General features: G+C 37.4%; 8 protein-coding genes across 15 annotated transcripts in view; all 8 read left to right on the forward strand.

The window, feature by feature from the left end:
- The window catches only part of LOC141655076 (uncharacterized), a 1,538-nt gene extending 1,268 nt beyond the window's left edge, over positions 1 to 270 (forward strand). Inside the window, exon 2 of the mRNA XM_074462175.1 lies at positions 1 to 270. This exon is cut by the window's left edge and continues 306 nt beyond it. Within this exon, the coding sequence (XP_074318276.1) occupies positions 1 to 270 (270 nt within the window).
- Position 271: 1 nt separating this feature from the next.
- Positions 272 to 5,258, forward strand: LOC141655077 (uncharacterized). Its single transcript, XM_074462176.1, has 5 exons — positions 272 to 402; positions 961 to 1,690; positions 1,844 to 2,499; positions 2,626 to 2,756; positions 3,211 to 5,258. Exons 1-5 carry the CDS (start codon positions 272 to 274, stop codon positions 5,256 to 5,258), a joined length of 3,696 nt encoding a protein of 1,231 aa, XP_074318277.1.
- A 22,047-nt stretch (positions 5,259 to 27,305) lies between these two features.
- On the forward strand, positions 27,306 to 28,483 carry LOC141655078 (putative F-box protein At1g58310). The gene is made up of 5 exons (XM_074462177.1): positions 27,306 to 27,318; positions 27,428 to 27,494; positions 27,620 to 27,896; positions 27,971 to 28,117; positions 28,196 to 28,483. The coding sequence occupies exons 1-5, from the start codon at positions 27,306 to 27,308 to the stop codon at positions 28,481 to 28,483; spliced, it is 792 nt and encodes a 263-aa protein (XP_074318278.1).
- Positions 28,484 to 34,177: 5,694 nt separating this feature from the next.
- On the forward strand, positions 34,178 to 35,997 carry LOC141655079 (uncharacterized). The gene is made up of 2 exons (XM_074462178.1): positions 34,178 to 34,369; positions 35,314 to 35,997. The coding sequence occupies exons 1-2, from the start codon at positions 34,178 to 34,180 to the stop codon at positions 35,995 to 35,997; spliced, it is 876 nt and encodes a 291-aa protein (XP_074318279.1).
- A 9,242-nt stretch (positions 35,998 to 45,239) lies between these two features.
- LOC141655080 (uncharacterized) lies at positions 45,240 to 46,058 on the forward strand. The gene has a single exon (XM_074462179.1). The coding sequence runs from the start codon at positions 45,240 to 45,242 to the stop codon at positions 46,056 to 46,058; it is 819 nt and encodes a 272-aa protein (XP_074318280.1).
- A 2,936-nt stretch (positions 46,059 to 48,994) lies between these two features.
- Positions 48,995 to 51,767, forward strand: LOC141657074 (F-box/FBD/LRR-repeat protein At1g13780-like). 4 transcript variants are annotated; one of them, XM_074464194.1, is made up of 4 exons: positions 48,995 to 49,101; positions 49,836 to 50,858; positions 51,047 to 51,184; positions 51,288 to 51,767. In XM_074464194.1, exons 2-4 carry the CDS (start codon positions 50,613 to 50,615, stop codon positions 51,585 to 51,587), a joined length of 684 nt encoding a protein of 227 aa, XP_074320295.1. In that variant the 5' UTR covers positions 48,995 to 49,101; positions 49,836 to 50,612; the 3' UTR covers positions 51,588 to 51,767. The 4 variants fall into 4 exon arrangements, with proteins under 4 accessions (XP_074320295.1, XP_074320298.1, XP_074320297.1 ...); XM_074464197.1 differs by having other exon boundaries at positions 49,009 to 49,101; positions 50,499 to 50,858; XM_074464196.1 differs by having other exon boundaries at positions 49,017 to 49,101; positions 50,479 to 50,858.
- LOC141655081 (F-box/LRR-repeat protein At4g14103-like) lies at positions 49,886 to 50,591 on the forward strand. The gene is made up of 2 exons (XM_074462180.1): positions 49,886 to 50,477; positions 50,584 to 50,591. Exons 1-2 carry the CDS (start codon positions 49,886 to 49,888, stop codon positions 50,589 to 50,591), a joined length of 600 nt encoding a protein of 199 aa, XP_074318281.1.
- A 2,368-nt stretch (positions 51,768 to 54,135) lies between the features above and the next one.
- On the forward strand, positions 54,136 to 57,103 carry LOC141657073 (F-box/LRR-repeat protein At4g14103-like). Of its 5 annotated transcripts, none has more exons than XM_074464189.1 (5): positions 54,136 to 54,227; positions 54,970 to 55,143; positions 55,355 to 55,981; positions 56,159 to 56,299; positions 56,409 to 57,103. In XM_074464189.1, the coding sequence occupies exons 3-5, from the start codon at positions 55,649 to 55,651 to the stop codon at positions 56,706 to 56,708; spliced, it is 774 nt and encodes a 257-aa protein (XP_074320290.1). In that variant the 5' UTR covers positions 54,136 to 54,227; positions 54,970 to 55,143; positions 55,355 to 55,648; the 3' UTR covers positions 56,709 to 57,103. The 5 variants fall into 5 exon arrangements, with proteins under 5 accessions (XP_074320290.1, XP_074320291.1, XP_074320292.1 ...); XM_074464190.1 differs by having other exon boundaries at positions 55,562 to 55,981; XM_074464191.1 differs by lacking the exon at positions 54,970 to 55,143.
- The last annotated feature ends 1,953 nt before the right edge of the window (positions 57,104 to 59,056 follow it).

Raw genomic sequence — 59,056 nt, forward strand, 5'->3', positions numbered from 1 at the left:
AACACTTCTTATTTTCACATAAGTACTCTTGTGAGGCGTTGGAAAAATAAAATTAATTCGCTAAGGAACAATGAGGGGAACTGGACGGATGATCCTGAGGAAATTAAAAGCATTATCGTTCAATTTTATAAGACTCTATTTACGGAGGAGCAACAAGAACCCGTTGAAGACCGGCTGCCGTGGGACTTATTTCAACCTTTTAATAAGAAAGATTGGGATTGGTTGTCCAGGCCATATACAATGGCGGAAATCGAGAGCGTGGTTCATTGATATGGGTGACGATTCCAGTAGCGATGATGTTCGTAGCTTGGCAAATGATTTTGTGCTCTCGGTGAATATGGATAGCTCGATGGGTTCAGTGGCGCGCTTCGTCAATTTGTTATGTGACGGTGGACTGACAGTGTGAAGTTTGAGACAATTTACATCTTATTTTAACTAATAAAAGGGAGACTTAATTGCTTCCTTTAGTCCTTCTGTTTCAATGCTATAATAATGTAGCTTAAGTATTGTTCTTAATTAGCTATTTTTATGAGCAACTTTTCGTTGCCTTTGGGTCAGCCGAAGAGTCTCAATTTGGCTATTTATAGCCTCCGAGTCTTTGTAAATGTCATTCAGAAATCAATCAAAGAAATCACAAAACTGCTTGCGAGCATTATTTTTCCGTTATTTGTTCAAACGCGTATTTGAATATTTAACTTGTTCGATCTCAATAGGTCTTGAGTTCGTTCCCCATTGATAAGTTATAGGTCTAACTTATCAAATATCGCTTCCGCATTTAAATTCGTATCATAAGTGGTATCAGAGCTTCGACTCTTGATTTTCCATTAAATCGAGACGGTCCTAAGTTTCGGTTCATTACAAAAAAAAAAAAAAAACACTCAAACAAAAAAAATTGATAATGGCAGGCGAATAGTTCGACGACGAATTTTATGATAAGCTGCAAGACTTGTTACGTAATAGACCTACCGGAAGTCGAACCGCTGGGAAAGCGAAGCAAGACGAGTTCAAAATCTTAGAATTGGCGGAATTTACAGGAGGTACCGATCCCGAAAACTATTTGGATTGGGAACGGAAAATCGAGCGGTTCTTCGATTTCAAAGACATCACTGACGAGAAGAGATGTCGATATGCGATTTTACGATTGATCAAAGGAGCGTCCTTATGGTTCGAGGGGTTGAAGGCCAAAAGAATACGAGTTGGAAAGGAGAAAATTGCATCGTGGGAGTCCTTGAAGCGGAAACTTCGTAAACGGTATGTACCCACAACCCATAGGATTACTACTTATCGTAAAATTGCGGAGTTTAGGCAAGGGAAATTGAGTGTGGGGGAGTATATTGATGAATTTGAAAATTTGTCGTTAATGGGGGAATTAGAGGAGATAGAGGAACAAAAAATGGCAAGATTTTTACGAGGGTTGAATTCCAACGTTGCTAGCACAGTAGAGTTGTATCCTTACTCGGATTTCGATACATTGTGTGGGCTTTGTCTGAAACTCGAGGCTCAGGGAAAAACGAAATACGGGGGAGGGTCGAGTTCTGACTCAAGAAAACCCAAATACTGGTCCAAAGACGAATCACAATCTAAATTCAATTCCCCTGTGTCTAGCAGTAACCCAAACAAAATCCATAACTCAGACAATACCACCATCCCTAAAACGACTAATTCATCCAAGGAAACCTCTCTGTCAAAAGTAAGATGTTTTAAGTGCCAGGGATTTGGGCACTATCAGAATTCGTGCCCTAATAAACGAGTGGTCACCTTAAGAGAAGCCTTTGAATACCGAGATGAAGCAATGAACGAGGAATAAAGGGAAAGGTTGGGTGATGTGTTTAATTTTGATGAGGGAAACAGTGAGGGTGAAGAGGAGGTGGAGGCTTATAGTGCTCCTGTTTACGACACAGTTTTGGTTATTCGTTCTTTACAAACCAAGCCGGGTCCAAATGAGTCGGAACAACGAGACCAATTGTTTCATACCAAATGCCAAGTCGGGAACAAATGGTGTAGCGTCATAATTGATGGAGGTAGTTGCACTAACGTTGCTTCTAGCGAGATGGTTGATAAACTCGGGTTGACCACCACGGCTCATCCTAGGCCGTATTCATTACATTGGCTCGATGATGGTAATAAGATGAAAGTGTCGAAGCAGGTACTTGTGGGTCTGACCATGGGGTCCTATTATGATAAAGTTTTATGCGACGTAATTCCGATGGATGCCTGTCACATTTTATTAGGCCGTCCTTGGCAGTTTGATCGGGATGTGATACATCGAGGGCGGAGTAATGAGTATGAGCTGCGAGATAAGGGTAAAAAAATCGTGTTGAAACCTATGTCCTCCCAAGATATTCGTGCCATGAGTGTTAAGAATAAAAAGGAAAATTTGCTAATCAAAGAACGTGATATTGAGTGTGCAATAAAAAAAGCTGAACATGTTTATTTACTTTTAGCTAAGGAGGAATCAATAGGTAACAAAGAGGGGATGTCAGGAGGCCACATTGATGGGTTATTGCGTGAGTTCAGGGACGTTTTTCCCAATGACTTGCCGCCGGGACTGCCACCTATCCGAGGAATAGAGCATTAAATCGATCTCATTCCCGGAGCCCCATTGCCGAATAAGGCTGATTACAGGTGCAATCCAGAGGAGACAAAAGAGCTTCAGAAACAAATTGACGAATTGGTAGAGCGGGGATTTGTCCGTGAAAGCCTTAGCCCTTGTGCCGTGCCGGTACTGCTTGTTCCTAAGAAAGACGGGTCTTGGCGTATGTGTGTCGATTCTAGGGCCGTCAATAATATCACGATTAAATATCGTTTCCCCATTCCTAGGCTCGACGACATGCTCGATGAACTACATGGTTCTACGGTGTTTTCAAAAATTGACTTACGGAGTGGGTACCATCAAATTCGAATGCGCGAAGGAGATGAGTGGAAGACGGCTTTTAAAACAAAATACGGTTTGTATGAATGGACCGTCATGCCATTTGGTCTCACAAATGCTCCGAGTACTTTTATGCGATTAATGAACGAAGTACTTAAACCATTTTTGGGTCGATTTGTGGTGGTCTATCTTGATGACATTTTGGTATATAGTAAAACTGAGGAGGAGCATATACAGCATTTGAAACAAGTTTTTGAAGTTTTGCGTACTCAAAAATTGTACGGGAAGTTAGAAAAATGTTCCTTTTTGGTGGAGTGTTCTGTTTTTGGGTTATGTAGTGTCGGGCAGTGGTGTTTCCGTGGACAGCGCCAAAATCGAAGTCATTCAATCCTGGCCGCAACCGAAGACAGTCACCGACGTCAGGTCCTTCATGGGTCTTGCTTCTTTTTACCGTCGGTTCATTCGTAATTTTAGTACGATAGCGTGTCCGATGACCGAATGCCTTAAGAGGGGTGCATTCGTTTGGGGAGAAGCAGCCAACAATGCATTTGAGTTATTAAAGACTAAATTATGCGAGGCACCCGTGCTAGCTCTCCCGGACTTTTCTCAACCTTTTGAGGTCGACTGTGATGCAAGCGGTGTGGGTATTGGGGCCGTTTTAATTCATTGTGGGCGTCCAATCGCATATTTTTCCGAGAAATTAGGGGGAGCTCGGTTGAAGTATTGCACATACGATAAAGAGTTCTACTCTATCATTCGAGCTTTGAGGCACTGGAGTCATTATTTGCGACCGAGCCATTTTATATTGCATTCCGACCATGAGTCATTGAAGTATATTAATGGGCAACAAAATCTGAGTCCGAGGCATGCGAAATGGGTCGAGTTTTTACAGTCCTTCCATTTTTCCTCAAAATATAAAGATGGACGCAGTAACATTGTAGCCGACGCATTGTCACGAAGGTATGTTTTATTGTCTACTTTAAATATCCGTCTTCTTGGTTTTGAAATTCTGGAAAATTATTATCAAGATGATGGTGAATTTTGGGTAATATTTGAGAAGTGTGGTAAGGGTCCATTCGAGGAGTTTATGTTGCAGGAGGGTTTTCTATTTAAAGGGAATCGTCTTTGTGTTCCTAAACACCCAATTCGGGACTTATTGGTCCGAGAGGCTCACGGTGGGAGTTTGGCCGGTCACTTCGGAATGGCTAAAACGCTTGAGGTGTTAAAGGAGCATTTCTTTTGGCCCAAAATGATAGGCGATGTGACGATCTTGGTGAACAAGTGTGTAACATGTAAAGTGACCAAAAGTTCATTTAAACCCGGCCTTTATCCTCCGTTACCAGTCCCGCTTCGACCTTGGGAAGATGTGTCGATGGATTTTATAGTGGCTCTACCTCGTACTCATAGGGGTAAGGACGCTATTATGGTGGTCGTGGATAGGTTTTCTAAAATGGCCCACTTTGTAGCTTGTCATAAAACCGACGATGCGAGCAATGTTGCCGAGCTTTATTATAGGGAGATTGTCCGTCTTCATGGAATTCCAAAAACGATTGTGTCGGACCGAGACTCCAAGTTTTTGAGTTATTTTTGGAATACCTTGTGGCGAAAGGTTGGCACGAAACTCCTTTTTAGTACCACTCATCATCCGCAAACGGACGGGCAAACGGAAGTGACAAACCGGACCTTGGGGGTATTGTTACGTGGGTTGGTCAGTCGGTCCTTGAAGGATTGGGATGTTAAGTTGGCTCATGCCGAGTTCGCTTATAATCGTTCTCCGACACATGCTACGAGTCATTCCCCTTTTGAAGTGGTTTATGGAGCTAATCCGTATCTTCCACTGGATTTAATTCCACTTCCGAAAGACGAGTTAGTGCATAAAGATGCTGAAGCTAAATTAAAGTCTATGGTTAAATTGCACGAACAAGTCCGTAAGCAAATTGAAGCTATCAATGTTTCGTATCAACGGAAAGCAAATAAACACAGGAAACCTCGAGTGTTCCAAGATGGTGACTTAGTTTGGGTCCATTTGCGTAAGGAGCGATTTCCGGGGAAAAGGAAAAATAAGCTTATGCCAAGGGCCGAAGGGCCTTACAAAGTGATTTCCCGTGTGAACGACAACGCTTACAAAGTTGAATTGCCCGGTGATTACGGTGTCCATGCTACTTTTAACGTGGGTGACTTATCCCCGTACTTGGATGATGACGGACTAGTCGAATTGAGGTCAATTCCTTTCAAAGGGGGAGGGGATGATATGGGTGACGATTCCAGTAGCGATGATGTTCGTAGCTTGGCAAATGATTTTGTGCTCTCGGTGAATATGGATAGCTCGATGGGTTCAGTGGCGCGCTTCGTCAATTTGTTATGTAACGGTGGACTGACAGTGTGAAGTTTGAGACAATTTACATCTTATTTTAACTAATAAAAGGGAGACTTAATTGCTTCCTTTAGTCCTCCTGTTTCAATGCTATAATAATGTAGCTTAAGTATTGTTTTTAATTAGCTATTTTTATGAGCAACTTTTCGTTGCCTTTGGGTCAGCCGAAGAGTCTCAATTTGGCTATTTATAGCCTCCGAGTCTTTGTAAATGTCATTCAGAAATCAATCAAAGAAATCACAAAACTGCTTGCGAGCATTATTTTTCCGTTATTTGTTCAAACGCGTATTTGAATATTTAACTTGTTCGATCTCAATAGGTCTTGAGTTCGTTCCCCATTGATAAGTTATAGGTCTAACTTATCAAATATCGCTTCCGCATTTAAATTCGTATCATTCATAATATGGGATCGTTAAAGGCGCCCGGTCCGGATGGTTTTCAAGCCCTTTTTTACCAGAAGAATTGGGGCTTAATATCACAATCCTTATGTGGTATGGTGCTTAATGCTCTTGAAGGTAAAGGCTTCCCCGAAGGTCTCAATGACACTCATATAGTCCTTATTCCCAAGGTAACTAATCCTGAAACCATTACTCAATTCAGGCCTATTGGACTCTGTAATGTTTCCTATAAAATCAATAGTAAGATATTAGCCAACCGAGTTATAAAGGTCCTACCTCACTTAATTTCCGAGACCCAAAGTGGCTTCGTACCGGGTCGACAAATTACTGATAATATAGTGGTCTTCCAAGAAGCGATACATTCTATGCGTAAAAAAACGGGTCGTACTGGTTTCATGGCTATAAAAATTGACTTAGAAAAAGCTTATGATCATCTAAGGTGGTCTTTTATTAGAGATACTTTACAAGATATGCAATTGCCGATTCTTATTGTGGATGTCGTCATGGAATGTGTTACTTCTACTCGACTGCAAGTTCTTTGGAACGGAGAAGTGACTGAGCAGTTTACCCCGTCTAGGGGAGTTCGACAAGGGGATCCGCTCTCCTCTTATCTCTTTGTAATGTGCCTCGAAAAATTGCAACAGGCCATAGATATCGAAGTATGCAACAAGAATTGGAGACCGATTACTTTGGGTAGGAATGGTCCGTCTATTACTAACTTATTTTTTGCAGATGATATGGTCATTTTTGCAGAGGCTACAGAAGAGCAAGCCTTAGTTATCAGGCACGTCATTAATAATTTTTGTATAGCCTCAGGGGAAAAAGTTAGTGCTGCTAAATCAAGGGTGTTCTTTTCGAAAAACACGGATCTTTCAACGAGACAAGCAGTCGGTCAGGCTCTTGGATTCGAAGAAACGGACGATCTTGGGACTTATCTCGGCATGCCTACTATTAATGGTAGAGTTACCCGGAACACATTTGCTCATCTGGAAGAAAAAATCCATAAAAGATTGTCTGGATGGGCTACTAAACGGCTCTCACTTGCGGGTAGGGAGAAGCTTGTTAAATCTACCCTCACCACCTTAGCTAATTATAGTATGCAGACGGCTAAGCTCCCACGGACAATATGTGATAATATTGACAGAAAAGCCCGTCAATTTTTATGGGGTGGTAGCGATGAAAAGAAAACGATTCATTTGGTTAAATGGGAGACGGTTCAAAAGCCTAAATCCCGAGGTGGACTCGGTATTACCTCAGCGAGGCAAGCTAACGCGGCCTTCCTTACGAAGCTTGGGTGGAGAGTTCTCGCGGAGCCACACAGTCTATGGTCACAAGTCTTACGAGCTAAATATTACAGTAACAGATGCGATATTGATATTTTTCAACCAAGGGTTAGCATGTCTAATGTCTGGGCCGTTATCTCGTCACAAGCCAAGACAATAGTTAAAGGAACAGCTACAGCTGTAGGCAATGCTCGGCGTACCCTTTTCTGGGACCATGCTTGGGTGGACGGACTGTGTCTCGCGGATCACGCCATAGCCCCCATTCCCGAGACTAGTCTAGCAGCTACCGTTAGTGATATGTGGATCGAGAATCATGGATGGAATTGGGATTTATTTTCTAACTATCTCCCTGGAAATATTCTACAAAAAATTGCTTCGATATCACTCTTCCCGGACCCAGATCAAGAGGACACTCTCTATTGGCGAGGTACGGACTCAGGTAAATTTTCCATCAGCTCGGCACTTGGTTTTATGCGTGAGTCGGAGCTGGCATTGTCCTTCGAGTCTTCTTGCTGGAAAACGATTTGGAAATTGCCCGTTCAACAACGCCTCAAAATGTTTCTATGGTTAGCTGCTCATGATAGAATTATGGTCAATGTTAATCGGGTGAAAAGGAATATATGTGACAATCCCATATGCCCAAGATGCGAGGACGAGGAAGAGACTACGGAGCATATGCTCCGCAAATGCCCGATTTCACGAGCTATTTGGTCGTCCATCGGGCTAGATCCCAATAATAATTATTTCTACAACTCTCCTTTTAATGACTGGATACTTCGAAACGCCAGCAATGACGTCGAGGTAAGCATTTCGGACTGGCCTATCCTATTTGCAGTTACGTGTTGGTGGATTTGGCGATGGCGGAACAATATTGTCTTTGGTCGTGAGAATGAAAACCCGGTCCATCCTCAGGTCTTCTTATACCAGCAGTTCGATATCACCAAAAGGGCCTTCGACAAATTCGATTTTCTTATCCCTACTCCTCGTTCGCGTCATGTTGAATTATTCATTCGATGGTCTCCACCGCCTCATGGGTGGGTGTTGCTCAATACGGATGGAGCCGCTAGAGGAAACCCAGGTCCTGCCGGGGGGAGGGGGGTGGAATTTTTCGAGATCCATCTGGTAATTTCATCTCGGCTCTTTACTTGTCTTGTGGGAATTGTTCCTCAATGAAGGCGGAGTTGCTAGCGCTCTTAGCTGGGTTGGAACGGGCTAAAGAACTTCAGATTCCAATGCTTTTAGTTCACATGGACAATTCTCCATGCGTGGAAAACATTAATGGGGATAAGTTGATAACCAATAGTCTAAAGTTTATTGTCAGAAGATGCAAGGAGCTAATTAATGAAGCTTCATGGACTGTCAAGCTGGAGCACATCTACAGAGAAGGGAACAAAGCCGCAGACATGCTGGCTAACCGAGGGATAGAGTCCAATACCCTCCCTACTTATCTAGATTCACCTTTTTGACGAACTTCGACCCATTCTTAGAGACGACGTTTTTGGAGTTCCCACTCCACGTATTGTAACAAATAGTTAATTTTTGGGGCTTCGCCCCTCATGAGCACCGAAAAAAAAAAAAACGTTTGGTCCATGGTCGATTGTTGAATCTCAACATTTAGTCCATGAACTAGTTCATTTAAAAAAAAACGTGTTTAATACGTTTATTTGCCGATTTTTTAAATTTATTTAAGTTTTCTAGCCGATGTGCGTTAATTTCTAACATCTTTTAATTAGTTTAATGCAATGAGAGATCGAAATGTAGTTGGTTTTTAGTAGAATTTGAGAGAAAATTGTTTAGAGAGAAAAAAGTGTAATTATGCAAAGGGCATTATCGTCTTTTGGAATGAAAACGTCGACGATATTTACTAAAACGTCGATGATATTTACAAATCGGGTTTTTTAAAAGAAATTTTCTTAAAATAACGGGCCAGGGGCGGGCTGGGCTGAATATAAAATCCATGCCCGGTCCTTGTATTGGGCGGGACGTAGATGGCCAAGAGCGGGCCGGGACTAAAGAAGCCCGTGTGGCAGGTCGGGCCTAGCTGACCCGTTCCTTTGGTCAGCTATATATGCATAGCCATGACCCGTCCTTTTTCACTATGGTAGTGAAGTGAAGTGTCTATGAGCTTATGATCCGACCTAGAGATGGACGTGGGCATGCAGGATATTGGGCTGGCACACTCTAACACTGCTTATGGTCCATTTTAGCACGACAAGGAACTGACACATACTAGCACGCCATGGGTTGTGGGCCGTGCTTGGGCCGAAGTTTAAGGAAAAAGACTATGCCTAGCCCAGACACGGCACGACCCACATGGACACGACAAGCTTGGGCAATACAAAGAAATAAGGTTAAAGTGGAGGAATGAATTGCTTGGACACGCCAAGCAAGATCTACTACACGACACGCTATAGGTCGTGACTCGTGGAGTTGTGGGTCGGCCTGAGTTGCCTTTTCCATTTCACCGGCACCCATGACACGACACAAACCCCACCTTTCCGTGCATATCGTGTCATTTTTTTTCTCCTAGCACGGACCGGTAGGAGGCACGACAGGACACAACCCACTACCATCTCTAATACGATATGAATGTTTATTTCTGCACACAGTCCATCGTTTATAAATAACTTGACAATAACAAATTCGAAAATGACCCTTACACGGATTAATATGACCCGACCCGATCCAAACTGAATCGTTAAACCCGAAAATGACCCGACACAAATTTTGACTTATCCGAAGCCAACCTGGTTAACCTGGTTACTGATACCGTCGTTAGGTACCAAAAATAAATACCTAAGTACAACTAACAAAAGTCAGTGGTAAGTAGGGTCGATCTCCACAGGGAGGCGATCACTATCTACTTGTCAATTCTAGTCTGTCTAAGGTCACAATTGGGGGTTTGAGTTGTATAAACTAACTAAAGGAGATTAAGGCAAGAGAAAAGGTTAAGAGGAATTGACAAGAGAGAAAGAAAACTAGGATTGTCGGTTCATCAATCAATATCGATTAATCACAACTAAGGTCGCAGATCGGTCGCATGTGTCAGTCTAAGGGGCAACGAATATCTCCTCCCGGTCTCAATTCGCCCTAAAATACTATTAGCTTAGCTTCCGCCCTTACTAAAGCATCCTATTGTTCGCTGCGGGTCTCACCCCTTCCAACCTTCCGGTCTAGGTCAAGGCTTACCAAGGTTAAATAGGCTAAGTGCATCGATTCAAATAGCTGATTATAGTTAATAGCAGTGATTAACAACACAGACATAACGACAGCGAAAGATCCGTAACCTAATTAGCAATTAACAACAAATCCATTGACTCCCCTAAACCCTAGCAGGATATTTAGCTAGACATAAATAAGAAAAGAGCAAGAACAAGGGATAGAAGAATAATAAGCATTAAATAAAGAGAGTAAAGGAAAGAGAAAGTTACAGAATAAGATCCGGAAAATAGAGAGAAAAACAATGTTCCATTGAGAAAGGAAGAAAAGTAACGTATGTTGTATTGTAAAAGTCTAAGTCGTCTGTTGTCTTTCCTATTTATAGGAAAGACAATTATTTGACCTAAAAACGAAATAAAACTGAAAAAGTTCGAGCCCATTAGATAACTACTCGCTCGAGCCATTTTAAACTGCTCGATCGAACAGAATCATAGCAAAACCTCTCGATCGAGTAGAAAACCTACTCGATCGAGGAACTCCAATTATGCGCAATTCGATCGAACAATGATTTTACTCGATCGAACTCTTCTGCTATCCAAAACTACTCGATCGACCATAAAAGCCTTCGATCGAGTGACTTTGACTCAGCCAGCTACTTGTTTCGTTGATTTCAGCATTGACTTGTTTATTTAGCTTCTGAAATGACTTCACGCATCCCCTAACAGCAGTATTTCCGCTCCAAATCTACTCATCCTCCAAATGCATGCAAAACGGACGATAAAAGGCTTGATTCTACTACTTTCGGGTCCATTCCTACAAATAAAGCAAAACAAACCAAAGTAAAATATTCGGGGCATTTCGTAGCATAAAACTACGAGGATAGAATAGAAATACGTGCATAAAGAGGCCTAAAAAGACTATATAAAATGCACGTATCAATTACCATGGCGAAAATGACTCGGCACAAAATTTTACAGAACTACTCCCTCCGTCTTGGTCATTTGTTGTCCTATCTCATTTTGGGGCGTCTCAGTTAATTGGTGTCCTTTCTATTTTAGGATTGCATTTTATGAGCAATTTGATCATTTACCTTCAATTTGTTCCACTTGTGATCTTATAATTGACTCTTTCCCCTTTCTTTGGTCGTTGTGTGACTGTGTCAAAACCCCAAAACAATAATTGACCGGAACAAAGTATTTTTTATTTGACCAGTTTTTTTTTTTTAAAAAAAATATATACATATATATACTTCAATAAAAATTTATATTATTTAATTTAATGCGGATTAATTAATTATTGCCTATAATTATCATTGCTTCTCGTTTTAATTATCATTTGCTATCCAAATAAACGATTTTAAATCCCTACTTTCCCTCTCTTTCTTTTCACTCCAAATCGCTCAAATCAAACACGCCCTTAAACAATAATTATCGCCAGAAAAATCACCCTTTTGCTAGAACGACTACTCTCTGTCTCCCCCCTTTGAGCGTGGAATTTGGTCTTTTCATTTTCTTGCCGTCTAAAAGTTCTAGAAGTATATGAAGTAGTTAGAATAAAAGTCAAGTCAAACTTAGTTAAAAGTTTGTTATAAGTTGTTAGAGCAAGTTAGTTAATAGCTGAATGTAATATAACAACTTCTCCTATATAACTTGATCAATACAATTTTATTTCATAATTTTCTCTTTACAACAAATATTTTCTCTCGTTTCTCTCTCTAATCTTCCTCACACAGTCACACACATCTTCATTTTCTTCATCTAATCTTCATCTTCATCACCATCTTCATTATGGTAGATTAATTAGGGATTTCAGAAAAAGCTTCACTGATTTTACTGGGTTTATCGTTTTTTCCACTGTTGCTGAACTTCTGGGTAAACAAACTCTTCCATTTCCTTTCTTTTTACTCTTTTTATGGAGTACTGTTAGTACTGTAAAAGTCTAATGCGCAAGAAAAGTACTAGGTTCAACTTATTTTAACTGTTTTTTTTGCTTTTTCACGCCAGCTGCTAGGCGAATTTACATTAAAATATGTCAAGTTTCTTGATTTGTAGCTGTTTATATGAGACGGTTTCATGATATCGCACAATTGGGTCTAAGTTATATCTTTAGTAATATAGATATGGTGTTATGTTCAATCTTGATAACTATGATCATCTTGCATTTTTGTTCGATTTATTTGGAACTGTTTGCATATGAAATAGTAGAGATTTTGTATGGTTTATGGGTACAAAGTTGTATGTCTGAAGGTTAAATGTTCAAATTATTCTTGATTGATCCTTTCGTATTGTTGTTGTTAGGAATGTTGAGTTAAGAAACAATGGATTTTGGTGAAACAAAGAGTAGTGTTCGTCAGAAGTCGCAAGAGACCGAGAAAATAGATTGTATCAGCAATTTACCTAATGAAATTCTAGGTCGTATTCTGTCTTTTCTTCCCACAAAATACGCCGTGTCTACTAGTATTCTCTCGTCTAGGTGGAGGGACCTATACCAACTTACGACTAATCTTGATTTTGATGATTCTTTGTCCATTCACCCTCAATTCCATTTGGATACTCCAAACAGAAGTATTTGTTTTAGGAATTTTGTGGATCATGTATTGGATCAGTGCACGGATCTATAAAATATAATTAAAATGCTACTCTAAAATGACTAATAAAAGCCACATAGACAAAGCCACGTAGGATCCAAAAATGCCACGTAAATGCCACGTAAATGTGAGCATCAAAACTCATTGCCACGTAATTGTCTTATTTTATAGATTTAATTCATTTTTCTATAAATTAATTTACATCAATGTAACCCTTACAAATTTACATCAAAATTTCATAATTTAAATCAATATTGACATTTTAATTGAATTTTTGTAATAAAAACATGTTAATAAATGTCATAATTTATAATTAAAATTGACACTTTAATTGAAATTTTGGTAATAAAATATGTTAATAAATTAAAACTTTTCATATTACTTAACATGCACCCACCATTTTTATGAACACTTTTTCCTATTTAATTAACTTTTTAATTAAACATTATAATAAATTGATTAAAACTCTTCATAATACTTAACACCCACCAAATTAATTAAAATTTCTTCATATCTAATTAATTTTTTATAATATAATATGTTAATAAATTGATTATATTTCTTTATACTACTTAATACCCATAATTTTCATTAACATTTTTCCCTATTTAATTCATCTCTTGAGTTGCTCAGCAATCAATTATCTAATTTAATAATACCACAAAATAAATTAAAAATAAAATTAAAATATTGGAGTCTATGGTTATGTGATGGCTATAAAACCTATAACACCTATGATAGTTTCTATTCACAATTATCTATTTAAAATCTATTGCTCATTTGCCCATGAGTTTCTAAGTTGTGGATTGTGTTTTATGGTTTAATTTATTTACTTGATTATATAGAGTATATTGAGTATTATTATTGAGTATTGAGTATTGTTATTGTTATGTCCAATAAAGTATATTTTAATTTGTTGTGTTATTGGTATTATAAATCCTTTGATTTATATTTAAATTCATATTTTCCATTTGGTTTAATTTCAATTATTTACATGTGACAATGTTGATTCGTTTGTGAAGTTTTTGCCATGTTGATGTTTTACCTTTTGGACAATATATTTTTTATACGAATTTTAAAGCTGAAGGAAATGTAGATTCATATACATACTAACATACTCATATATGTCTAAATAAATTTGTCATAAAATTAAAACGGATCTTATGCATGCAAACAATAATATAAATAGAGGAGAAATCATGTCCTTACATACAATATTTCGGTTATATTGGGCACAAGAGAGATCACCTATCTCTCTTGTTCTTGAGCTTTTCCTTTATGGATGAACAAGATCTAAGTATAAGATCTCTCCCCAAACTTTATACCCAAGGCTCCTCTTAATTTTAATTAATATTACAATACTAGTATAATATTAATCAAGGAAGAAAATTGAACCAAAATATTTATTAACTCTTGAATATTTCGGTTTTTAAGAGAGAAGAAGAGAGGATTTTTCTTCTCACTAGAACTCTATTTTGGATGAGTGAATTAGAATCAATAATAATACACTACACTTAGTATATTATTAGGTAAAATTATAGAGAAAACAATGATCATTTTTGCTTCCCCAAAACCGTGTAAGAGGAGAGATATAGGGGAGCCAATGCATGGAAAAATTGTTCTTCACAATGAACAATAGGCTTGCATGGCTAGGTTTGCTTTTAATCATTGTGTTTTTCCACTAATTACAAACAACTTATAATTAGCTTAAATCCTTCTAATTTTCGGCCCACTCTATAATATGGATTCCATATTATTTTTGTCAATTGTCTATATGTTACATGTCACATGTCACATATATTTGTTATGTATTTTTAACATATTAAAAATCAACGTATTAATAAAAATACGTCACATACAAAAATTGACTTAGTAATTTCATAATTACTTGTGCCAAAAATTTTACCAATTTATAAATCACAACTGATTGTATTTATAACAATTCATTCAATTTAATTGTTACATTAAACAATTATTTTATCCGAGTAATGATACAATTCAATTACTCAGACCGTATCTTATTTAATCACATTTCAATATGATACGTAAATTTTACTTCCAAAATCGTCCGTCAATTTTCAAGTAATTTAATTAACTCGCAACATTATACGATTAATTAAATAATCAATTAAGAGTATTGCCCTTTAGGTATGACCTAGGGGTCAATCGATCACCACCGTCACACGACGGAATGTCAAACTCTAGTCACCAATCATTACCGATATATGTTGACCAGTTGACAAACATAATATTACTTCCCAATTGTATTCATTTTAATGAGACTTAAACATGTGATCATCATGATCAACAGTCGTGATCGCATTATTGTCGGAGGACACATATTCCAACAATCTCCCACTTGTCCTCGACAAGTGTGCGTCACCAATTCTCTTGTCCTATTACTATCTCCCACTCAATGCAAGGTGTCTTTCAGGTCGTACTTGAAAGTGATCACATCGAGAGTGGTTTCCTCGATCTGGAGAATAACTGATTGACCGGATTTATCCACTCTGGATGCCATCCGAGCGTGGCCACGCATTTCCAGTTCATTACTCCTCGAGTGGCCCTGAGATATTGTTATAACCCTGACTAGGGGTGGACAATTCCTATTGCACTTATTCCCTTCGACTAGCCACAGCCATCATAACCCAAAATATGCCCATTTGACCCCATTTACGAAGGTCGTAGTAACACAAATCAAAGCTAATCCAAATCGTGCCATCTTAGGAGAATAGTCTTTAGTCAAAAGAATCGACTCATTTGAATACTATAGTAGCTCTTGCCACGACCAGGCTATATAAATTTGCCAGAACTCTATAAGCGGTCATTAGGCCCGACAAAATGTTCCTAACAATCTGCCTATGTGATCGACTAGTCATCTCACATGACTCTATGGCACTTGAACTTGCCATCAATCGCCTCACACTCTAGTCACTTCGAGACGTCACCTCATATAAGTAACTATGGGCAAAAACAATGTTAATCCATGTTCACTTTAACGGGGTTCAATTGTCTCTACAACCCATTTGGATATAACAATGTTCAAAGTGAGTTAACAATAACTCAAACGACAAATGTCGACATCACACTTGGGTAGTCAATATCATATTACAACCTTGTGATGTTTATCGTAAGTGTAAACACTTATTGATTGCAATAGAAGTTTAACATCCCATGTGTCCATGTGTTCAAACTTCTTACACTTGCATTTTCCTTCACATTCATGTTCTCTCTCATAGCATGAATCTTACCAAGTACATATCAAGGTTCTCGACCTTGGTTTTGGTTCTTTAACTTGAAAGAACTTTCTTATCGATCATTTCATAATGAACGAATTTGCGATGAACAATACAACTTGTACCGATCAAGTATTCCATCCACACACAATGCACTAGGTATATGTTTTGTAGAATCTTGTAATAGTTGACAAGATTATTAGCTTAGTACTTCTCACAAGTCCTAGCTTAACTAGGAAAGATTGTTTTTGAATAACCTCTTATTCAACCAAGCATCTTTCCAAAACTTCTCATTTCTCTTTTCAAGTTTGAAAGATTTGGGATTCTCATAAATCCTTATATGTGCTCGGATCTTCTACAAAATGTGCAACCTCTTATCACATAATGGAATATTCCGTCAAACACCGAAATCGCTCATCGGATTCTACTTGAGAATTCATGACGTTTCTGTTATGGCTCACAAATCAATCATCATGCTCTTATGCATATGATTCATAATTGGACATGTATGTGATTATTCTAATGGCGGAAACATTAGTTACTAATAATCATGAGATCAACCGTTCTCAGGTTCAATGAACTACCATGACTGCTAATGGTAATTCCATTTTCATTCATATGAATAACCTATGTATATGTTGATACGATGTGTATCTCTTTAATACTAATCCAACATCCCATGATGTAATTGGATTCATCATTATCCATTTTCATCCAGAATTGAAAACTCAAAAGCTTCTTTATGAAAGAAGGTATTAGCTCGTCATTCTTTAATGAGTAATGAGTTTTATACATTCAAGGATGATAGCTCCCACTAAATTCCATGTCTTCACATGAGAATTTCCTAACTCCCACTCAATTCAACATATTTCGAAATTGACTTCTCAATCGAAATTTGTCAAGAATATAAATATAAATTGCTTTGCCAAGTTACTAGGATAAAACCATATATGTTCCCATCATATCCTTTCAAAATGCCTATTTTGAAGTGATCTCATCTCAACCTTACGGAAAGAGATTTCAATTCTCTAACACACTCATGTCATAATGATGTGTAGCAATGTCATTATTCAAATATAAACAATATCTAGAATACGTCCTTCGGAATACTCTTTCGGAAGGAGGATTAACCATTTCCTAGCGAGGTTAAGCAATGACATTTGCGTGGTTAAAACGTTGGCTATTGAAGATATCGGAATATCAATCTTTGCTACTTAATCTTGATCATAACTAGTATGTTACTTTGATTCATTTAGGCTCTTAAGTAAAACTCATGATTGAAACTATTTGGTCAAAATTTATCATATAGAACTTAGTCAAAACTTGTTAAGACTTTGCATTAGTCATTTTCATCCAAAACTTCTTTTGGTCTCCTCGCGTAGTTATCTTGAGAATATACTCTTATGATTACTACACTTGGTCTCTTTAGTCATATAGAACTAACTTGAGACCATAGATCTCATCTATTCGGCATACTATGTAAATAGATATACCTTTATTCAAATCATTTTCTCTTGCGTAGATCTACATTTACACAAGTACACAATTTGATTTTTGTCTTGTGTGTTGTGTCCTCATTTTTCTCCCACTCTATCTTTAGAATGAATACACTAAACATTCAAAGATAGCATATGAGACACAAATTAATGATGTTGAATTATAAGGAGAACTACCTCATAGGTTGACTAATTGTTATTGAATTCATATGTGTACTTGGTGGTTGACATACCTTTAAGAGAGTTCATAGACTTAAAATCACTTTATAAATGATCATACACAAGCCTTAAGCATGTGGACATATAATGAAACCCGTCATTATAATTGTCTATTGGATCACTTTTAAGTGAATAATCTTATGTTTCAAAACGCAAGCATTTAAAGATGAAATTTTTAGAACATAAAGGATAAATGATAAAACGGGTGACTTGGGTTGCAAACCAAGTCACCAACATCCAAAATACAAACCATTATCCAAAATACCTTTCCATGTCGAACACGGAAACTTAAAGTTCTAAAATTCAAAACATAACTTAAAATAAGACAATGAAAAACAAAGCCCCACAAAAGCTATCCTTAGCTTCTCCATGGTTTCTCATGCTTGTTTTTCTTTTCCCTTGTCTTTGCTTGGTGGAGGCCCTATTTACAATAAAAAGGGAGATACATTATCACAACTTTGCATCATAATACCATAGTTGAATTTAGAAACATAAAAGAAGGTTAGTCATTTACCTACTGGAGTGATCTTTCCAGCTTTGATATCACCAAGGTACTTGGAACAATTTCTTTTCCAATGACCCATGCCATTACAATAATGGCATTTATCAAGAGGACCCTTCTTGACTTTGGAAGTGCTAGCTTCACAAGACTTAGCTTTGGTGAATGTGGGAGCTTGCTTTTTACCCTTTCTTCCACTCTTCTTGAACTTCCCCTTACTCTTTGTGCTTATGTTAAGCGCATCCTTGGGAGGGTTCACATTTAACCCCATGTCCCTCTCGGCTTGCACAAGTAACTTGTGCAACTCCTCAAGAGACACATCCTTGTCTTGCATGTTGAAATTCACCCGGAATTGCACATATGCCTTGACCTTAGACAAGGAGTGTAGAATCCTATCTACGATGAGTTCTTTGGGGATTTCAACCTTTTGAATTTTCAAGGTCTCGACAAGCTCCATGAGTTTGAGCACATGAGGGCTAACCTTTTGGCCCTCTTTGAAGTCGAGATCAAAGAATGCCGCGGCCGCCTCATATTGGACGATCCGCGGAGTTTGTGAAAACATGGTCACAAGTTTGGAGTAAATCTCATTAGCATTGCCCATTTTAAAGGCTCTCCTTTGGAGTTCCGCCTCCATCGCAAATATTAAGACATTTTTCATTGCGGCGGACTCCTTTTGGTAAGTCTCATAGGCTTCCCTCGTGGCCGCGGTGGACCTAGTGGAGGGTTCGGGTGGAGAGGCCTCGGTAAGGTAACGAAGCTTGTCGTCACCTTCGGCGGCTAATTTGAGTTGGGCATCCCATTCGGAGAAATTTGACCCATTCTTTTCAAGTTTACATCGATCCATAAAGGATCAGAGCCAAGATGAAGTAGCGAGTGGTGTAGCATTAGGAGTTGGTGTTGATGTTGCCATTTGTTATGAAAAAGAAGTGTTCTACAAAACAAAATATAAGGAGTAAAACAAATGTCGTTTTAATTATACTCGTAAAAATGTATGATTTAAACAAGTTTTATGCATTTTCTAGTGACCTCTACCCAACTAGATAAATGATTCCAAAACCAAAATTCATATCGACTTAGGCACGGGGTAGCCGATGCAACCTTTATCAATATAACTCGGTGGATTAACCTTTTAATCGATTCTACTTTTAGAACTCTTGGTCGATAAAATTACTCTAATGTTTATCTATAGCCCAAAACACATCAACAAGGGCACGGGGTAGCCGATGCAACCCTTATCAATTACTTTTGTTGAGTTCAATCCAAATTTCGAATAAATGTGTCCATTATCCAAAACCACATCAACTTGGGCACGGGGTAGCCGATACATCCCTTATCAACATGAATTCGGTGGATTAACATTCATCACCCACTTCCCCTACGTAACAAGGTTTGTACCCCGGGGTAGCCGAGTGCACTCCCTCGCGAAATAGGTTTTCATGGTTTCTACTATTTGGTAAGGCTATGTCTCAATTGTTTATTTTAGCGAGGTCATGTCAATTTATTATCTATCACGTTTTAAGTGAACTAAAGCGGTGAACTACGATAATTCGAATTGACACGGTCGATAAACTCGATAAAATAACAATGCATGTTTAGTTATGGCGATTTAGCGATGCATGTGACATAAAATAAAATGCAAGCATAAAGATAAATAAATCCTAGTATGGCCTTTCCTAAAATAGAAAAACTATTAATCTATTACATATTCGGAAACCAACTCCATTGGTCCCTTGAACTTCGGTTGTGGCACGCATCTCGAGGTAACACCGTCTTTATGTATCGCCATTCTTGAAGAAATCCGTCTTTGGGAACTCCGGAATGAATAAAATTACATAACAAATTACATAATTTCCTATTATACATTTGTAACTAAAATAAAATAAATCTATTAAATTACAAAACGGTGATACGAGATCACAATAAAATTACAACCGAATCGATATTCCCATACATTTCGGGAAATACCAATTAAAATCTAAGGCCATACTAAGTAAAATTACATAATTCAAAAATTACATAAATTAAAATTATGACAATCATAAAGAAAAATGCAGCATTATAATATGTATGAACATGCTCAATTTTAATGCTAAATCGCCTTTAATTAGCCAATATCATATATTACTCGGTTTTTACGGATTTGCGTGATTTCAACATTTTATAACCACAAAAATACATAAACTCATATTTATGCATAAGTTAATTACCCTAACCTCTTAGGACTCAAAATATAGTCTTCACTAATAATTTGACCATAATTAACCCATATTTACAAAATTGTTCATAAATGGACCAAAAATTACAAAAATAAGCTATTAAACTTCAAATAAATCCAAAAATTTCAAATAAATTCAAAATTTGAAATTTAAATTCATGAACATTCTGGAAAAATTCCATGACACTCATAATGTTCAAAAACTTTAGGTTAAAAAATTCGAAAATTTACCGGAAAAACAATGTTGCGGTTTATCGATTTATAATAAAATAATCATAAAAATATGGAAAAATTATTTTCATTAACTTTTCAATTTTAGATCTGAAAAAGATAATAAAATGCAACATTAGATGTTTTTCCTAAGTCATAGATTATGTTTTATTAATTTTCACTAATAATGTCACTATTTATGCTATTTTTCTTCAAAAATTCATAAATCATGCAAAAAGACTTCAAAAATTCATAAATCATGCCAATTATTTTACACACATCTTGTAAAATTGCATGTGACAACATATTAATTTTCTATGACCAGATTCGAAATTTAACTCATATTAACCTATTTTTCACTTAAATCCGAATTTAATAATGAAAAATTCATTTTTCGAGCATAATAAGTCCAAAATTTTTGAAAATTTACAGGTTATCTCAAAATAATATATGTGACAACATATCCAAAAAACAAGTGAAAATTCGAAGTATAGCTATTTTTAGACCAAAAATGACATTTTTACTCATAAAATCACATTTAAATGCCATTATTGTAAATTATGAACAATAAAAATCCGAAAAATTAACCAAAATATCCTAAAACACTTTAGGACCAGAAATATTAACATGCATGTAATAATTTCGTGATATATCATAATAACACAAATTTTACAAGTTTTATTTGTTATTCATATAACTTGGAAAAACTTTTAACCAATTTGCATGCAAACAACCGTGGCTCTTGATACCGATTGAAGGAAATGTAGATTCATATACATACTAACATACTCATATATGTCTAAATAAATTTGTCATAAAATTAAAACGGATCTTATGCATGCAAACAATAATATAAATAGAGGAGAAATCATGTCCTTACATACAATATTTCGGTTATATTGGGCACAAGAGAGATCACCTATCTCTCTTGTTCTTGAGCTTTTCCTTTATGGATGAACAAGATCTAAGTATAAGATCTCTCCCCAAACTTTATACCCAAGGCTCCTCTTAATTTTAATTAATATTACAATACTAGTATAATATTAATCAAGGAAGAAAATTGAACCAAAATATTTATTAACTCTTGAATATTTCGGTTTTTTAAGAGAGAAGAAGAGAGGATTTTTCTTCTCACTAGAACTCTATTTTGGATGAGTGAATTAGAATCAATAATAATACACTACACTTAGTATATTATTAGGTAAAATTATAGAGAAAACAATGATCATTTTTGCTTCCCCAAAACCGTGTAAGAGGAGAGATATAGGGGAGCCAATGCATGGAAAAATTGTTCTTCACAATGAACAATAGGCTTGCATGGCTAGGTTTGCTTTTAATCATTGTGTTTTTCCACTAATTACAAACAACTTATAATTAGCTTAAATCCTTCTAATTTTCGGCCCACTCTATAATATGGATTCCATATTATTTTTGTCAATTGTCTATATGTTACATGTCACATGTCACATATATTTGTTATGTATTTTTAACATATTAAAAATCAACGTATTAATAAAAATACGTCACATACAAAAATTGACTTAGTAATTTCATAATTACTTGTGCCAAAAATTTTACCAATTTATAAATCACAACTGATTGTATTTATAACAATTCATTCAATTTAATTGTTACATTAAACAATTATTTTATCCGAGTAATGATACAATTCAATTACTCAGACCGTATCTTATTTAATCACATTTCAATATGATACGTAAATTTTACTTCCAAAATCGTCCGTCAATTTTCAAGTAATTTAATTAACTCGCAACATTATACGATTAATTAAATAATCAATTAAGAGTATTGCCCTTTAGGTATGACCTAGGGGGTCAACTGATCACCACCGTCACACGACAGTAATGTCAAACTCTAGTCAGCCAATCATTACCGATATATGTTGACCAGTTGACAGTAACAATATTACTTCCCAATTGTATTCATTTTAATGAGACTTAAACATGTGATCATCATGATCAACAGTCGTGATCGCATTATTGTCGGAGGACACATATTCCAACAAAAGCATCGTGAAATGTATGTAAATGCAGATAAGACAAAGCATCACGTGGGTAATTTGAATAGGGAAGAAATACAAAAGGTACGAACTGAGGTAAAATCTATTTATACAATATAATTAAAAGGCTGCTTAAAATATTTAATTTTAATTCACATGGAATTTTTACATAGGTTAATACTAATTCATCTATATAATTACATAATTATTTATTTTTATACAATATTATAAAAAGGCAAAACTATGTATTAAAAAGTTAATTATCTCCAAAATTGTCACATGATTATAAGTACCAAAAAAATTTAAAAAAATAGTTGTTGCAGTCACTAAAAAACTAATATAAACTCTTTATTTTCCTCTCATAAATTTGGTTATTAAACTATCTATTTATTTAACTTTAATTGCATACGATAATTAAAAAGCAAGCGATACTATCTACCATTATTATTCTGCTTGTCATATTTTAATTTCGGAAGATAATTTTAAACCATTCTCATGCAAAGTAGATTGTGTAAAATAATAATAATAATAATAATAATAATAATAATAATAATAATAATAATAATAATAATAATAATAATAATAATAGTAATAATAATAATAATAATAATAATAATAATAATAATAATAATAATAATAATAATAATAATAATAATAATAATAATAATAATAATAATAATAATAATAATAATAATAATAATAATAATAATAATAATAATAATAATAATAATAATAATAATAATAATAATAATAATAATAATAATAATAATAATAAAGCAAACCTTTCACAGTCCATTTCTCCTCACACCATATTTATATCTATATTAGACTTCATAATACTGAGAAAAATTTGTAAATCTAATTAAAAGACAAGCCAAACTATCTACCATAATCTATATGTCATATTTAATTACAAACGATAATATCTTAAACCACTCTTGTATAAAGTAGATTTTGTAAAAAAAAAAAATTATAATTATTAGTAATCAAACAAATCTTATACACATCATTTCTCCTTACTCCTTATTTATGTTTATATTAAATTTCATAATAATGAAAAAAATGATGCTAAAAACCCAAAAGTCATGAACCTTGATTCATATTTATACTTATATTAAATTTGATAATAATGAAAAAAATCTATAAATCTAATTAAAAGGCAAGCCAAACTATCTACCATAATTTATGTCATATTTAATTACAAACGATAATATCTTAAACCACTCTTGTATAAAGTAGATTTTGTAAAAAAAAAAAAAAAAAAAAAAAAATTATTGGTAATCATTCCATTTCTCATTACTCCTTATTTATGTTTATATTAAATTTCATAATAATGAAAAAAATAATGGTCAAAACTCAAAAGTCATGAATCTTGATTCATATTTATACTTATATTAAATTTGATAATAATGAAAAAATGATACTCAAAAGTCATAAACGCATCCTCAATTGTTTATATATTTTTGTTGGAAAGCAAAATTTATAAACTAAAATTGTTCTCATCCCTATTGTTAGTAGAACTAAATGTACACTAATCTTATTATGATTCTATTCCAATTAAGGTAAATGTATTAAAGTTTTGGATTATTAACTAATTTATTTCTTTATTAGTGCAAGTTCCATTGGTATGAACTATGAAGTTTTGATCACATTTTTCAACTTCATCGTATGTATTTGTTTTGTTCTCATTTAGGGTCTACCAAGATTTGCGGTGTTGACCTATTCAAAGGTTAACATACTTTTCTTTCTCCATTTAAGAGGAAATTTAAGTTAATAACGATAATATTGTATAAAACAAATTCCACTGTTTTGTTGGTTAATTCGCACTAATTACTGAGTTACTTCTTTATAGGGACGATTCATCGGAGAAACAAGACTATATGGAGAAGTAAAATATTAGGATTGCTTAAAGAACTATATATTAAAAACTAAGGGGGCGTTTGGTACGGGAAAGGATAAGGGAATGAAATCAAGAAAGGGTAAGAAGGGGAAAGGTATGGGTTCACCCCTAATATCCTTTATTGTTTGGTTGGATATTAAAGAGAAAGGGAATCGTCACCATTAAAACTAACTCCACCACCTGCCACCGCCATCACGCACCACCTATCACCACTACCCACACCGAGACCACCAACAGTAGCGTCGCCGATGGCCCACCGTCGTTTTCTCACCGACAACCACCTCGTTGTTCCCCTATCCCTTGTCGGACACCAAAACCCAAAGCCTCACAAACAATTAAAAATAAGCCACCACCCACGAAACTCCTCCCTCACCCTAATAAACACAAGATCTGGTGTTGGGGAAGAGAGGTTACCGGCGAGGGAGGGAGTTTTGGTGGGGTGGGAAAGTTATTGAATGTGTTGGTGTGATGTTTAGTGGTTGGGGATGTGGGTCCGAATGGAAAACAAGGGTGGCGTGGTGCGCCGGTGAGTGGGCCGGAATGAGGGACCGCCGGCGTCGCCGATGGTGGTTGCGTTGGTGGAAGTGGTTGACGGTGGGTGTTGGTGGAAGTGGTTGACGGTTGGTGTTGGTAGCAGTGGTGGAAGGGAGTAGAAGAGAAAGGGGGTTATGGGGTTACCGGGGGGGTGGAGGGGTATGGGTGAGTATGGTTTTGGGGGTAAGGGAGGGTATGAGTTACCCTTTGATTGTGTCAAACAAACAACAACAAATGGAATCGTCCCATTTGATTCTCTTTCCTTTTCCTAAAGCCCCCGAACCAAACGCCCCCTAAGTGTGGTATTTGTTGATTTTTTTCATCATTTTACCTTTGAAAAAATAGCACTCTTTAATTTATCAACTTTGATCTTTATGTTAACATGTCAATACCCGTATTTTTAGTACACGATTTATCATGAATTATTCATGAGGTAATCTTACTATGTGATTTGATATTTCGCGAAAGTGGTAAATAACCCCCTTAAGTTTACTTCAACGTGAGATTAAACTCCTTAAGTTTGATTTGGAGTAAACGACCCCCTTAACTTTGCTTTAAAGTGAAATCAAACCCCTTCTATTTTTCCGGCCAAAATCTCACCGTATTTTTCAATTTTTCACCAATTTCTCATATCGGTGTACTTATTAGGTATAAATTTAACTCTTATTACTTTATACATGTAGATGTACCGTAATATTTATAGCGTCTTAAAAAACACATGATCATACTCTTGATATTAACAATCAAAATGCCGACTAAAATGCGTGAATGAAGAATAATTATGAATTCCAGTAATTGCGCACATTCAATAGTCGGTACAACATATTTTTCCCTACCAACATCCTTGAATGATGCTAAGAATAACACCTGCATCTTGAACAATTTAATTTGTAATTTTGTAGGGGAAGACCAATTTGGCAAACCATGGATTTGATCTTAGATTACTGGGCAAACAACTCGACAGTTTTTGAGGATCATCATCACCGCCCTTACTTGATGACAGGAGCACACAAATGAAAAAGTAAACGTATCTGAGAGAAATTTATACCTAATACGTACACCGTTATGAGAAATTGGTGAGAATCTGAAAAATCCGGTGAGATTTTGACCGGAAAAATAAAAGGGGCTTGATTTCACTTTATAGCAAAGTTAAGGGGTTATTTACTCGAAATCAAACTTAAGGGGTTTAATCTCACGTATAAGTAAACTTAAAGAGTTGTTTACCACTTTCGCGTTTGATATTTTATAAAGTCTCAATTACTAGAAACACTAAAAACATGACACTAAAAACAAAATATCCCGTGAAATTTACGGGTCACAAAACTAGTTCACTAATTAAAAGGTTCAAATTGAAATCTTATCTATATTAATACAAAAGACAATACTCAATCCTCAGCGCGCCACGTCATTACTGTAGTTTTTTTTTTTTGAATTCATGTTATGGTGGGACCCGTGAGTGTGCAATGTATTTATTTTTTCAGATTTCCGTTTTTTCAAACATGCGATAAATTCCGTCTTACAACAAATTCTATGAAATAATATTATGAAAAAATTCTATGAATTATTATTATGAAATAATTTTATACATTCCGTGTAAATAAAATTAATACTCCCTCCATTTTTGTATATATGACGTTTTACATTTACGAGGTAAATCTTTGACTTTAATATTTACAAAAATATATTTGTTCAAAAAATATAAAAATAGTACCATTAAATTCCTTACGAAAAACTCTTTCATATGAGTATACATATCATAATATTTAGTCTTATATTTTAATAGATATTGAAGAGAGAAGGAAGTGTCTCGAAATGTGAAAAAGTCATATATAAAAAAACAGAGGGAGTAACATATACGCAGAATGAATTACAAATGCGACTAAATGAAATTGAATTACATAATTTTTAAAACAAAATTACATAATAATAAAATTACATAATTTCAAGAAAGAATAACATTTATATACGGGATCGAATATAAAACGCAAATGAATTACATACATATGTTAAAGTATATTATATTAGATTATATTTCTTTTATCCGGATGTAAAAATTTTTATGTATGCAATTTTTATTTACAAGAGTAGATTACGTTGTTTCCTTATAAACCAGTGTATGTGAACACGTGTTTGTAACAAATTTAAACATAAATTATGTAGATCCTAGATTTAGACCAACTAGATAAGTACAATAGAAATGCAAAAAAAATATACACCCAAAAACATTAATACTGACCCAAATATATACCCGTGCAATTTTGCGCCGTGCAATTTTGCACGGGTTTAAAACTAGTGTGGGAAACATGTCAGGACAAAGTATTGGATTTGTGTTGCCTTATTGTTGCGTAACCATCACTGAACTCGAGTTATCGTCGAATTGGGTGTCCCTTTTATTCTGCAACTTCCTGATTTGCCTTGTCGTCAGAATATAAAGGTTCTGAAGTTGGATTGCAACTGTTTCCTGCGTGTTCCGGAATTGGTAACATTTCCATGTTTGAAAGTGCTGTTTTTCAAACAAGTGCAATTCCCGGAAAATAGCCTCAATAGGATTTTGTCGTATTGCCCATTGCTCGAGGAATTGGTGATAATCGGATGTGATTGGAAATTCTTTACTTAGAAAGTTGACCCTTGATGCCGGAATAGGTGAAGTTCTTGACCAACTTGAGTATTCTTCGGTTCATTTTAATCTACCGCGCTTGGTTTATCTGAAGTATAGCGAAAGCTTACCAAAGCAGTATGTTATCAGCAACCTAAATTCTGTGGTTCATGCTCATTTTGAGGTTGGTTACGACGAAAATGAATTAGACGAACGAGAACTTTGCAAACCTATGCTTGATGTTATCAAAGGTGTCACAAACTGCGAGATCTTGTTCTTATCCGGTCTTAGCTTGCAGGTAATTAGCGAAATCATACTGTAAAATTAGCTTTGGCATTGCTTGAATTTGACTGATCCTTTCTTCTTTTGTAGGCTCTTACAACCGGTGACTTTGCGTTGCCCGTTTTCAAGAATTTAACTCGATTAAAGCTTGGACAACGATACATTGCTGACTGGAACAGTCTGCTGTTGAACTTCCTTAATAACTCGCCTCGTTTAGAGTCTCTCACACTGATGCAGGTTAGTCTATATCATTCTGTGTCAGCAGTTCGTATAGATTATTTCGCTAAGTTTCCGTTCTTGGATGGATGTTTGTAGAGGAATTATGGAAGGAGGACTGATGATGATGAACTAGACGACGACTGCTTGCTTGGTGATCAGCCAGTTCCTTCTTGTGTTTCGTCATGCTTGAAGGTCATCAATGTCAAGAATTTCAGCTGTTTGAGAGGGCAGACCGACAGGGTCGTGTATTCCCTAGAGAAGGCTAACGCTTTGGAGCAGATGATTATTCATTGCCGACAGAGGAACAGCGAAAGGGAGGATGAAATACTGAAGTTTCCGAAAGCCTCTAAAATTTGCTCAATTTCATTCAAGGACAGAAAGTGACTCGACACAAACGTCTCGATTGTTGGAATTGCGAGTTGTGTAAGTTGTTGCAATGTTTTGTCACAAAATTGGTGATTAAACATTGCAACAACTTTCTACAATGGCACATACCTTTTTTTGGAATCCTAATACTTTTGTAATATCAAACTGTTTTATAAGTTCAGCTGTATGATGTTCTCGTACTTGATTACCAAATAGATTGCTATTACCGGGTAGTTTGTTAAGTTTCGACTAAAACATTCAACTTGTGAATCATTTACTAGCTACAACTCGGGTTTCTGTCCTTGCTTTCTGAACGTAAGAAAATATTGTGATCTAGGTTGTTGAAAAAGCAAGGATGAAAACCCGAGTTGTAGATTTCTGATTTAGACTGTCTCGTCTGATTTTGAATACGTTCTAGTCTTGTTGTTTTTTTCCGCAAGTGATTTTATTTAGAGGAGAAGACGGTGTACATACCAAGAGGTAATTAACAGTGAAAGACCATACACATTACATACATGAAATTAAAACAGAAAACAACCATATTCGGATACAAGACTCGAGTCTTATTATTATTACAACTTTATTGTTTCATACATATATGAACGAGAGTTTAGCCAAGGTTGGTGTGTAGGCACAGAAAATTTATTAATGTGCCGAATAAATATAATAAATTAATTATTTTGAGTTAATACCAAATTTTAACTTAATTTAATTATTTTGTCCCGATTAAATGAAATATGGGTCGATTCGGATTACCAAGGAGTTATTCGGATCATTAAACTCAGAAAGAATCAAATTTGGGTCAAGGTTGCTAATAAACCCACAAATGGGCCTGTGACCATCAAAGTCCAATAAGGGGAATTGAAACTCTATAAATAGAGCTCTTCTCATTCATTCAAAGGGTTGGAAATTCATAATTGCAAAGGAGCTACAGAGAACAAGGTACAAATTCCTACAAATCCTCTCTGTTAAAATCATTGCAAGCAGTCAACAAGCACATCAAATCGTGCCGCCTGCGTTGAAGATTCAATCACAAGTTCAAACCTTCAAGAGAGATTCAAGTCATCGCGACCCTCTCAAGAAATCAAATTTACATCGCGCGTAGAGCAATTAAATTTGTCTACACGCGCACCTCTCACGTGTACCCCGTACACGTACCCCTTCTGACAAAGATATTAGAATCGGAGGATACATTAGAGATTGTACACGTACTTTTGATATTTATTAACAAAATATAATTGTTTCCTTGTTTTGTATTTCATTATCGCAATACAAAATTTGTCAACATTACAAATTTTGGTGAACCCGACGTGAAAATCTCTACCTCTCATCTCTCTACTTTTTATTCAAGTCTACCAAAACAAGAAGATGTCTACTAAGCAAAGCATCTCCTCCAGTCCATCCAAGAAGACTTACGCAGATATCCTGCAGGATACCCCCATTGCCGCTACCTCCCGCTCTACGCATCGGTTTAGCATCTCCACAAGAGGAATGGCGAAGAAGGCCGCATCAATGCTGCCGCCGCGCCTACGCTCCGCACACGTCCCAACTAGGCCGCGCAAGTTCTCTCGTCGCCTCCATAGCCGCCGCTCGCCGCGCTCCCGGCCGCCTCTTCTCCTTCACGCGAGGAGACTAGAAGTATTAAGGTTGACAAGAAGGCTTCTCCATGCAAACCCAAAGCGTTGCCAAAGAAGAAAGAAACCTCAACTCCTAACGTTGCTTCAGTCATGGTGATAAGTGGCGATACTCTTGAGGATCGAATGCAGAAAATGAATGAACTCCTTGAGAAGATGATGAAGGAGAATGAAGAAAAGAACAAAAAAATTGATGAGCTCCAAAAAGAGGTGGTGGCACTCCGTGACAGGAAGGCCGAGAGCGAGCATGGTGACACCGATAGGGATGTTGATAGCGATGGAGAAGTTGGCGAAGATAGGGAAAAGCCAAAGAATGAGATCAAGAACTTCACTTCAGAAGTCTGCAGAGTTAATAGCCAAGACGATCAAGTGTCGCTTGGATGATAGCTCGACAAGTAGTGGACGCTACATCAAGCCTTACACTAAGAGGATTGACATCTGCGCATGCCATCCGGCTATCAGCCTCCAAAATTTCAACAGTTCGACGGGAAGGGGAACCCAAAGCAACACATCGCCCACTTCGTCGAGACATGCAACAATGCTGGAACAGAAGGTGATCGTTTGGTGAAGCAGTTCGTTCGTTCGCTCAAAGGGATCGCATTCGACGGTACACGATCCGGACTCGAGTCAATTGACAAACCGGGGTCACATGGAAGATGAATTCCTCAACAGATTCTACAAAGACACCGGACGTGTCGTCAAAGATGAGCGAATTGACAAAGACAACTCAATGGCAAGATGAGCCTGTCGTCGATTACATCAACAGTGGCGTGCGCCGAGTCCGAATGTAAAGATCGCTTAAGTGAAGCGTCAGCAGTTGAAATGTGCGTCAACGGGATGAAATGGGACATTCTTTACATCCTGAAAGGGATCATGCCAAAGAGCTTCCAAGACCTGGCTACCCGCGCCCATGACATGGAGATCACAATCAAAGAACATGGTAGTGCTCGACCAAGTTCTTCTAAGGTGCCAAGTGAAAAGAAGGAGTTCAAGAAAACTGATAAGAACTCCAAATCGTCGACAAAGGAAACAATGGTCGTCGAAACCAGCAGTGCACCTGTCAAAATCTCGTCAAAGCCTAAGTATGAAAAGAAGAAAGAGTCATTCTCTTACAACTACCAACGAGACAAGCCTACATTGAAAGAGTTGCAGGCTAAGAAATACCCATTCCCGATTCTCGACTTGTCCGGAATGCTTGATGACCTCTTAGAAAAGAAGGTTATACAATTGCCGAGTCCAAGCGGCCGAGCAAGCAAACAAGACAAACGATCCCACCATCGTTATCACAGTCAGTGAGTCATCCTATTGAAAAGTGTATAACACTCAAGGAGAAGATCATGCAGCTCTCCAAGGAAGGGAAGATCATTCTTGACTTGGAGGACACAGTAACCACAAATCAAACTACTGTAGTCCTGGAACAACTTGACGAGCCAATTATACGGCAAGGACAATGTGTGTATATGTTGCAGTTCGGAAGTTTTGAGCCTGTGGCATTACAGATCCAAGGGTCATTGTCGTCGCTACCTCCAATGTCATTGGAAGAAAAACTACCTCCTCAGAATAAGAATGAGGAAAAGAAGCATGAAGATGACGATGAAGGTTGGACTTTGGTTACACGCAAGAAGTCAAAGAAACAAACAAGACAGATAGCGCAACCTGTTCACCGTCGAGGAAAACAATCAAAGAAGACTAAACCTCGTAAGACGAAGGGAAAGAAAAAGCCCAAAACAGTGATCAAACCACATGTCTTGCCTATCGATGTACTTGAGCAAGAACCACCGAGTCCCGTCACCTTAAAAGAATTCTTCCCACAAGACTTCTTAAACAAGGTTACTGCGTGCACCATCTCAGCTACTAAAGGTGGCGACGATGAAAAGAAGAATGAGGAAAGGGGCCTAGATGATGCGGTATCACCACAACAGTCTCATTCTGAAAAAGAGAACGAAATAGTGGTTGCTCTCGATGCCCTTCCTACAAACATGGGGTGGAAACAAATCTTTCATCTACCTAAAGAGAAGCGTAAGCTGATAATTCAAGGACTTGAGAAGCCAGAATTGTACGCAGGCAAGATGAAGGAAAAATGCGAGCCTCCCGAGCAATCAATCGGATGTGTCTCCCGCAATGCAGCTTTGAGTTTCTCAGATGAGGATTTACTTCTTGGATCCAAGCCTCACAACAGCCACTTTATGTGTCGGGGTACATCCGGGGCAAAGGTCAAGCGCATCTTAATAGATGGAGGCTCAGGAGTCAATCTCATGCCAAAAGCAACCATGAACGAATTAGGGATCACGATGGACGAACTCTCCAGTAGTCGAACAATGATTCATGGTTTCAACTTGAATGGGGAGCGCGCGGTGGGCATGATCCGTGTGAACCTTACTATGGGTGATCTTTCTTCCGACACGTTGTTCCATGTCATGGATGGCAAGACATCGTTCAAACTATTGCTGGGACGACCTTGGAAGCACGAGAATGGAGTTGTCGCCTCAACCCTCCATCAATGCTTGAAATATTATCGTGGTGGCGAAAGGAAAATAGACGGAGACGCCAAACCTTTCTCTAAGGTCGACTCTTTCTTCGCTGATGCAAAATTCTTTGAAGAGAATGGTACTTCCAAAGTGAGTTCATGCCAACCACCATCTCTTCAACAGAAAAGGAGGGAAGGGAAAAGAACATCATCAAAGAAGATGAAGTCAAAGTCCTGCTAAAGAAAATTATGTTAAGAAAGATGTAGACAAGGTCAACAAAACAGGCTACTCTGTTGCGTCACCTAAGAAGCAAGAGACGCCGCGAAAAACTACACCACCGATTACGATACATCCCAAAATCTCGCCGCAAAGATGGAGAGAGTCCTTTTGCAGAGTGTCTAACACCAAAGATAGAGCCTAAGGATAAAAAATCAAGTCCGGTGTTCAAGCAGAATGGGTGGCCAAAGTCGTTACACCTCTACCAAGTTCATCTCAAATGAAGATTGTGAGACCTCCTCTCGAATGGTTTCGTCTGTTCATCCAAATCAATCATCAAGTGAGGAAAATAAGGGGATATTTGATTCCAATGCTTACAAGCTACTTGCCAAGGCTGGATATGACTTTACAAATCCGACTCCTCTCGGCAAAGTTATAGAAGTTGAGCCGTACGGTCTTAACAAAGCGCAACATGAAGTGTTCAAGCAAGATGGGAACTTCATGGTGACCAGGGCCGGGCTCGGATATGAGTCTCCTGCGCCTGTGAAGATTGGTGCTCGTAGAAAAGGGGCTACTGCATCTTCTCAGCACATCACAGTAGAAGAGGTCGAAGAAAATGAAGAAGGAGAGGAAAAGATGCATCCATCTTCGCTTCGATCGAATAAGTCCACCTGCAGAGAAGTGTCGTCCTTCTATATTTACAAGGTTAGGGAGACCAAATTCTTCAACCAAACACATTTCTGTCTTTGCTAGGCTTGGCAATCAAGGAGAAAGTAAGGTCAAAGTGTCAACACCTTCGTTGCGCATAAACAAAAAGGGCGCAATACATGAACGCTTGGGTGGTCCATCAAAAACAGTCTTCAGTCGACTAGGGGCTCTCAAGAGGAATAGTGGTGAGGGTCGTCCTCTCTCAACTTTTGCAACACAAAATGAAGAAGAAGTAAGAGTAAGCGATGATTTGAGAAGCGCAATACCATCTCGCATGAAGCGTATGCAAGTAGTGGATATCATCCAGCATGAGCCACTCAAAGCAAGGAGGCGCATACTAGTTCTCACAGGCCAGTCAAAAAATGTTGAGCCTATTCCTTCCTCTTCACGTCCCTCTGATGTAAAGAAGCCAGGAGATTTAGAAGTTACAACGTCGTCATATCATATCACAGTAGAAGAGATACCTGACGAGAATGAAGAAGTTGAGGCCGATGAGGCCCCTGAAACACTTGAAGACGGGGGGCAATCGACTGTGGATGAACTCAAGGAACTCAATTTGGGAACTACTGAAGATCCTCGCCCATTTATGTCGTGCTTTGTGCTTGACTAAGGAAGAAGAAGAAGAAGAGGAGTACTACAAGTTGTTGGTCGAGTACAAAGATGTCTTCGCTTGGAGCTATAAGGAGATGCCTGGACTCAGCCCAAAAATTGCAGTTCATCGTCTAGCAATCAAGAAAGGCACCAATCCCAAAAAGCAACCTCAACGTCGTTTCAGGCCGGAGCTTGTACCTGAAATTGAAAAGGAAGTCAATAAACTCATCGAAGCGTGTTTCATTCGAGAAGTCAAATATTCTACTTGGATAGCAAACATTGTCCCAGTCAGAAAGAAGAATGGACAACTGCGCATATGTGTCGACTTCAGAGACCTTAATGATGCATGCCCAAAAGATGACTTCCCTTTGCCAGTTACAGAGTTGATGATTGACGCAACCACTGGTCATGAAGCCCTCTCATTCATGGATTGTACTGCTGGTTACAATCAAATACATATGGCACCCGAAGATCAAGAAGCAACAGTTTTCGAACCCCAAAAGGGATCTTCGCTACACAAATATGCCGTTTGATTGAAGAATGCTGGCGCTACGTACCAACGCGCAATGCAAAAGATCTTTGATGACATGCTGCATAAAATAATAGAGTGTTATGTTGATGACGTGGTTGTCAAATCAAAGAAAAGAGAAGACCATATCAAAGACCTTCGAACCGTCTTTGAAAGACTTAGAAAATGTCAACTCAAGATGAATCCACTAAAGTGTGCGTTCGGTGTCACATCTGGGAAGTTCTTGGGGTTTGTGGTCAGGCATAGAGGCATTGAAATTGACCAAACAAAAATTAAAGCCATCAACGAAATGCCGGAACCAAAGACGTTAAAAGAGTTGCGCGGATTGCAAGGACGTTTGGCATACATCCGAAGGTTCATATCTAACCTAGCAGGACGTTGCCAACCATTCAGCCATCTCATGAAAAAGGATGCTCCATTCCAATGGGATGAAAAATGCAAAAATGCTTTTGATAGCATCAAGAAGTACTTGTCCAGTGCACCAGTCTTTGGGGCACCAATTCCAGAAAGCCACTTGTCCTCTACATCGCAGCACAGAACGCCACCGGGGGCAATGTGTGCTCAAGAAATTGAAGACCGTAAAGAGAGAGCACTCTATTACTTGAGTCGTACCTTGGTTGGAGCCGAGTTGAATTACTTGCCCATAGAGAAGATATGTCTTGCTTTGGTGTTCGCCATCCGTGGTTGAGACACTACATGCAGGCGCATACCATACACGTGGTCTCAAAAGCTGATCCAATCAAGTACATACTCTCAGGACCAGTCTTGTCCGGAAGACTTGCGAAATGGGCAATGTTACTTAAGCAGTATGACTTGGTGTTCGTGCCTCAAAAGGTTGTCAAAGGCCAAGCTATCGCCGACTTCTTTGCTGATCATCCAAAGATTACAGGAGAGGGGGAAATTTCAGATGACCTCCCAGGAGAAGAAATTTTCTATGTGGACGTCCTACCTCCATGGCAAATGTACTTTGACGGTGCTTTGCAAGGAAGGACGGAGTCGAGCCGAGTTGTATTCGTAACTCCACAAAATCATCTCATGCCATACTCCTTTACGCTCACTCAGTTGTGCTCAAATAATATGGCAGAATACCAAGCTCTCATACTCGGCCTCCAAATGGCGATCGAAATAGGTGTTAGAGATATGGACATCTACGGCGACTCAAGTCTGGTGGTCAACCAAGTCCTTGGTGAATATGAAGTAAAAAAGGAAGACTTGATTCCCTACCATCAACGGGCATTACAACTGTTGAATCAACTTGAGGACATCCATGTTGGTCATGTGCCAAGGAGTGCCAATAAGTTGGGTGACGCGCTTGCTAATCTTGCAACCACTTTGGCACTGGGGCAGAAGAGTCTATGCAAGTCCCAGTCTGCAATCGTTGGGTAGTATCATCGCTTGAAGAAGAGGAAAATGTAGACACAACCAACATGATATGCGTCTACACACGCTTGATGAAGATGATCGGCGTCAACCTATCATTGATTTTTGGACCACCAAAAACTACCCGATGATCCCAGACACAAGGTAGAAATACGTCGACGTGCTCCAAAGTTCATTCACTATAAAGGGACACTCTGCGACGTTCTTTCTCGGCCAATGGTTGAGGTGTCTAAGCAAGGACGAAGCTATCAAGCAATGCATGAAGCTCATTCTGGCATTTGTGGTGCTCATCAATCTGGGCCTAAACTTCATGATCGCGTAAAGAGAATGGGGTATTACTGGCCAACCATGGTGCAAGATTGTATGGACTTTGCGAAAAAATGTGAACCCCGTCGTTCTACGCAAACTTCATACACCAACCGCCGAGCCGTTGCATCCTCTCGTTTCTTCATGGCCCTTTGAAGCTTGGGGACTTGATGTTGTGGGACCTCTTACTCCAAAGGCCTCAAATGGACACGAGTATATCCTCGCCGCCACCGACTACTTCTCAAAATGGGCAGAAGCCATCACACTACGGGAAGTGAAGAAAGAAAATGTTGTGGACTTCATTAGAACCCAAATCATCTACAGATATGGTGTACCTCAACGTATCACAACTGACAATGGAAAACAATTTTTCAACCATCTGATGACAAGTCTGGGAGAAAAATTCAAGTTCAAACAATACAAGTCATCCATGTACAATGCCTCTCAAATGGTTTGGTCAAGCCTTTAATAAAACTCTTTGCAACTTGTTGAGAAAAGTAGTAGCAAAGTCAAAGCGAGATTGGCATGAAAGAATTGGTGAGGCGTTGTGGGCATATCGTACCACATACAAAACACCTACTCAGGCGACCCCGTACGCGTTGGTGTATGGAGTGGAGGCCGTGTTGCCTTTGGAGTTGCAGATCCCTTCCTTACGCATTGCTATTCAGGAGGGACTCACAGATGATGAGAATGACAAATTGCGATTAGCAGAGTTGGAAGCTCTCGATGAAAAGAAACTAGAGGCTCAACAAAAGCTCAAGTGCTATCAAGCAAGGTTGTCACGCGCATTCAACAAAAAGGTGCGCCTCGTTCTTTCCAAGTAGGAGACCTCGTCCTTGCAGATTTAAGACCAATCATCACCTCTCACAAGCCAGTTGGCAAGTTCACCTCTAAGTGGGATGGTCCATACGTGGTACAGGAGGTCTATACAAATGGTGCTTACAAAATCGTGGATGAAGACGGCGTTCGAGTAGGCCCAATCAATGGGAAGTTTTTGAAGCGTTACTATTCTTAAATCCCAACAGTGAAGGCTCCTAAGCAAGAGCGTAAACTGCAAGTCCAAGCTCCTAAGCAAGAGGTTAAACTGTATACAAAAAAAAAAAAAAAACAACAAAAAAAAAACAACAAAAAAAAAAAAAAAAAAAAATCTCCAAAAAAAAAAAAAAAAAAATATATACTCCTTTCTTCCTTTATGAACTACGTCGGCTTGATCTTGTGAGATACACTTTGTGCTTCACAAGTACGTAGGCAACTTGGGTGAATATGTAGCTCAAGTGCAGCCACACCTCCAAACAAAAAACAAAATCCCTCTCTTGAACTACGTTGGCTTGATCTTGCAAGTTGTTATCTTGGTAGCTTTGCGAGTACGTAGGCAGTTTGAGCAAACACTTTGTTCAAGTGCAGCCACACCCAAAAACCCAAAAAAAATTACAGCAAAATAATTACTCCTGGCCCGCAAGAGTTTAAACTGTGTACGGCTAAAATTACAGTCAATCATCAACCAAGGTTGTAAAAGCAAGGCCATGTTAATCAATGATGAGTTCCGCTTGAGCTGGGTCTTTACACTATTTGCTTCACGGTTAGCCTTGGATAGATCTTTAAAAAAGAGGGCCACATCGCATACAGGTGATGAAATGATGTAGCAATCTGGCACATAAAGGCTTGGAACTTCCTTACAATCGACGAGCGAGTTCATTGCATGGTAACTCCAAAGGGAACCCAAGATGACCCATCCATGAGTGACTCGTACTCTCTTGGAGTCGACGAGTCAGGTCCATTGCGAGTTGCATCCCTTCAAAAAAAAGAAAGGACAAATACAAGTAAATATAAAGAATATGTGGAAATCTTTTACAAGTCGGAGAGACATCAAATCAAGAAGCGTATTCATCCGGCATGCCTCAAGGGGAGAGCGTAATGAAATAATAGTCTTCATAAAGAGGTTCATTGCATGAGTCTTCAAAACTGTGTCGCGATGACCCGAATGGGTTCACCCTGACACAACTTGTCGCGATGACCCAAAAATGGGTTCACCCTAACAAGCAATAAGTCTTCAAAAGTGTGTCGCGATGACCCGAATGGGTTCACCCTGACAACTGGACTGGAGGCTGAAATATTGTCTGAAGTAATAAATCTTCCGCGGTGGATAAATAAGATTGAAGTGCGTGAAGAAAATATTGATAAATTGGAATTGGAATTGGCTGACGACACAGAATTTGTAAGCCCTGCATCATGAAAGTATGGACATACAAGCAAAGTAGGCATAATCTACTATTAATCAAATAATTTGTGTAAACAAAAAAAAAAGATGAGAGTACTACCTTTCAAAGGTGCCGAAAATGAGGAGATAAAGTAAGTAGACTCAAATCTGCATAGTCAAATAAGAAGAAAGGGACAAACGATCAGTGACAATTGACAAGTGTCCAAATTACACTTAAATGAAAGCTAGATAAAAAGGGAGGCAAAGGCTGCATGTCCGTATTCAAGGTGGGAAAAGAACAAAAAATGCCCCAAATCAATTTGTAATTCCAATTCCTTCAAAGCTCATCAAAAAGACTACGGAGTCGGAATTCATCTCGCTAATCACGCCGATGATCAACTCATTTTCGGTAATGGCAATTCAGGTGACGTTTCTCCAAAACAAAAGAAGGCGTGGGGTGTAGTAAACCGAAACGTAATTCAAGGCAAGCATACATGAAAGGGATGATGGACAAAAGACATATTCCCTCTTAACTTACCCGAGTCACGTTCGGAATAGTCCGAGGATGGTGAAATTTCACCTGCAAAACAAAGAAATTCGGAGTTAGCCTCGGGATTTCTCAGCAAAGTATGGGATAAGATATACCACAGTGCGAAGGCTGCAATTAGAGCTGCTTTGTTATATTAACATCACCAAGGAAAGCTTCACCTTCAAAACTTCAAATCAAAGACTATGTGATCAAGCTTAGAGAAAATATTTAATGGATTATGGGAAGTCATTAAGGCCAAAAGTCTATCTTCAATTTTATACGCATCAAAAGGAAATTTGCATTAAAGGAATAAGAAATTCATCAATTAGCAAATCACAATAGTATCCACTGAAGCTGAAGGCCAACCTTTCTATTTCACAAATGATGTGGATATTTATGAAGATGTCATCTACGTTACAGATTCAAGTGACGCATTGCGTAGAAAATTGGTTTTGAAATCGATGCTAAATTCCGAACTATTTTTTGTAATCCAAAGCATACAAATTCAAGAATGATAGGAAAGCAGGACAATCTATGGTAAAGCTTGGGCAAAGTTCTATGTTGTATTAGTGGAAAGCAAGCCAAATTTACAGAGGAAACCTAAGCGAGATTCGGGTTGATGCTAGTCAAACTCAAGCAGTAGTATGATTCGGATTCGGATTCTGATTCAAATTTGATTTGGTAAGGAAGAAGAAAAGCAATTAAAATTTACCTGTAATCAATCGGGTCTATCGCACAATGAAGATGAGTACAAGAGATCAAGGCGAGACGATGTTCGATAACGAGAGGCCTTCTCTGCACATGTAAAAAAAAAAAAGAAAAGCAAAGAAATTGAGCATAAGGCGTTATGTTTTGTAGAAATACAGAGGACATTGATAAACAAGGAAGCAAAGATGAAAGAGTCGACCTTAGAGAAAAGAAAATACCGTCAATTGGTGTTTAATGTTGTCAGTTGGAAGTATTTATAGGTTACGGGTGTCCTTGTCCTAGGCCAGTACAAAGATTTTCCAAAGACACTACTTTCCTAAATCACTAAAATAATCGGATAGAGTTTTGGTGTCATAAAATAAGTCAATTACTCAATTCGTATTTTTTCTGGAAAGTTAAACAATATGGTAAGTGCACAGATTTGATTAAAGAAAGATCAGAGATTGTCACCTGTTGACCCGTGTAGTTACACACTAGCGGATGACGCAAAGAAAAAAGGATTACCTCTTTAACAAGTTGGGGTGCCATCCACTTCGAAGTCAAGAAAAAAAAAAGTTCAAATGAGCTCTTTCTCATGACTGGTCATCCGCCAAGTCAGATAATGACAGGGTGACGTCAAAAATAAATAAATCAGAAGCTACTACCCTTACGACGAGTGTGGGTATGACTCGACTTCCAAGTCAGATACAAATTCATCCGCCAAGTTGGATAACGACAGGGTGACAAAAAAAATGGAACATTCTTGCGATAAGTTAGGGTGTTCCTTATCAATTTCCAAGTCAAATCAAGTCAAGTAGAGCTGTCTTCGCGACAAGTAAAGGCGCTCATCATCGACTTCCAAGTCAAAGCAAAATGTATCGAGACCCCGCCACGTCAAGACACCTGGAGGTGCACGTGACAAGGTCTCGAGGGGGCAATTTGTAGGCACAGAAAATTTATTAATGTGCCGAATAAATATAATAAATTAATTATTTTGAGTTAATACCAAATTTTAACTTAATTTAATTATTTTGTCCCGATTAAATGAAATATGGGTCGATTCGGATTACCAAGGAGTTATTCGGATCATTAAACTCAGAAAGAATCAAATTTGGGTCAAGGTTGCTAATAAACCCACAAATGGGCCTGTGACCATCAAAGTCCAATAAGGGGAATTGAAACTCTATAAATAGAGCTCTTCTCATTCATTCAAAGGGTTGGAAATTCATAATTGCAAAGGAGCTACAGAGAACAAGGTACAAATTCCTACAAATCCTCTCTGTTAAAATCATTGCAAGCAGTCAACAAGCACATCAAATCGTGCCGCCTGCGTTGAAGATTCAATCACAAGTTCAAACCTTCAAGAGAGATTCAAGTCATCGCGACCCTCTCAAGAAATCAAATTTACATCGCGCGTAGAGCAATTAAATTTGTCTACACGCGCACCTCTCACGTGTACCCCGTACACGTACCCCTTACAGCATATTAGAATCAGAGGATACATTAGAGATTGTACACGTACTTTTGATATTTATTAACAAAATATAATTGTTTCCTTGTTTTGTATTTCAGTTATCGCAATACAAAATTTGCTGTTACATGGTGATTTTAGCAGTTGAAATAGCAGAAGCAAGCGAGGCCGAAGCCGCTCCCATGGCAAGCGCCCCCAGAGGCGTGCTCTCTTGTGATGCATTGCAAGTCACATTTGTCCGAGTTTAGGCAGATGCCTTCCCATAGCCTACTCCGCCTTTGACATAGTTTCGCTTCCACTTCCATTCCTATTCAATAACACAGTGTATAAGAGACAGTGTCAAGATTTGAACCTTAATACGACAGCATATGATGAAAAACAAAGAAGTCGGAGGTCATACCTCGGTCTGAGAGAAGGAGAAAAACAACACAAAGTACAACAAAGATGCCAAATAAGTTGTTAAGCTTAGCCATGAATCACAAGTCTTTTTTCACTATGGTAATTGGTAAGTGAAGTGAATCGAAGTGAAGTGTCTATGGATAATTTTCGTCTTAAGCAAGACTTATTGTAGACCTGTATGTTAGTGAAGTGTGAAGTGTCCATGAACTTATACGTACGTACTTTGTGCTTATATATAGCATATTCCGTATATGATTGACATGGTTTTGCTGGTGTGAATAAATCTGGTCAAATGTTACATGCTAAGAAGAAACAAAACAGAATTCGCAAGTTTGGGCTCGTATTTATCTACATACTAGTTTTATATCCGTGCAAAAAATGCACGAGTCATATTAACAGGCATTATTATTATATATATGAACATATAATTGAGCGTGATTAAATGTTCAATATTGTGACAATATAAATAGTCCATATTTGAAGATTCGAATATTTGATAAATATTAGATTTGAATATTAGATAATATACAACCGTATTTTATTAGACTTATATTAAAGGTATTTGACATATTAGACTCGTTGCGTTGATGTAAATTGTGACATTTTAACTTATGTTTTAACATAAGTAATTAAAATAGAAATAAGAGATAAGAATAGAAATTGTGTTGAAAAGAGAGAAATTAAATAGAGTAAGAAAACATGGGGGGACCCACATGTAAAAACTTAACAGCTAATCAGAACTCAAGAAAAAACGCGGCTTTTATACTATGTAGATATGCGAGTATAAGAAATTCCAATCTCTAATAAAGGTTGGGAGAAATGTGCTCATTTTTATGATAAAATGTCATTATCTCGATCACAATTTGTGATCTGTTACAAGAGAGATTAACGGTATACCATTATTTGTCAAACCCTCAACAACTTACTATTTAGGGTTATTTCACGGGAATAATCCAAACTATTACCCATCTTCTCAAAATAATCTCAACTACATTTTAACTCAGAATAAACCCAACATTGAATACGTTATTCTCATAATAGACTCACTCAATTGTTGACCTAACCTATTGTTCAGGTTAGTGTCTATGTTGTCAATGACATGGCATGAGGTGGCGCTTATTTGGCATGACATGGCATTATTATTATTATCAATAATTGTAAATTATTATTGTAACCAAAAATAATAATTGTAAATTATCCCTGCCCACCCTCGTCTCTCACTCATCTACTGCCACCATCCTCTCTCGACCCCTTTACTGCCACCACTATCCCCTCATCGGACCACCACCATAACACTGCCATCAGAATCACCGATCGCCGACGACCTAACATACACCTTCCATTTTTAATTTCATCTTCATCTTTTCTTGTTTTCCAGAACCCGTTTCTCCATTTTTTTCCCCATCAATCTCACCTAGTTTTCTGAATTTTTGTTCTTTGTACATATCACATTATCGTGAATTAACATTGGATAGAGAGACATCATGGGCTAAGCATCAATTGTGGACATGAATTTCATCTTGGTAGGTGTGTTAGAGGTTGAGATTTTACTTTGTGTTGGGAGTAATTAATTTTGATACGGTTTGCATGTGTTTAGAGTTGATTATTTGGTGAATTTGTTGTATTGAATGGTGGTTTTAAGTGGGTGTTATGCTGATGGCTCCTCCGTACCCAGAAAAATCAAACACTAATCAGAAATTTGGGGCTTTTTTGTTTGATAAAGTCCCCAAATTATGGGATTGTCTCACTGAAATTTTGATGCCATCAATCCTTACAAAGAAATCAGTAGTGAATAGTTGAAGATTGTAATGGTTATTACTACAATAGCAAAAGTCATGACTGGTGTTGATTTTTGTTCGACATTCACCTGTTAGATTAGCAGAATCTAGGTACAATGGCAGAAATCCATGATTATTAGTGTTATTGGCAGCATCTAGATTTATTAACGTAGCTTTGCTGCAATTGTGCCTTTGCTTCCTGTTAGCACCGCCGACCATGATGGTGAGGTGGTGGTCACTGGTGATGAGAGCTTGGTGACTTGGTGTTGAGATCTGGCAGCAAAATGATGGTTGGGTTGGTGAATGGTGAAGGGAGAAGGAGATACGTAAATTTTATGTTTGGTCGAAATGACCTGTTAAACAAGTAGTCAGTCACCTAGACTATTTTGAGAATAAGGTATTCAATGTTCGGTTTATTATGAGTTAAAATGTAGTTGAGATTATTTTGAGAAGAAGGGTAATAGTTTGGATTATTCCCGTGAAATAACCCTACTTTTTAAATATAGTCGGATTTTGATACACGGTCACATGACCTTGTGAAGAGCTATTTTTCCCTTCTAAATGGCATATTTTTTGGACTTCATATTAATTTAGTTTAATAGTATAATATGAATTCAATAAATTCAGTTCAATTTAAATTCTCTTAGTATTTTATATTTCAATTTTGATTCAGTTTATATTTAAAAATATAAATTCAGTTCAATTCAATTGAACTGAGTCGTTTATCTACATGGGAGTATTAGAAATTTTCATCTCTAATAAAAGTTGTGACGCATAAAGATGACCATTTTTATGATAAAATATAATAATTATCTCGATCACAATTTGTGACTCGTCAGAAAAAATCAATTGTCCGAGTCGTTTAATCTGGAAGACTTGTCTCTTTGCTTTGAGAAAAAGGCAAGAGTGGACTCATTAGACTTCAAGACCGTGACACATGGACTATGCCTTTTTGCATGAGACTAATAACTGTGCATGCGTTTAAGGGTAAAATCGTACTATGAAAAATAGCGTTACTTGTTTAAGACCGATTTATTATAAAAATCATTTTTTCTTTTTTATTTGCAAGTATTATACTCACAAAGTAAAAAAAAAAAAAAAAAATTTGAAGTAAACCATAACGGTTTATCATATATTACTCACATCCTAAGTTTAAACCAAGCTTTGTTGGCCAAGTATGGGTGGAGATTAGTATCTGGTGACACATCTTTGTTTTGCAAGATCTTTCGTCAAAAATTGTTTGGAATAAACACGGTTAATAGTAGCAGTGTTCACATCAACGGAACTGGTGCGTCATGGGGTGTCCGTAGTATAATTTATGGACTTCAATTGGTCAAGGCGCATATGGGATGGAAGCCGGGACGCGACTCTACCTTGAACGTATGGTTAACCCGGTGGGTTGGGGGTGCATGCCCCGAACCAAGGGACTGCTGGGTTGGTATTAATGAAGTACACTTGGCTAACTTACAGGTATGCCATCTTTTATTGCCAAATGGGGATTGGAATGAACCCTATGTTCGGTCACTTTTTAAGGAGGAGTATTCGGACAGGATTCTGGCTATTCCTATTCGAAGCGTGCAGACGGTGGATAAGGTTTTCTGGCCTCCCACGAGGGGTGGGGATTACACGGTTAAGAGTGGGTACGAGCTGGCTTTTGAGGAATATATCGGTCGGAATGGCTCTCAGAAAGATAAAGTTAGGATGGGGGGAACGGGAGAAGATTTTCTACAGGAAGCAACTTTGGCATCTCCCAATCCCAAATGGATGGAAAATCCTTATCTGGAGGATTTTATCGAACACACTTCCAGTGGGACAAGAACTTAAAAAGAGAAACTGGAAGTGGGTGTCAATTGCGGCATGTGCGGGACGAATCAAGGACAAATGGAAACGGTTGAGCACATTTTTCGAGATTGTGTTACTGCAAGCAGGATTTGGGCTAGCTCGGATCTGGGTATAAGGGTTGAAAATGTCGGATCCCTCAGTATCAATGACTGGATTATTGATTGGGTTAGCTACCTAGCTAGAGAGGAAGGAGGAAAGAAGCAAATGATAATGTTCATGGCAGTTATGTGGGGTCTGTGGAATCTTCGAAATAGGGTTAAGTTTGATGGTATCCCTCTAAACTCGCAGGTCATATCCGGGTACTTTTTTAATTTGATTAGGGAAAAAGTTCACATCCTGGTTAATCATGATGATGGGGTAAGACTCACGAATGTTCCTAGAGGGGCAGGTGAAATGGCCATTGACAACACTCAATCCGCGATTAAGGATGGATTTCCTTTCCGGATGGTGGGTAACTCAGACCACTGTAACACCATTCGCGTTAAAGTGGATGCTAGTTGGAATCGGAATTGTGAGGCAGCTTTCGGATGGGTGGCTTATGATTGGACAGGCCGGGAACTGAAGCGTTGGCAAATGCGGACTAGAGCGGAATCAGCAATGCAAGCGGAAGCGTTGGGGGTGCGGGATGTTCTCTTTTGGGCTTCTTCGGGGAGGCACCTTCATGTGCAGATTTCGACGGATTGCTTACAGCTCATCTATGAACTTGCAGGGGTGGCCAAGGCGGATCATCTCATAGCAGATCTGTTGGAGGATATGCGGGATATTTCTAGCTTTTTTCATTGTTTGTCTTTTTCTTTTATTCCAAGACATCTTAATAGCTTAGCGAATGGCCTGGCTCGGCAGGCCATGAGAACGTAAAACTTTCCTTTACAGATGTCAAAAAAAAAAAAAAAAAAAATCCGCAAATGACAGAGATAAATCATCCATCCAAAATCTCCTACCTATGGACCACGGCGTAAGATGAGCTACTAAAAGTGACAGAATAATTGTGGACTTCTTATAAAATTATTTTTACTACCAAATATTTTTAGTGAACTGGATATTTAAAATTAGGCAATCATTATAAACATCGGCTGTCACATGTTGGAATAAAATGCAAGCATCGCGTTGTTGAACTAAAATGCAAGATTTAACTTCATATGCTTTGTTTATCATGGATCAGACCAAACCCAAAATATTTAGTCTGATTCGGTCTTTAGACCTAATTGAACCGAAAATTATGATTTGTTACTAATAATCATGCACTAATTAAATTTAGTTTCGTTAAATCAAACATAATAAATAATCAAACTATAATCTGATTTAAATAATTGCTAATATTGAGTTTGTATTGTCTAATTAGTAAACTCTTTCGAAAATCTTAAACACAACTCTTAAGAAACCATCTAATTCGGTCTTTGCAATCCAAACATAGAATAACCAGTCTTGAATCGACTTCTCATAACTAGAGAGTACTCAAAAATCCCACCGCCTAAAAAAATCCCCAAAAATCCCAATAAAATCCCCAATAAATCCCAAAGCCGCCTTACCACCGCCTCTAACACCGCTTCGCCTCTCTCGCCGGTGATCTCATCGATCTATTTAGGTTGCCGGCGAGAGCCCTTCTCCCTCCTCAGTCAATCGTTTTTGCACTTTCGTCATATCCTTTCAATCTTATCACTCAAATCGTCAGAAAAGAGGGGAATGACAAAGACAAGAGCATAGCCTTTGATCGAACTAAACAAGAACGACATCAACTGTGAAGCTGCTTTTGTGATCAGCAGGTTTCCTTCTTGTTTCTTTCAATATAGTTTTTCCATCCTATTCGGTTTTTGCTCTTTGGTCTTAAGTTCGTTCTTGTGTTTGATCTGAATTCCGTCTTGCGTTTCTCCTCTTTGGTGGTGCGTAAAGTTTGGCTTCTCCTGGGATTTAGGATCGTCAGGCTGCTTTGTTTTGTTGTTTGTATAATCCTGCCTTTAATTTTTGCTTTCTAAGATGGACTATCATTTCCTTCTTCTTAATTTATGTGATTTGGTGGTTGTGGTGGATGATGGTGTCGACGATGATGACCTTTCTAAGTTGGTTATGGAATTGGGGTTTCCTTCTATCTCCAATGTTCATCTTGTCAAAGATAGGGGTAACTCTCTTTTCAGGGAAGGGAATTTCGTCTTGGCTGCTCGTCACTATACTCAAGCGCTTAAGCTCTTATGTTTCCTAGGCCTTCCACCCGCGCATGACCAGCCTGTAGCCACTTCCCTCTGCCTCTCCCTTGTCCTTAATTTAGCAGGTTGTGAGTTAAAGTTGTCTCAGTATAATCGGGCTGTTTGTTACAGCACTTTCGTCTTATCTTTTGATCCGAGTAACGTTAAAGCCTTATTTCGTAGAGGCTTGTCTTTTAAGCATTTGAATCTTCTCAACGAGGCTCTTGATGACTTTGAACTTGCCGTGAAATTTGATCCGCTTAACAAAGATGTTAATCGGGAACTCATTTGTTTGGCTGACCTTTTAGTTTTAAATGTTAATGGGAAACGAGTTTCTTATCCTTTCAACCCTTTGGGCTCAGTCAAGAAAGGTAAGAAATCTTTGGTAGCCAATGATGTGGTTAATAAGTTGGTAATCCCTTCTGTTTTGGATGAAGCGTCTTGTAGTAGCGTTCCTTTGGTTGCAGATGATGTTTCTTCTTCTCTGGCTGATATTACAACTTCTGCTCTTGATTCCGAAATCCCTTTTGTGAGTAATTCTGAAATTAATATGGACTCTGAAAATCTGGTTGCTGCCACTTGTTCTGGTTCTAACTTTATTTTGAACTCGGAAAGCCTTAATGAGGCTTATTCTGCTTTGCCAGCTAAGGATGACACTAATCCCTCCAATACTTTTATCTCAAGACATGGAAAATACTCATTCTCCAACAAAAAACATCCTAATAATAATTTGATTTTGTCGTCCCAAGATTATGAGAATTTGTTACTTGGGAGGAATCTCGTTTTTTTCATCAACGATCTTTGTCATCCTTGAAGGTTCGTCCCCTTATCTCCACAAATTTTATTCCGACGGGAACTCCCCATGAAGAAATTTCAAGGGAAGCAGCAATTCCCATTCCTTATCCTTTACATGAAGATCACCGTCAGCTATCTCATTCGCATTTGGGGTCTGAGAGTGATGAGTTGGGTCTAGAGGAGGCTGACTCGCATATTGCCAAGAAGAAACGACTTTCGTCTGATACGTCTACGGTTAGCAAAGTATCCTTGGTTCAGTTTCAATTTGTTGCAGTCAAAGAGAAATCGAGCATGAAGTGTTGTCGCAAGGTGCAACATTCTATTCGCAGGGATCGAATGGTTAGGTCGGGTGCTAAATCGAGGAAGAGATCGCGGGTTTCTGTTGATAGTTTACCTTTTTTTTGCAGGTACACAGGAAATGCTACTTCTAATGATGTTGCGGTTAAAAGGTCTAAAAGGAAGGAGTCTGACTTGCTACAATTCGAAGACTACTATCATCCACCTTTTAAGAAATTTCGTATTTCAATTTCTGTTAGTTTGGCTTGTAATTTTCGCTCTGGTAGTTCTATTTCTAGTAGTTTCGGGGTATCTAATTCCTCTATGTTTGTATTGTAAGTTTGTTTTTCCGGGATGTAATCATATACGGTGTAATCTCGTCTCTATAGTTTTATAAAATAGTACACGTTTGTCTAAAAAAAAAACCAGTCTTGAATCAAACTGAATCGAAGATCGAAACCCAAAGCAATGTGGATCGAAGACTGGACCTAAAAAAATTCGGTCAAATTTCCTCCATCTTAAAAAAGACGGAAGCACAAAATTTACACTCTTGAAGGTAAAGTGAAACAGTAAAACCCAACTATACCCGTTGCCAATTCTCACTTCCCCACCATCAAACCCTAATTCCCAAATCGATTTCAATTCTCCAGGTATATTCATAATTCCTTAATCTTTACGTTTGCTTTATTTATTCTCTTCCTCACCTAACATCGCCATTATCTTGATTAATTTATATTATGCTTTGTGTTATAAGTAGCTCATGTTCTCAAAGATCAACATTTAATTGAATTCATTGATTATTGATTGTTTGATCTGCAAGTTTAATTTCGTAGTTAATTATGTACTCTTATATGATTAATAGACGAATTCATAGTTAATCGTGAATTGTTGAATGAAATTTGGAAAATGATGAAGAATTATGCAAATATTCTTTTAGAAATGGAGGAGATAGAGGTAGTGTAGTAGGCTGATGGAAATCTCTAGTTCTTTGTCGATTTTTCGATATCGAGCTCGGTTTTTGCTTTTTGGGTACATATTGCAAGAAATACGGAGTATTGGTTAAGATTCGATAATGGAGGGTTAAGTAGGGAATTCTGGTGTGAGTTTACGAGTTATCGTCATTTTAGGGGAAACTAGAGTAAGATTTGTACCAATCGTAAGTTACATCAGTGAGAAATACGACAATTATATGGTTTGGGTGTTCATTGATTATATGTATACTACCGTCTGATATAAGTTTTTTGTGAAATTTCATTCGGGTAACCAAACCTAGATTGAATTTGATGACAACTTGAATAGGATAACACTTTGTTTATTGTGATGATTCTGTTTTTAGTAACTGGTCGATTGATTAATTTGTAAAGTCGTGCATCTGCACTAGCAGCTTGCTTTCTGTGGAGCGGAAGACAGGACCTGTGCTATACTGTTGGAACTATGGCCTTCATGTTTGAATATCCGGGTCAAATGCAGGAGTTAAACAGTGAAATGCCTATTGATAGAATTAGCAGTCTTCCTGATGACTTATTAATAAACATACTCAATTTCCTGCCCACCAAGTATGCCTTCATTACAAGTATGTTGTCGAGGAGGTGGAGCTATCTCTTTAAAGAGGTTACTCATCTTGATTTAGATGATTCACTTCTGTTTAACAGCCCCGGTGCCTTTAATCATGAAAAGAGTTGTGTTTCGTTTAGAGATTTTGCCCTCAAAATGCTTGACTGCTTGAAGTTGTCAAACCTGATAAGCTTTCGCTTCAAATGTTCTGTGGGACGTGAGCAATTGTTGTATAAAAATATCGGTCTTTCGTTGGATGCCATTTTAAGTCGCGGAATCCAGGAAATTGATCTCGACATTAACTCTCATGTGGTGTTGCCACATTCTATCTTCACTTGCCAAACATTGTGTATTCTCAAGTTGACTGTTAGTGGTACAGCTACTGGTACTATTGTAGCTATTCCCGACACACTGTGTTTGCCGTGTCTTGAGATCTTGCACCTGAATTTATCCAGGGTTTTTGATGTGCACAGTATTAGTCGAATTTTCTCAGGATGTCCTTTACTCCAAGAATTTTATACGGAGTCGCCGGGTTGGTATAAAGCTGATGGGCTGTCCATTTCCGTGCCTTCTCTTAGAAAACTGAAGCTAGGCAGAGGACAATTGTATGGCTGTCACCCTATGGCCTCTGTTACCGCCGTTGCTCCGTTGTTGCAGTGTTTCCACTATTCTGACAAATTTGCAAAACATTACTCCATTAAGACATCAAAATTATTTGGTGGAAGCCCATTTAGACATTCTCGAGGACTTTTACGAGCTTAAGGATCTGTCAGCTGTGTCTAATTCTGCACGTGATCTAGTTCAAGGGGTCTCAAGCGTCAAGCGCTTGTTCTTGTCAGCTCATTGCATCGAGGTATTTCTTTTACCAGTGAGCTTTTTATGCGGTCTCACATATGTACCCGCTCGAGTCCTTGTGTATTCTTCACTTAATTATGGTTTTAATTTTTGACCCTATCGTTCTAGTTTTTGTGCCTGTTTGCATCTATGTCCATATCCAATTTTTATATTCTCACTTGGAGTTGGCTTTTTTGTTTCATGAAGGTGCTGACTTTGGTTAGCGAGGTGCCTGTTCTGCATAATTTAACTAAAATGAAGATAGGCTGTTCTAATAGCCCGCATTTGACATTGCTGACGTTGCTCGGAAGTACACCTAATCTGGAAGAGCTTATCTTTTCGGAGGTCAGTGACATATAACCCCGCACCCCGAGTAGTTTCTAGTTTCTACTCAGTATGAGTACATCCATAATTCCCGACACTTGACACTCTTTGTTTTGTTCTCTAGGGCCTTTTTCCTGTTCCATTGATGGCTACTTTCCCTGTACTAAAAGATTATTGGGGAAGTGATCGAGCTGTTCCGTCGTGTTTGAAAACTCACCTTAAGGTCATTGAGATAGAGCATTTAATAGGCTTGGAAGAGGAACTAAGAATAGTCGGGTTTTTTCTTAGAAACAGCGATGTTCTGGAACAGCTGATCATACACAAATGGGTTGGAAGCGAAGGGGAGTTCAAAATCAGGAAGAAGTTGAAGAAGCTGGCAAAGTGCTGGAAAAAATGTGTGAAATTTAATGCGTTATTTCTTTGATAATTGTTTTCGACTTCTTGGCATGTGTAATCTCAAGTTAAATGTCCCGAAATTGTTGACAATATGTAAGGAGTTAGAGCTGTTTGTGAACACTCTTACATGAGAGACTACAAGCTTGTACTACTACTACTACTACAACAACAATATCAATATATTCCTTGCTTCAAGGGTTTCCGTAAATTGCGAAGTAAGGGGAGACTTTCCTTCATTTTTTCATCCAAAAGTCTCAAATCTCAGTCCAAACAATGTGAAGAGACTTGGTCCATGAACAATCGAGCCTATGTTCTTTTTGTTAGACACTCGAATGCGCCTGAGTTGGGCCATTGGGAAGAAAAATAGTGTACATAAGCTCACGAAGATATATCCTAAAACCAATTGGGTTTAGGATCATTTGTTGTAGAACTATGGATATTTATTTGTTTGGGTTGCTTTTAGACGTTTATAATTTCATGTCAAATAGTCGGGTCAACTTTGCCACACAAACCATCGAACAATATTAAATTGGATTTTTTTTTTGATTAGGTAATAAAACTAGATTGATCCTCTAAGGTAGGATCAACCTATCTCATCTTTTCGAATGATAGAGATAAGTTAAAGCCACCGGCTTTCAAACCACCTCGAAATGTCTTATTGATTTTCCAATATTTGTATAAACTTTTGAGCGTTGTTATTGAAAATATCGAAAGAAAAAAAAAAAGCGAAAATTCAACAATTATACTCCCTCCAATCCTCTATTTTCTTCCTCTTTAGTTTGGGCACAAGAATTAAGAAATGGAGTATTATATTCATAAAAAGTTGGGTGGGGTTTGGTGATAGAAGAGATGGATGAATAATTAAGAGTTAAATAATGAAATGTGGGCCATAAATATTAAAGTAAGGAATAAAATAGGATTAAAAGAGTTGGGTGAGTGGGGTAATAGGAGAGAGGTATGAATAAAATAAGAGTAAAAAGTTACCAAAAATAGAAAGGGGAAGAAAACCTGAATAACCGTTTTAGGAAATAGGGAAGAATATGATGAATTGGAGGGAGTATATAGGATTTTTTTTTTCAAAATGGGCATTTTACACAAATTAATTATCAAAATGGGTCGACTTTCAAATTTATTACCGAAAATGGGTTTACGTGTTCACCGAAGCTAGACTCGTACTCAAGTCGCCAAGCCGGTCAGCGACCAGGCCCAAATATAACCTCATAACCAACCGAACCTTAATTTTGTATTTCAAGACAAATTGCCAAGCGGGATGGCGATTTGCCACATTGACGCCGAGCAGTGTTAGTCCAACTTTTTGACAAATTTCAGTCCTAAGCATGCAATCGCCAGGGAGGATGGCGATCATGCATGACATAGCTTTTGACAAATTTCTACTTCGAACTAAGTCACCAATCGAGATGGCGATTTGGACCTTTGACATAGCTTCAAAAAACCCGATTCTACGTGGTCCATTTTCGGTAATAAATTTGAAAGTCGACTTATTTTGATAATTAACTTGTGAAAAATGCCTATTTTGGAAAAAACTCTATATATAAGCTCTAATTTGGCTTAAGCTAAAGCTCGGAAGTTTGATAACAAGCACATTTTTTTTCAAACTCAGGTAAGCTTGAAATCAAATGGAGCTCGAATTTTAAATTATGAGCACAAGCCGAGCAAGGCAAGCTCGTGTTCGGCTCACCTCAGCTCAGCTCGTTAGCACCCTTAGTACTAAGGAGTGTAATTAGACCTGTCAAACGGGTCGGGTGGGTCGGGTTATACGGATCGGATCAAATACGGGTTGGGTCGAGTACGGGTCGGGTCATACGAGTCACAGGTCGGGTTAGGCCAGAATACGGGTCAAGAAATAATTTTTAACGTCTTTTTTTAACAACTTTTTAATTTAAAAATATTTTTTTAAAAAAGTAAAAAACATATTTAAAGTTAATATTTTAATCATTTTCAACGTTTACATTAACTATATTGACATAATTATTAAAACAATTTTTTTTAATAATTATTTTATTATTAAAATATTATAAAAGTTATATAAAATTGACTTTTTAGTTGAGTTTGCAATTTTCAATAATAAAAAAAATAATTTTTTAACAATTTTTTTCAAATATAATATATTAATATTAATATTTTAATAAAATTCATGATTTACCTTTGACCCAACGGGTCGACCCTAAAATAACGGGTCATTTCGGATTCGGGTCAAACCGGCCGCGGGTCGATAAAACCGGGCTTGTAACCCTAAGAAAAACGGGTCGAGTGGGTTGAGTAACTGAGTTTTTGAGTCGGGTCGAGTTTTTCCCGGTCTTGTGTAATTTTACCATAAAAAGTTTTTGGGATATTCTACACGGTACCCCTCAATTTTTCGACTTTCTACATGGTACCCCTACACTTTTTAAAACATACATGGTACCCTTAATTATTGTCATTATCACTAAGTATATCCCTAAACTTTATTTTCCGTCAATTAAACTCAGTTTTAGGCGTTAGGTAATGACTTGGACGCGTAACCAAACTTTTCATTTATTATCCCAAAGTTTTTTTTGGGTAGTAATTAGTATGCGTAGTAGTAAAACAGTAAACCCAAATCTATCCGTTTGCAAATTCCCACTTTCCCACATTGAACCCTAATTCCCAAATTAATTTCATTCTTCAGGTATATTCAAACTTCTTTGATCTTTGCGTTTTCTTTATTTATTCGTATCTTCACTCATAATCGCCACTATCTTGATTAGTTTATGTTATGCTTTGTGTTCTTAGTATCTCATGTTCTTAATTGAATTCATTCATTGTTGATTATTGATTATTGATTATTGATTATTGATTTCGTAGTTAATACTGTACTGTTATAGGATTAATAGATGATTTCATAGTTAATAGTGAATTGTTGCATGAAATTTGGAAAATGATGATGAATTTTGCAAATAATCTCTTAGAAATGGAGGAATTAGAAGGAGAATAGTAGGCTGATGGAAATCTCTAGTTCATTGTCTATTTTTCGATTATCGAAAGTCGGTATTTGGGTACATGTTGCAAGAAATACGGAGTATTAGTTAAGATTCGGTAATGGGGGATCATTCTTGGGATATATTAGATTATAATAATATGTAGGGAATCGTGTTGCGTGTATTCGAGTTATCTGTCATTAGGGAAAATTACAGTAAAGCATTAAGTTATATCAATGAGAAGTACAAGAATTATATGGTTTGGGTGTTCATTACTTCATTGATTATATGTATACAAATAATACAACCGTCTGATATTATTTTTAAGTCAAATCCCATTCGGGTAAATTTGCTGACAACTTGAATAGAGTTACGCTTTGTTGATTGTGATAATTCTATTATTAGCAATGGGATGATTGATTAATTTGTAAACTCGCCCATTTGCAAAAGCAGCTTGCTTTCTGTGGACTAGAAGATACAACCTATGCTATATTGCTATAGAGCTGCCGGTTTTGTGTCTCAACATCCGGGCCAAAAGCAAGAGTTATACAGCGAAATGCCTATTGATAGAATTAGCAGTCTTCCTGATGACTTGTTAATAAACATACTCAATTTCCTGCCCACCAAGTATGCCTTCATTACCAGTATTTTGTCGAAGAGGTGGAGCCATCTCTTTAAAGAGGCTACTCATCTGGATTTAGATGATTCACTGCTGTTTAACAGCCTCAGTGCGTTTAATCATGAAAAGAATTGTGTTTCGTTTAGAGATTTTGTCTTCAAAATGCTAGACTGCTTGAAGTTGTCAAACCTAATTAGCTTTCGCATCAAATGTTCTCAGGAGTGTGCGCAACGGTTGTATAAAAGTATCCGTATTTGGTTGGATGCCATTTTAAGTCACGGAATCCAGGAAATTGATCTCGATCTCTGCTTTGCTAATTATGTTGTGTTGCCAGATTCTATCTTCACTTGCCAAACATTGTGTATTCTCAAGTTGAAAATTAGTTTTGATGCTATCCCTGACAGATTGTGTTTGCCATGTCTTAAGATCTTGCACCTGAATTTATTCCGGGTTTTTGATGCCCAGCGTATTAGTCGGATTTTCTCAGGATGTCCTTTACTCCAAGAAGTTTATATGGAGTTTCCTAGTTGGTATAAAGGTGATCAGCTGTCCATTTCCTTACCATCCCTTAGAAAACTGAAGCTAGACAGAGGGATATATTATGGCTGTAATCCTATGGCCAGTGTTGCCGTTGTTGCTCCATTGTTGCAGTGTTTCCACTATACTGACAAATTAGCCGATCATTACTCCATCAAGACATCAAATTATTTGGTGGAAGCCCATTTAGACATTCTCGAGAACTTTTACGAGCTTAAGGATCTGTCAGCTGTATCTAATTCTGCACGTGATCTAGTTCAAGGGGTCTCAAACGTCAAGCGCTTGTTCTTGTCAGCTCGTTGCATCGAGGTATTTCTTTTGCTAACGAGCTTTGTATGAGGCTGTCTCACATATGTACCCGCCCAAGTCCTTGTGTATTCTTCACTTAATTATGGTTTTAATTTTTGAGCATATCATTCAAGGTTTTGTGCTTGTTTTGTCCAAGCTTTTATTCTCACTCGGACTTTGCTTTTTGGTTTCATGAAGGCGCTGACTTTGGTTAAAGATGAGTTGCCTGTTCTGCGTAATTTAACTAAATTGAAGATAGGCTGTTCTAAAAATCCACATTTGACATTGCCAAGGTTGCTCGAAAGTGCACCTAATCTTGAAGAGCTAATCTTTTCGGAGGTCAGTGACTAAATCCAGACCCTGAGTACTTTCTACTACTTCTAGTTTCTACTCAATACGTATACATCCATAATTTCCGACACTTGACACTCTTTGTTATGTTCTCTAGGGCCTTTTTCGTGCTGGCTTCAAGGATAAAGACACGGTGCAACAAAATTATTGGGGAACAGGTCAAATCATTCCGTTGTGTCTGAAAACTCACCTTAAGGTAATTGAGATAGAGCATTTTCTAGGCTTGAAAGAGGAACTAAGAATAGTCGAGTATTTTATTAGCAACGGCCTTGTTCTAGAGCAACTGATCATTCAGAAATGGTTGGGAAGAAAAGCGAAGTTTAAAGTGAGGAAGCAGTTGAAGAGGTTGGCAAAGCGCTGGAAAAAATGTGTAAATTTTAATGAGCTATTTCTTTGATAATTGGAGCTGTTTGTGGACACTCTTACATGAGAGATTACAAGCTTGTATCACAACAATAGGAGTATAATCTAGTGCTGTAAGGGTTCCGCAAATTGCGAGGGAAGGCGGAGGCTTACCTTCATTTTCATCCAAAAGTCCCAAGAACGAAGGGAAGAAAATTGGTCCATGGACAATAGAGTTAGCATCTAACCTTTTGGTTTGACAATCGAATGCACCTGATTTGTGCCATCGCCCATCGGGAAGAAAAATAGTTTACTTCATAAATTCAAGGAGCTATATTAATATCATTCTAAAACCAATCGTGATTGGGATAATTGGTTGTAGAATTATGATCATAACCTTTAATATATAGCATACCTCCATTCGACAAAATTGTTTAGTTTGCTTTTTCAGCATTATTAAGTGATGAGAATGTTCGACAAAATTGTTTAGTTTGCTTTTTCAGCATTATTAAGTGATGAGAATCTTCCAACTTCTAGTATTAGCTATGTGAGATTTTTAAATTGTCTTACCGAACTTTTATAATTTTTGTTAATATGTAACTAAAGATATGAACAAAAGAAAACAAACATGATATACGTTTATAAAACAAACTTAGACTATTCAATGGAACAGATTAAATATTTTTTTTCTATGAAACCGGAGTACAAGTTAGCTTGTTTAACTTGAGAGTTGAGAGTTGAGACACATGTATACAACATACTCTTATAAAACTCCCTATAAAAATATATACCCATCTTAAGAAAGACGAACTGCTTTATAGTTGTTCAATTAGCCTTATTATAGACGGTTATATCTGTCTAAAGTAAAAGACGAGTCAAATATGATTAAAGTGATAACATGGGTCTACCATGCAACTTATTGCTTGTGTTATGCTTAAAGTGGGTTAATATTGAGCCCGTTTATAACTATAGACGGATATTTAATGAGAATTTGTTATAATTGTTTTACTTTTTTTTCCAAGTTAAGTGAAACAGTAAAACCCAAATCTTTACGTTGCCAATTTCCACTTTCCTGATGTTAAACCCTAAGGCCCGTTCTTTTGGACTGAAACGAATCTGATCTGAACTGAACTGAACTTATAGGATCTGAACTGAACTGAATTAAACTTATAGGATCTGAACTGATCTGAACTTATAGGATCTGAACTGAACTGAACTTATAGGATCTGAACTGAACTGAACTTATAAGATCTGAACGGAACTGAACTAAACTTATAGGAGCCGAACTTAACTTAATTTTATTTTATTTTATTTAACTTTATTATTATTATTATTATTATTATTATTATTATTATTATTATTATTATTATTATTATTATTATTATTATTATTATTATTATTATTATTATTTGCCAAGAGAGAACATTGATAAAAAAAAATTATAGTCTAAAACACAAGGTAAAATAATAACATTTTTCCGCTTTATATGCATTGATTTGTTCATACATTATACTATGATTACATTACAATAACAAATAAATCACATATTATATCTTTTTTTCTAACCATTTATTTCCATATTATCACAATCCTCATCACTTTCATCTTCACTATCATTCTCAACAACGGATCCATTGCCTCGAAAAATGTTTTTGACTATGTTGTTTCGTACCTAATACATGACCTTATTCCGCTTTTTATCAAACATGCCCAAATCTATTGTGACACTGAAATTATTAATGAGAGGAGTGATTTTTTTTAAAAATAATAATGTATGTATCGAATAATTAATGTCAAATATTTTTGTATCGGTCTTTAAAAATAATACTCTGTATATAGCTTTTCTGAACTAAATTTATAAGATCTGAATTTTTCTAAACTGAACTTATAGGATCCGAACTGAATTGATCTTATAGGATCTGAACTGAACTTATAGGATCTGAACTGAACTGAACTTATAGGATCTGAAGTGAACTGAAATTAAGTGACTTTAAGTTCAAAAGAACAGGGCCTAAATCCCAAATGTATTTCAATTCTTCAAGTATCTTCATACTTCTTAATCATTTATTTACATTTGTTTTATTTATTTCATCTTCAAATTCATCGCCACTATCTTGATTAATTTATGTTATGTTTTGTGTTTTAAGGCCCTGTTCTTTTGGACTTAAAGTCACTTAATATAAGTTCACTTCAGATCCTATAAGTTCGATTCCATTCGATTCAGATCCTATAAGTTCGTCGATTCTATAAGTCCGCCTCGATTCGATTCGAATCCTATAAGTTCGATTGATTCGAGATCTTATAAGATCGATTCGATCGTATAACTTGATTGATTGATTCAGATCATATACCTCACTTAATTTAAGTTCGATTCGAGATCCTATAAGTTCGATTCGATTGATT

The sequence above is a fragment of the Silene latifolia genome, chromosome 5 (genome assembly GCF_048544455.1).
Source record: "Silene latifolia isolate original U9 population chromosome 5, ASM4854445v1, whole genome shotgun sequence".
NCBI lineage: Eukaryota > Viridiplantae > Streptophyta > Magnoliopsida > Caryophyllales > Caryophyllaceae > Silene > Silene latifolia.

Excerpts from the sequence above, each read along its gene's own strand:
- LOC141655081 (XM_074462180.1), top strand. The coding sequence starts at position 49,886 with ATGGCCTTCATGTTTGAATATCCGGGTCAAATGCAGGAGTTAAACAGT.
- LOC141655077 (XM_074462176.1), top strand. The coding sequence starts at position 272 with ATGGGTGACGATTCCAGTAGCGATGATGTTCGTAGCTTGGCAAATGAT. Across the intron at positions 403-960 it reads TGTGACGGTGGACTGACAGT|ACCTACCGGAAGTCGAACCG; the intron begins GTGAAGTTTGAG and ends GTTACGTAATAG. Across the intron at positions 2,757-3,210 it reads TAAGAAAGACGGGTCTTGGC|TGTCGGGCAGTGGTGTTTCC; the intron begins GTATGTGTGTCG and ends TGGGTTATGTAG.
- LOC141655080 (XM_074462179.1), top strand. The coding sequence starts at position 45,240 with ATGGAAACGGTTGAGCACATTTTTCGAGATTGTGTTACTGCAAGCAGG.
- LOC141657074 (XM_074464194.1), top strand. The coding sequence starts at position 50,613 with ATGGCTGTCACCCTATGGCCTCTGTTACCGCCGTTGCTCCGTTGTTGC. Across the intron at positions 50,859-51,046 it reads TGTCAGCTCATTGCATCGAG|GTGCTGACTTTGGTTAGCGA; the intron begins GTATTTCTTTTA and ends TGTTTCATGAAG. Across the intron at positions 51,185-51,287 it reads AAGAGCTTATCTTTTCGGAG|GGCCTTTTTCCTGTTCCATT; the intron begins GTCAGTGACATA and ends TTTGTTCTCTAG.
- LOC141655078 (XM_074462177.1), top strand. Across the intron at positions 27,495-27,619 it reads GGAATTGGTAACATTTCCAT|AAAGTTGACCCTTGATGCCG; the intron begins GTTTGAAAGTGC and ends TTCTTTACTTAG. Across the intron at positions 27,897-27,970 it reads TATCCGGTCTTAGCTTGCAG|GCTCTTACAACCGGTGACTT; the intron begins GTAATTAGCGAA and ends CTTCTTTTGTAG.
- LOC141655079 (XM_074462178.1), top strand. The coding sequence starts at position 34,178 with ATGCCTGGACTCAGCCCAAAAATTGCAGTTCATCGTCTAGCAATCAAG. Across the intron at positions 34,370-35,313 it reads GGATAGCAAACATTGTCCCA|GCGCATACCATACACGTGGT; the intron begins GTCAGAAAGAAG and ends CACTACATGCAG.
- LOC141657073 (XM_074464189.1), top strand. The coding sequence starts at position 55,649 with ATGGAGTTTCCTAGTTGGTATAAAGGTGATCAGCTGTCCATTTCCTTA. Across the intron at positions 55,982-56,158 it reads TGTCAGCTCGTTGCATCGAG|GCGCTGACTTTGGTTAAAGA; the intron begins GTATTTCTTTTG and ends GGTTTCATGAAG. Across the intron at positions 56,300-56,408 it reads AAGAGCTAATCTTTTCGGAG|GGCCTTTTTCGTGCTGGCTT; the intron begins GTCAGTGACTAA and ends TATGTTCTCTAG.